The 72089-nt window shown below is 38.5% G+C and overlaps 2 protein-coding genes and 2 long non-coding RNA genes across 5 annotated transcripts; 3 read left to right on the forward strand and 1 right to left on the reverse strand.

The window, feature by feature from the left end:
- The first annotated feature begins 8312 nt into the window (after window positions 1-8312).
- On the forward strand, window positions 8313-12584 carry FABP7 (fatty acid binding protein 7). The gene is made up of 4 exons (XM_008528555.2): window positions 8313-8868; window positions 9314-9486; window positions 10140-10241; window positions 12214-12584. The coding sequence occupies exons 1-4, from the start codon at window positions 8796-8798 to the stop codon at window positions 12262-12264; spliced, it is 399 nt and encodes a 132-aa protein (XP_008526777.1). The 5' UTR covers window positions 8313-8795; the 3' UTR covers window positions 12265-12584.
- Window positions 12585-15682: 3098 nt separating this feature from the next.
- Window positions 15683-31902, forward strand: SMPDL3A (sphingomyelin phosphodiesterase acid like 3A). Of its 2 annotated transcripts, none has more exons than XM_008528536.2 (8): window positions 15683-16223; window positions 21111-21324; window positions 22234-22378; window positions 25949-26045; window positions 26836-27005; window positions 27453-27633; window positions 29469-29593; window positions 31269-31902. In XM_008528536.2, the coding sequence occupies exons 1-8, from the start codon at window positions 15872-15874 to the stop codon at window positions 31584-31586; spliced, it is 1602 nt and encodes a 533-aa protein (XP_008526758.1). In that variant the 5' UTR covers window positions 15683-15871; the 3' UTR covers window positions 31587-31902. The 2 variants fall into 2 exon arrangements, with proteins under 2 accessions (XP_008526758.1, XP_008526766.1); XM_008528544.2 differs by lacking the exon at window positions 15683-16223 and adding an exon at window positions 16355-16642.
- On the reverse strand, window positions 17432-18611 carry LOC139073397 (uncharacterized). Its single transcript, XR_011522071.1, has 2 exons — window positions 18503-18611; window positions 17432-17658 (listed from the first exon to the last, which is right to left on the reverse strand). It is a non-coding gene; the product is annotated as an uncharacterized lncRNA (long non-coding RNA).
- Window positions 31903-45598: 13696 nt separating the features above from the next.
- Window positions 45599-54339, forward strand: LOC103556420 (uncharacterized). Its single transcript, XR_546201.2, has 3 exons — window positions 45599-45796; window positions 49339-49491; window positions 54230-54339. It is a non-coding gene; the product is annotated as an uncharacterized lncRNA (long non-coding RNA).
- The last annotated feature ends 17750 nt before the right edge of the window (window positions 54340-72089 follow it).

A 72089-nucleotide genomic window follows, 5' to 3' on the forward strand; every position in this document is an offset into this window, starting at 1 on the left:
AACACATGAAAAGATGTTCACCTCAACCTTGATTAGGAAAATGCAAATCAAGACATAATTGTCATTTTATATGCATCTAATTGGCCAACATTAAAAAGCCTGTCAATACTAAGTGTTGGGGAAGATTTGAATCTACTTGTGGGAGTCTAAACTGGTGAATCCACTTTGGAAAACACTTTGGCATTTTCTTCTAAAGTTGAAGGTTAACCTATGACCCAGGAATTCCAATTCAAGCAATGTAGCCAAAAGAAACTATTGCAGATGTAAAAGTTAATTCCTAGAATATTATATTTTATAAAGATAATGGTTTATAAAGATAAAAATACTACACTAATATATATGTTTTAGGAAAATATATAGATGCACTACAACTAAATAAGGCAAAGAAATGATGAACATGAGACTCAGGAAGATGGGTATTTTGGGTGGGAGGAAGCAGGAAAATGAATTCAGGAAAACCGTATGGCTGTTGTCAAAGTCCTAGGCTTTGTTTTGGGTAGAAGGCTCACATGTGTTTGTTTATTACATTAACGAAAATAATTAATTATGAAACTAACCAAGTAAATGAAAATTGGCCCTGTATGGACAAATGATAAGGTTATGACATTAACCAAGGAGTATGATTAAACAAATTTCACGCTTCAGATAACAGCCAGATTACAACAGAATTCTTTCGTAGGGAAGGAGTAGTCTTTTGTTGGGAAAAACCTCAATAATCAATACTGTAGTCATGGATAAACAAGCGCCAAGGAAGTAAAAGATATGGTTAGAGTACTCTGGATTATAAATGAATAGGAATTTGGTTGTAGGAAAAAATGGAGAAAGAAGTGAGGATGTTAGAGCATTCAAAAAAAGGGTTTTTTTGGGGGGGGCCGGCCCCGTGGCTGAGTGATTGGGTTCGCGCCCTCCGCTGTGGTGGCCCAGGGTTTCGCAGGTTCGGATCCTGGGCATGGACATGGCAGCGCACATCAGGCCACGTTGAGGTGGCGTCCCATATGCCACAACTAGAAGGACCTGCAACTAAGATATACAACTATGTACCAGGGGGGATTTGGGGAGATAAAGTAGAAAAAAAAAAAAAAGATTGGCCACAGTTGTTAGCTCAGGTACCAATCTTTAAGAAAAAAATCCCCAAAGATTGGCCACAGTTGTTAGCTCAGGTGCCAATCTTTAAAAAAAAAAAAAAAAGATTGATATCCATATTTGAAAAAAAAAAACAAAAACAGATTTTTTGCATTTTGCAGTGCATTCTCAAGTCTTCCCAAGACTTTTGGAAAATATGCCAAATTCACAAATGTCTCCTGCCAGTTGGTTTCTCTGTGGAAATGAAGGCAAGAGACAAGAGTTCTGCAACTGTCTGACACGGTACAAAACAGGCTAAGCCCATCAATATTGCAAGGCAAATCATACTCCAAAATTTTCCATTGATGGAGTGGCAAGAATCTGGAAGTCACTCATGAAAACTCACCTCACGAAATTTAAAGATATTCTAAGGGGACATGAACTTCCATAGGGCATGGAAAGGCTTTCCAAATAATGTCATCTATGCACCTTCAATTTTGTTTTAAATATTACAGATTAGACTAGGGATAAAAGCAGCATATACCCTCTAAGATTAAATAATCTTCCAAAATTGTGGCTTATGTACAATTTATAAATTATATTTATAAAAAAACTATAATTATAATTTAGGTAATTATATTCCTTTGTAAGCCCCATTTGTGGAAACATAAACATACAAAATGCATTATTACTTATGTTTTACATTTTACTTTCTTCAAAGATTAGTACTTCTTGTATGTATCTGAATGGCAGAATAAAATACATTCAGCAAATGTATTTGAGTTCCAGAAGCACCTTAACTTACTACAATTGCTCCACAAAATCCTTCATATTTACTTATGTCTATAATTGTTATTTTCAGGATATTGAATATTTCCAAAACGATGGTAAATTAATATGAGAGCAGAAAATTGACAAAATTCTGGCATTTTCTTAACAATATCCAGTGGAGACTCACCTTCACCAAATTGATGGGCACTAATATTTGTAAAATTATTCCTATGCATTTAAAACAAAAATAATGTAATCATAATAATGGTTTCAATTGATCTTTTCAGTTTCACAAGCTACTTTGGAAATAAAAAATGCATAAATTAATGCCCCAATTTTATTTTAATTTTATATCACTAGCATTCAAAGATATGCTTATAACACTATACTTTCCAATAGGGTATTGGGTGAAAAATACCACAAATCTCAATGGCCCATTTATGATTTATAATGATGTTGCTGATCAAACTATATCAGGAGCTACTCCAATAAATTGTCTCGAAAATTATGTGTTGCAAAGACTTAAAATGTAGATGGAAAATATTTATTTAAGGATTCTGTTTCTCCCAGAAAATGAGTATGAAAATATTTTATTCATCTGAAGGCCTAGGAGACCAGATGCTCTCTTGGGGCAAGACTTCTCAATGTTCTCAGAAGTGTGCCCATATAAATTAAAAAAGAGCTGATTAGACTTCATGAATCCTAGAAATTCGTATTATGATTGATGATACTCTCCATTGCAACATAGAACTTTACGTGTTAGCATTGATTTAATATATTTCATCCTTAGGATTGTTGGGTTATGTTTCTTCCTTGCTGAGTATCACATGACACATTATTTTTAACGTGGAAGCACCCTTGGTATAAGTCACATACTATTTCTGGAACGGTAGGCTCAAAGAACTAATAGCATTGCTGTTCTCCTAGTCTTGCTTTGTATTTATCATTGAAGAAATATTAGAATCCAAATTTATTAATATGATTTAGAAAAACAGGAATATATTATTTATTTTATAAACCACACGGCGTTAAATGTATTAGCATACCTAGAATTTCAACCTAAGATTTTGGTTTTCAGTAGAAAGTTCAGCCTTGCCAAGACCACCCATATCAAAATCTCTCTGGGTAACCTTGGAATTGTGTTATTATAAATCTTGCCAGGTGATTCCAATGATAATTCTGCTTTAGGAACCACTACCCCAGAATATTTCCAGGCATACAATATCTCTATCTTTTCTTTATTCTCCTCTCTTAACGAACACATTTAAAACATATCCCATTAGCTCTGAGTTGTGGATGGGGTGTAGTAGATTGGCTCACCTGACCTCTGTTCCCGCTGCCTTCTGTGGTCACCTCTGCCCCACAAAGGGAGCAGAGGGTAAAATGACATTTCCCAAATTCCCATACGCTCACACTTGATTTAAGCCCTGCCTATCATGCGTACTTGTGTAAGATGTGAATTCAAAACTCAATTAAGAGAAAATGCACCCAAGACATCCATTTTGCTGCTGAGATATGGCCCATGTGGCATGCCTCTGGAACCAGTATTTCTGGGTGAAGCTCTCTCATTGCTGGATGACAGCTAAGGCAGGATATTCCTGGAGCCAGCAGGTGAGAAAGCAGCTCCCTGATTCTCCAACTTTCTGATTATAGTAGAGACAACTGTGCCTTAGCAGGCCAGTTTCTGTGACGGGTATTCTGAGAGTTTCCTGAAAGCTCTCCTCAGGCTAAAACCTATTCCTTCGATCCTTCTAAGAGTTTGTCAGTGTCTAATTCCCTATATTTCATCCTGTTTCTGTTACAAATAGCTAGAGTGGTTTATTTAATCTTCAACTGATCCCAGATTAATACCTTCCTTTTATAGCTACCTGTCTGGTAATCATTACTCAAAGCTTACTTTGGCATTTCGTGTGCAGAGTAAACAACAGAAATACTCAAGGATTACAAAACCAGAAAAAAAAACTCTTCTAAATTTTTTATCTAAAAACGAAAATAATCCATACTAAGCAGATCAGAGGATCCATCAAAAGGACAATTTTCATGCATTCTCAATTCTAATTGGCACCAGGTTTCCATATATGATGTGGCATGAAACACTCCTACTCTTGCACTTGATAAATACATCATGCATTTGGAAGTTCTCTCAGACTATTGTATGTGTTTTTACATCAAAGAAAGCAAGTTAAAAACAATGAGCCTTAATTTCCTCCTAAACAGTGACATGATAGAAGTGAGAAAGAGGTTTAGGTATTCTTCCTTGGGGATTATACAGGTTGCAAAAAGAAGAAAAGTTCCCGACTATAGAGATATTCCATTAATATTTTTGTGTAATTTGGTAACAAAAAGAACCTCAAGCAAGTACTTTGAATGTTATTTGTCTCTCTTGGTGCAGGTCCCTGGATATTTCACAAGAAATAGTGTCATGACCTTGATTGGCTTACTTTGTTCAAGAAGAGTGTTTAAAATGTATTAATACCCTTTGTTTTCTTAAGAAGGAAAAATTGCCATAAAGTTGGTGCCAGGAAATTCAGCCCCATGTGGAGATTTTGCCAAGATCTCCCAAAGCAACTTCTCTTTCTTTGTTCCTTTTAGTTCACTACTAAAAATAATCTTTGTAATGGATTCTCTAGAGTCCTTATTGCCATTAGTTAATACATAAAAGTAACAGCCCTGAGAGAGGGTCAATCTGTCACAATCTTTCCTTTTATAAGCCTTTTATAAGCCTGTGGATGCATTTGCGATAGCAAAACCATAAATTGCTCCCACTTTAGGAAAACTGGAAAAAATATCTATTAGTTGAATTCTCCTTAGCACAACAGTCTCTTCTTTATTCTTTCACTTTCTTTTCTATTCAAATCCTCAAGAATCAGAGTGAATAACCAGTATTTGAAAGCAACCATTGTTAGGCATAACTCTATTATATCTTGAATGATTAAAAATACTAAGGTTAACTATGTCAGTTTATAGAATTACAAAACAGTCAAGTGGTTTTCCCTAAAGTTTCTACTAGAAATATCTGTATAGCAATATTCTCTTCTGCTTATTACTAAATTAATATACAACCTAAAAAAGCTGTCTCTAAATTGCTGGACTTTTGTGCTTTACGAAAAGTATAAAAGAATCAGAATTACAAGAATATATGCTTTGGTAGAATAAATATATCATCAGCGCATATTCCTTTTCTAAAGAGTAGAAGGTTTCAATGAGAATGGACAAGTTTTTCAGTACTGTGATCCATAAGGAGTTAAGATGAAGACGTCTAACGCATGGACCCTGCTCTCTACAATCTTACACTTTTGGACTATGAAAAAGAAATGATTTATTATATTTTAGAATAATACTTAAATATTTTACCAGTTTAAACATGTTTTATTAAATGGAACATATAAGAATATTTTCATGTAACAAAATAAATTGGTCTGAGAACCTCTACCATACAGGATGGTTTGCATAAAGGGATTAATTAGTCATCTAGATTTAGCAAAGGAGAGAAGTTATGAAAAGTTCATAGATGGGGCTAGCTTCAGGGACTTGGCTCAAAGGCTCAAATGATGTCCTAGGGTGTCTGACTGTATAAACTTTGTTTCATCTGGGTTGGTTTCATTTCAGGCTTTTCATGGTGGCCTCTGGCATCTTCAGGCTCACGTCAGCGCAGCACCAAATCCAAGGTAGTTCCCATCCCAGGTTTAGGGGATTCCAGTCACTGACTGGAAACCGTGGGTTCCAGATCAGCTTCTGCCTGCCTTGCCCCCCAGATCTATACTAACACTCAGGCCTGCAGGCAGCGCAGGGTGGTTGGCCTGTGGGGAAAGGGAGGGAGGAGAGCATTTGAGTCCTGGCTGGAACGCTGGGCCATCGTTTGATCTTCAACTTTTATTGCTTGGATATGTGGCAATAAAGCCTCCGTTTGGATTTTCACTCGAAGTCCTTCAAAGATTAGGAGGAGGCCTGGTTATAGGCAATGTTAGGAATTTTGGTCTTTAACTGAGAGCAGGAGAAAGCCATTTGGAGTTTAAGCAGGAAAGTGGCAAGATAAAATTTAGTTTTTTAAAAATAGCTTTACTATGATATAATTGACAAAACTAGTTTCAAATATTTAATGTGTACACCTGATATATTTTGACACACCATTGAAATCATTATCACAAAAAAGAAAATGAAAACAAAAGTTTTGAAGAAGACATGCTCAACAAATGATTTTTATCTAGAATACATAAAGGATGCTTACAATTCAGTAAAGAGATAAACAACCCAATTAAATAAATAGACAAAAGATTTGTTTTTTTTTTTTTTTTTAAGGAATTTTTTTTTTTTTTTTTTTTTTTAAAGATTTTATTTTTTCCTTTTTCTCCCCAAAGCCCCCCGGTACATAGTTGTGTATTCTTCGTTGTGGGTCCTTCTAGTTGTGGCATGTGGGACGCTGCCTCAGCGTGGTCTGATGAGCAGTGCCATGTCCGCGCCCAGGATTCGAACCAACGAAACACTGGGCCGCCTGCAGCGGAGCGCGCGAACTTAACCACTCGGCCACGGGGCCAGCCCCTAGACAAAAGATTTGAACAGCCACTTCAAAGAAGATCCGCAAATGACAGAGAAGCACATGAAAAGGTACTCAACACCATTAGTCACTAGGAAGATGAAGATTTGTGTTTTAAAAAGGTCACGCAGGCTGCAGTGTAGTGAAAGAATTGGAGGTCAGGAGTGGCTGCAGGAAGAGCAGTTAAGAGGCTATTGCCATAGGATGAGTAAAAGACAGTGGTTGCTTGAATTAAGATGGTGCTTGTGCAGACAGGAGGTGAATGGAAAACAAGAGAAATATTCAGAAAGCAAAACAGACAGGCCTTGACACTGGCTTTGATTTTAGAGGGTAAAGTGTTAGAAATGATTCCAAGTTTTCTGGCTTGTGCAGTTGGGTGGATGATGGTGCCATTCACAAGCACAGTGAAAACTGGAGAAAGAGCAGGTGTGGGGAAAGACTGAGCTGATGTTAAACGAGTACCTTTGAGGTACCTCTGAGACACCAAAGTAGAATCGTGGAGCTGGCAGTTGGAGTAAGATGGGTTCTGAGCCTTGTCTCTGGTATTTGGTGTGGACAGAAGCTGAAAGCTGGTGGGCTGAGGTTTATATGGGAGGTGAGAAAGAAGAGCAGGGATTGACAAATCAGATTCCCTTGTTCTGTCCCCAAGAAAGGGAGGTGACCTGCTTTTCTTTGATGGTCTACACTAGTAGAGCAGGAAAAATCTCTGGGTGAATGGGGGGGTCAGAGACCTTTAAATACTCAGAATCCTTGCAATATTTTGCCAGGATTAGGGTATCCTGAGCCAGGACAACCTGAAGCAAAACATCTTCTGATTCCACCCGCTCCTTCAATTCCTGCCCCCCCATTGCTAACTCCCAACCTGTACATAGATCATATTTATGTAGCTGTGACCTCAGGAAATCAAAAGGTCTTATAGTGCTGATAAACAAAGTGCAAGCAATAGGACATAGTGGAGTATATGAGGAAGCCATTTGGTGTAAAACTAATTTGGCCTGACCTTGTTTTTCCAAAATGGCCTGATGTGGCCGTTGAGCATGAATTGTACATCTGCTCTAAGTATTTACTATGTCCTAAAGATAGGAACAAACACCCTTAAGATAAAGGTAAAACTTCCCCCACACTGGCATTTCCTTAAGGATAAGCATCTCTCCCTAGACTAGGAATTGATTGCTGTGCTCACCTGTGACCACCCAACTCCAGACAGTAGACCCGCTACCTGCTGTGTGAATAGCTGTGCTGTGCTGGCTAGGCAATCTCATGACTATTGTAAAAGGGACATTCCTATCATATGTGATGTACGCTGTTTGTTCCAAGTGGCATATAACCACTCTGTACACCCCACTTCTTTGGCACCCTTCCCGCCTTGGAGAAAGAAGGTCCCAGGCTAGTCCTCAGATCTGGCGCATAACAAACTGACCCCAATTTTGATTTATAGATTGGTTATGGATTATTTGCGTTGACAGTGCAATTATTTACAATCTTACTAAATAATCTTCTGTCCAGTTTTTCCACATGGATTCTATAATCTGTTGAAGGAAGAAAAAAACCCAGAGCATTCTTTTCTTTATTTTTGTACCTCATTAATGAATCCTAACCATACTTTTCCTTGGGTCCCTTTTGCATCTCAGTCTGGCTCTCACATTCTTAGAAAGGACAACAGGATCTTTAAATTCACTCAGTTTGTGTTGGGAAGAGGCCAAAATTAGTTAGTGTCCCATTGGTACTCAGCTGGAGTAGCTTTCCAGAACAATCTAGGCAAGGCATTTACACCTCCTCCCCCTCCTGTTTTCCCAGTTTGGCATATTCCAGCTTGTGTTTTACTCTCCCTGTAAATATGAGAGAAAATAAAAGACACTATTCAGCCTCTTTCCTCTGAAAAGTCTGGCTTTTCAGTGGTTTTCTTTAAGGGGGGTGGTCCTCATTTGTAACCAGCTTTGCCATTAACGGAAATCAATCTGAATGTCCTATTGTGCATCTTTTTTCTTTCCTCACAGTCTGAAATTGCCTTTGCCAAGTTTTCAAGCTGAATCTGAAAGACCCTCTCTCATTTTCCAGTTCCCTCTCTCCAGCCCCATTGAATCCTTGTAAAGCTTTCTCAGGCAGAAGGGCTGCAGTGTGAGGATTGGGAGGAACTCGACCTACTCTGCTAACCCAGTGGCATGAGCCAATCACAAAGAGGATTGGAACCTCTCAGCCCCGCTTCCTATCCCCTGCCCCTGCAACAGCCTCCTGGAAAGAGAGACTCTGGAGGGGTGGGGCATGTTTGCAATTCAAATCCTTGGCTTTCTTTGCGACTCTTCAAATAAGAAGGCAGGAGCTGCAGCTAGGTGCTAAGGGTCTTCTGAATTGCAGTGGCAATAAGATCCGCGAAGATCCTCACTCCTGTCTCCTGTCTGTTTTTGAAGCCAACAGGGAAAGGGCAAGGATGGTGGAGGCTTTCTGTGCTACCTGGAAGCTGACGGACAGCCAGAACTTCGATGAGTACATGAAGGCTCTAGGTGAGAAAAACTAAGATGTGTTGTTCTCTTCCTAATCTGCAGCTTCAGATACTTGTAGATTCCTTTTTTCACCCATTAGATTGGCAAGTGACAAAGACAGTCACGTTGTGGTAATCGGAAGTTAGGCTTACGAATTTCCCACGGAATGGATTTTTAATGTGGCATTCGCCTGCTTTCTTGCCCAAGGCCAAATAACTGAGCATTTGGTATTCTGCGGAGGATGTGAGGCTTCTGTGCCTTTTTCGTTTTCTCTTCATCATTCACTTATTATTTGTGCATCCACTTATTACAGCTCAGTAGTCGTATTGCATGATTAATGGGCTAAACATGCTCTAATGAAACTTACACTTTAGGACCTGGATTCCAGAATAGGAAAGCAGATTCCTGCTTTGTGATCTCTTTTGGAAGTTGTGGCTGACTGCATTGCTTCCCTTTGCTACTTTAGGTGTGGGCTTTGCCACTAGGCAGGTGGGAAATGTGACTAAACCAACAGTGATCATCAGTCAGGAGGGGGACAAAGTGGTGATCAGGACTCAGAGCACGTTCAAGAACACAGAGATTAGTTTCCACCTGGGAGAAGAGTTTGATGAAACCACTGCAGATGACCGAAACTGTAAGGTAAGAACTGCTTCTTCCCTGGGGTGGGGATGGGGAGGAGGAACTCAAAGACAGAGATTCTCGATGTTTCTTCTTTTTAGACGGTGGAAGTTGGAGAATGGTCTTGGTATTTCAATTTAGACAGAAGGGCACCAGGGTTAATTTTGCAATCTAGTGCTCACATGTTATGTTCTGAACCAGTAGGTACTTGCTATAACTCAAATCTTAAATCTGTTTGTCTCTTACCATATGTTTTTCACATTTTATATCAAATCTGTATCTCAAAAAGCATTTAGCAGTGTTCCTTTGAAAGAAAGATTGCATTTTGTTTAATCTCTCTGACTACCTCAACTTGACTAAATAGACAGCTTGCCTCTTTCAAGGCTTTGTGTAAAGGAGAAGGGTGACCAGTCAGAAAGCATTTGTTCAGGACTTTTATTTCTAGTATTTGAAGTTTTTGTATCTAAATGTATACATTTCAATCAAATTACGAATTATTAGAGTTTACATAATAATGACTCTAAAGCAACATAGGATATGGTACTAACATGATAATTAGTTGATCATGATTTATTCAGTTACATGACTTTTTCAAAAATCACTTCATTTGAGTTTCATATCCGAAAACTGATCTGTACCTGTTGTCATGTTCTGCGTTTCGTCATTGGTCTCAGTCTGTTGTTAGCCTGGATGGAGACAAACTCGTGCACGTACAGAAATGGGATGGCAAAGAAACAAATTTTGTAAGAGAAATTAAAGATGGGAAAATGGTTATGGTAAGTAGGAGCAATTCTCCCTTCTTCTGTGCTTTTCAACCCCCACTCTCCCTCCACCTCCCATATTGTTCCCACTCCCTTCCTCCCCCTGCCCCTTCCTCTCTTCCCTTTTCTCTCTTCCTTCCCTCTTTCTTCCCTTCCTCCCTCCCTTCCTTCTTTAATACCATTAAGTCATTAGCAAGGTTCCTTAACCATGTGTAAAACAAGAGAAATAAAAAGATCCTAGCTAATTGCTTCCTCAGCTCTGTTTCTTTAATTACAGAAAAGGAGAAAAATTCTACTTCATGTCGTTTTAAAAAGTTGTGATTGATTTAACTAAAATTGTGTATCAAAAAGATTTTTTGTAGGATTACTGTGAAAGTCTAATCCTCACATGAAATCTAAATGTAAAGCCAATAATCATGAAAATATATAAAGATGACTGATATTACAATAAAAATATCAAGCTTACTGGATCTCAGAAAAATTACTTTATAGCTCCTATAATAAATGAGATCTTCAAACACTTAATATTTTAATTTATAAAGGTTATACAAGTTCAGTGCAGATCATTTAGAATATAACAGAAAAGTATAACAAAAATATAAAAATCCTAATTTCCCTTGAGAGAGAACCATTTTGATGTTACTGCCTCCCAGTCTTTCTTTTTAATGCATAAAATGCCTTTTAAACATGCCTGTTAAATAGTGGGTAGTCATGTAAAAATTATAAAATAGAGAATAATTTAAAAATAACTTCTGGAATGATGGAGTGGCATTATAAACTGGGAAAATGTTATGCCTTAACCCAGCATCCCAGACACATTTTTGGGAACTGAGTGACATTGAAATAGTCAATGTATCATTTTGGGTTTTTTTGAGGTGGGGGTGCTTTACGTATTCCTTCTAAGACAATAGCAGGAAGGGTTTTTTGTTTTTGTTATTTAAGAAAACTGGTTGTTGTTTCCATCTCCTCCCTTGACTTCTGCAATCAGAGCTGTTCTAGAGTGAGATATAGGACTTACAGAGTCATAAGTCTTTCCATGAGCAGAAGGGAGGGTGGGGAGCAGAGGAGCAGTTTCCCTCTCACGTTAATGGATATTTGCCCACGTTCTTTTGCAATGATCATCAAGAGACAGGATTCATTTTTAAAAGATTCAGTCTGAAGTTCTTCTTTATGCTTTGTTTCCATTTGTTTCCTGGATACAGAAAAGTGGATAGCTCAGCTTTGGCATGTATGACTGTGATGGGGCAAGACTGAGTTCAAAGAAGGAGATTAAAGCAATGAATGACAAAGGCACACTATACTCCTGAAAAGCACATGAAAATAACAAACTTTAAAAATCCCCAAATTTTGTAAAGAGGTTTTATAGCAGTTCTCCAAGTTGGATTTGACATAAGAGCCTATGTTCCACGTTATACCCACGCAACCATCAAGGTTCACATAGAGTAAAGCGTGACAGCCAAAGCGATGTATGTTTACCTTTTCCAAATGTATGTTTACTTTTTCCAAAGCATTTGTATGTATACCTTTTCCTGCTGATTTTGGAACAAGTCATTCCAAATACCATTTGCCCAAACCATTTGGATTTTCTAAAAACTCTTCAAAATTTATTTAGGTTATGAATTGAAAACAGTTATGAAAACCTGCTATGAACTTCATTCACTTTCAGAGCAGATAGTTAATTTGCTCCCATTGCCCCAATGATAATTTAAGGCCAAAGGAATTCTTTTGACCTGAACCTAGATAGTCAGTCTCAGTTTTTGCTTCATTTTCCTTTTAGAGACATGAACTATGTATACGTTATTCACTCAATAAACGTGAGTTTCTTTTCTTTTTGTTTTAAGAAATGAAGAATTTATGCAGCATTTAAAGTTTGTAAACACCATTATTCTTTTGCATAATAGTTAAATCATATATATGAGAAACTTTAAAACTTTCAGCTACTGATGTTCTTGTCTAAAAAGACTTGACTGTCTTTTGAATCTTTCAGACTCTTACTGTTGGTGATGTGGTTGCTGTTCGACACTATGAGAAGGCATAGAAAGGTTCCTGGCCTGGGGCTGCAGAAGCTCTCTGATTTTTCTGTTTACTCAAGTCTCAGCGCTTTCCTGCAATTACAGCAGTGCTGACCACTAATTAGAAGGTTATTGTCAGCATGGAGATGGAAAATGGTGATTTAAAAACCTGTTTTAAAAACTTATTACTCCAAGCAACTAGCCCAATTTTGATCTGCCAATTTATAGTTTTACAATTCACATTAAAATTGTAAGCCACATTTTTAAAATAAATAAGTGAATACATTTTATAATTTCCATTGGCATGCAAATATATTTGGAATAAAAATCTTACACCCATGAGAAATTTTGTTGTTGTTTTTAATATCACTAATCTGGGTGGGAATTTTATATTAGAGAGTTTTATACAAAACAGCCTTTCTTATGACATAAAGTAAGGCGGGAAAAATTAGCACTTCATTTAAAACACTAATTTAAAAAATAAGCAGAAGGCCAAGGAAATGTGGAAATGCCACAGTTTTGGTTGATACTTCCATAGAGAATTCGCGATGATTAAATTCGTTTGGCCAGAATCCAAAGGAGCCTCATTATGGTGGGTTGGGCTGTGCAATGATCTCTTGCTATTAGAAACAGGTATTCTGGAGAAGCGAAATGATATCCATGAAAATGTCTTATTAAAAGGTAAATAGAATCAAAATATCATACAATCAAAATGTCATATAATTTAAGTTCCTTATTGGAAGGTAAATAAGAAAAGGGAGTGAATTTTATCTTGGACTATAAAGATGTGTCTCCAGACAGATACAGTGAGCTGAACCAAGTCAGTAAGAGGCTAAAATGGAGTGTGCAAAGAGTGTGCTTAAAGGCATGCGAACGCCTTTTTTGAGTGCCTGTATGGGAACTTTTGGACTGAGTTGACCAACCAAAAGTAAATATTTGCTTGTAACCGGCTAGGGCTTGCCTTTGTAAAGTATAAACAAATGTTATTTTGTATTTCATTGTTTCAAAATGCTTTTTATACATTTTCTCAGACTCACACTGTGAAGCAGCTAAGGCAGATAGTATCTTCTTACTTTGCTGATGAGGAAATTGAAGATCAGATTTACAAGTCCAACATCCCGACTAGTGAAAAATACCAAGAACTGCAAACCTTGCAATTTTCCCCTTTATTTCCTCCTAAAAATTAATATTTCAGCTAAATTTTCCTCTGAAACAATAAAGCAAGATTTCATTTTCCCTGATCATTCCTTAGCAAATCTTCCCTGGGTTAGCCTTTTGGGGGGATGGCAGGAGGTGGGGGAAACGTCAATACTTTTTAGGACAAGTATGCAATATTCATTTTTAATCAACCCAGTGTTTTCAGTAAGTTTCTATAAGTTAATTCAAGTTCCAATTAGCTTATAGATATAAGCATGAGAAAACTTCCTTTAACTTATACAATTCACCACAATGATACTATGACCTGACTAGTGTATTACTTTAACTACTATAATGAGAAGTAGAAAAATCTAAAGTGCGGTTATAGGATTTAACATGTGAATGTTCAATTATTACTTAATGTCAAGATAAGATTGTCTGGCTAAGGTCACCCTTTCTAAAACCACAGAGTCTACCTTTGCCTTTAGGAGCATGAAACAGGACACTGAGAGGGTGTTTGCTCCAAGTGCCTTGACAGCCTTCATTTCTGCTTCCTGTGGACTTGGTGACTTCAGCCTATGCTTTAGAGAAGCACGGATTCTGGTCTCTATTCTTAAAGATACAAGGGCAAGGATGGGGATGCTTTTTCAGCTCACTATAAATTGGCCAAATAACATCATGCTGGCATTAATTTCCATAACAACTGTCTCCTGGAATGAAGAATGGAAAGATTTTAGGGTGGCCTAATTGGGAAACAAAGTTACACTGGGCTAAAAGATCAAGGGTGGCAGTGGGAAACCAAATGCATTTTTTCTGAGATCTCTGACACATATTTTTGCTTCCTAAATGTTTACAGGATAACTGCAAATCATGTTTCTTCAAGCCAAGTTCTATCTCATCCAGTAATCTGTCAATGTACTAACTTTTCTGGTTTGCCCTTTTTGTTTTGTTTTTTAACATAGTTAACAGAAAAGGAAACATTATCAAGCCTAATCACCAAAAGCAATTTGATCAACCAAGAACATCCCTGAAATTCCAAGATCTCAAAGACACAAACTATGCTGAAGGTTGTCTTGTGAAATTCAGTTGTGGACTCCTGACAATCAGCAAGGAGCAGTTTCCACACTACCCCGGGTGCTCTCTCTCCCAGATACATACCCTCACAGCAAATTACACCTACACTCGAATATGTGGACCTACAAATACATGCCCAGGGTTGAGGTGCACACTGAGAGGTGTTGAGGCACTGTAGCTTTGTGCATCTTAGAGAGTGCGCATAAAGGAAAACAAAAGAAAGCAGAGGAAGCAGAAGGGAGAATGGTGTTTCTACCCCTTAATTTCAATCTGTTGTCTTTTTAGGATTGCAAGCATTTCTTAGGTTTCAAAATGTATATGCCATATTTCATGCTTACCGCCTGAAGAATTATTTCACAACCACTTTACTTCCTGTAAAGCTTACTAGAAATTGGAGGGGAAAAAAGAGTGAAAATGGCTATTTTTACAATTTTGTAAATCCTTTTCCTATCCTTCAGAATGTTTGGGCTAGAAACACACAAGTTATTTTGCTGTCCTTAAAGCTGCTCTCTCTTATTTGCCATTTTCTTTTCCTGCTCCATTTTTCCCCCTACTCTTGCGGCTGTGGACTGAGGAACCCCAAGGACCATTTTCCTCACTGGAAAGCACTTTGGCTCCCCAAAGGCCTCTGAATCATCCTAACCCTGAGGCAGTGCTGGAGCCGCCATGGCAGGACATGAAACAGCAAATGAAGGCGCCTCCATTCCCATTTCAAAGCCACTTTCATGAGACATTTTCCCATTAAATTACACAGGATACAACAGAAGGTTTTCTGTGATGGGAAACAAATTCACTTTACAACATCCCTTATAAGGTAATTCTGGAGGGTATTTCCTTCTCCAAAGGAATTCTACGCCCCACAAATTTAAACTATGTGCTTCTTTATCTTAAAGAGGTCAGCATCCTCATAAATGGTAGTAGAAGGAACACAGAACCCAAGGAAGTTCGGGGATCTTGACTCCTTTGTCAAACTAAGTATTTTCAAAAATTCTTCGGAAGGGCGAAATCAACCTGCTCTATGTATGCTTTCCATGCATCTCTGGAATGTATAAAGCACACTTCTGAGACATTGTTCTAATACCGTTGGAAAAAAAAAAAACAAACAAAAAACTAAAACCGAGTGTCTTTGAGCAGTGGTTCTCAAACTTCACCATCACTTTTGCATAACTTGGAGGGTTTGTAAAAACACAAATTATTCGGCTTCCCTCGCAGAGTTTGCGATTCAGCAGGCCTGAGAATCTTCTTTTCTAACTAGACTTTCCAGGTAGTGCTGAGGCTGCTGGCTCAGGGACCACACTTTGAGATCCACTCTGCCTTCCGAAACTTTGGCTGACCTCGTCGAAATCAAGATACTTCAGGGTTCTCTGCATCACTGCTGCGGAGGAGCCCCATTCGTTCAGGGCCAGGTGGTATTTAGGGAAGATGATACACTTGGGGTTGGCCCCAAGCACATTCCTTTCCAAGCTAGTCCCTGACGCTAAGAAACAAAGGGCAGACAGACAGCTGCTGAAGGTCAGACGAACCCGGAGTTTGCTGTCGCACGTGACCGCTGGGTGTTTACACCCACCTCTGTCTTCTGCCTCCTTCCTACCCAGGGGCCTGACGGTCCGAGTGCAACCGCAGGCCAGCCCCAGTCTCCCAGGCCCGTGGCTGCCGCCCGCGATGGCGCTGCTGGGCGCGCTCGTCTGCTGCCTGCTGGCCGCCTGGCACGGCTGCCCCGCCCTCGGGCTGCCCCTGGCTCCCGCGGGCGGCCCGAGACCCGCTCCGGCGGTGGGTGAGTCGCCCGCGACCCTTTCCCTCCCGGGAGCTGCCCGAGAGCGCCGGGCGGAGCCGCCCGCGCAGAGGCAGGCAAAGCGCGCGGGGCCGCGGGGCGCCCCGACTCCGGCTGCTCCGCGCGGGGGGCGGGGACGGCAGGGGGACTTGAGCGCCAAGTCCCTGGCCGGGCCGCGAGGTCGGGGCTCCCCTGCGGGCAGTCCCCGCGCCGTGGGGGCGCTCCGCGGGGCGCAGCAGCCCGATTCCCGATTCAGTGGTTCACACTGTGTGTCTCCGAGTGCTTTACTCCTGGGAGAGGAAGGACAAGCTGCGTGTTTCTAGGAGAAAAGAAGCTGGGAGTGGGACGTCCCGCACTCCCAGGGACCCGAATCTGCCCAGAGTAACTCGGGTAGCGCCAGACTTGCCGCTTCCCCTCAGGGTGTAAGTTTCCGTGGGACTCAGAATCTATCTTCTGTCCTGCTCACCGAACTTGGTGGCCTTTTCTTCCTGCTTCCTCTGCGAGCATAGTCACAATCTCGGTGCTACCCCACCCTTTAGCCTACGTTAGAACTCAAGGAGCCTTCGTTTCACTTTACCAGGATGCTACTGGGCTCCCTGCGGGCAGGACCAGTTTTTATTCTTTCTCAACACTTAATACAGTGACTGTTAAGAGTATGGTTCTCAAAGTGTGGTTTGGGGCTAGTGTCATCAGCATCACCTAAACTTGTTCGAAATATAGGTTTTCAGCCCCAGCCCAGACCTACGGAATCAAACTTGGAGAATTGGGGTCCAAGAAGCTGTTTTGACAAATCCTCCAGGTGATTCTGATAGATGCTAGAGTTTGAGAACCATTGGTCCAGAAGAGAGAAATGTTAGATGGGATTTTACTCTGCCCTCTGAGCTTTCAGTTTCAAAGACCAAGGTTCCCCCACGTCCCCGACTCTCTTTTAAAATAATCGCTCTTTATTTAGAGGGGGAAAAATTGGTGGAGGTCCATTTTGTGTTTTGTGCATTGCTGTCTCAAACTGGGGGCAGTGCTTGATGCTGAAACCTTCTCTCTGTGGCTCTTGCTCTCTCACACAACTTCGGAAATGCTCTGGGAAAAACGCCTCGTCTTTGTCTCAGAGCCAAGTCCTCGTGACTCAGCAGTCAGGCAGTTGAAAGGCAGAACTGTAAATGTGGTTTCCCAGCTGATGGTCACAACAACAAATTGTCCCCAAATACTTACACTGGTGGTTTCTGCTTTTATTAAAGCTGAAGTTGCATTTCTTTCATCATGTGGCTGTTTAGGATTTTGAGATAAAATGTCCCAGGTTGCACGATACCAGCCAATGGCAAATTCACCTTTTAGTTTTAGGAATCTGATTGCTGAAGGCCTCAGTGACAAGTTTCTGGTGTCTAGTGAAGCTTGGCTTCACACCTCCCTGTTTTGGTAGGAAGCTCCAAGGTTGTGTCACCTAGGGAAGAGGAAGGGACGGGGTAATCCGGGTTCAAAAATCTGCTGAGGCGTTGACTCAACAGTTTCACATGGATATATTATTTTATGTGTTTTCTACTTGATGTGACCTTCCTTCTCCCCGTGACTGCCACCCCAAGGGCTTGGACTTCCTTTACAACACCCATGACTGGCTTCTGATTACTTGCTTTGTGTGTGTGTGTGCGCGCGCGCGTGCAGATTCCCAGTCTCTGCTTCCTGTTCTGTCAAGTCCTAGTGGTCAGAGGACAACAATCCAGGGAGACTTCACCTGGGTGTGGCCACGACTCTTCAGATTTAGTAGGTCAGGACCTGCTAGAGCCTGTGGTGAGTGGTGATATTATAAACAAATAGACAAAAAAAATAAATAAATAAACACCACCGTATGTCCAAACATCTGAATTATGATTTACCAGGTTTGTTAAGATAAATTATAAGATTTTGGGGGGTATAATATTGAGCATTTATCTAGATATATTGACAGCACACAAACACACATTTGTGGAAATATTTTTAAAGATTATCTGCAGCACAGGAAAGTAATTGTGGGGTAGTGAAAAGAACTTTGAACTTCAAACCAGAGAATCTGGATTGAGGTGTGGGCTCTGCCCTAGACGTGGTCCATGGCCTTGGAGACACCTCTACCCCCCGCCCCCCACCGCCGAGAGGCACACAGCATTTTGTATACAATTTCATTAGAGGCGGGAGGTGAGACCTCCAGAGGTTCATTATTTATGAATTCCAGGTTAAGAACCTGTCAGAGCTCGGTCCTTGTCTTCTATGTAAAGACATCTTTTGATGCATCTGAATAATTACCCCTCACTTACCTGTCGGCAGTGCAGTGTAGTGGAGAGAGCGGTAGGCTGTAAGTCTGGAGCGAGTGGTTTCAGCTCAGCTTTCATTACTGCGTTCCCGTGTTCTCTTGGGGAAATCCTGAAACCTGCCTGTGCATAATTAAAGAATGTTTGCTTTGGGCCCACTATAGGTCAGAAGCATTCTACGTGCTTGGGTACATAAATCGAGGTAGTAGATTACATTAGAGGGAGTGTCTTTAATGTGTTTGCAGTTTGGGTTTACAAAAATTTAATATATTTACAGTCTCATTGTCCCTTAATTGTCACCGTAACTCATATAGGTGTTGTCAATATTTGTTTTACGTGAGGCAAGGGAGACGGAAGGCCATTTGAATGTGAGCACACCCAGAGAGGCCGTGTGTTCAGTGGTTAAGGACGGCATGAACTCTGGGGTCGGATTTCCTGAGTCCCTTTCTTGGCTCTGTTGAGTCTGACGTTTGTGACTTGGACTTAAGGTCCGAGTGCAGCAGCTCCTTGTCTGTCAAAGGGAAGTAATGATGAGTTAACAGCTGTAAAGCATAAAGAACAGTACTAAACATACATTGTATAGTAAACTTATAAATTCGAGAAGTTTTAACTCTTACTTGGAAATGAGGAAGTTCAATCTCAAATTCAAGCTTGGGGTTACAAAATAGTAACAGCACAATTAACATTGAGCTTACTAGATGCCGGGCACCTCCTGAGGGCTTTACTTCCACGAAGCCACTTAACCCTCATACAATGGGCACTAATATTATTCTGGTTTTGCAGATGAAACAAGCCGAACTCGCACAGCTAGATTAGCAAGTGGAGTTTGGATTGGAAGTCTGGCCATCTGACTCTGGAGTCCCTGCTCTTAAGCATAACACTCTGTGGTTCAGTGGGCAGTTTACTATGCCTTAACATTCTACAAATAATAAAATACATGTTTACATAAAAACGAGATGTAGTATATATTTCTACCTCAAGGAAGGGCAGTCTCCAGGATGATTCTGAGCCATTTGGCAACTCCACTTTATGTGCTGAATAAAGTTTGTTTAAGCTGGAAAGAAAAGTTGGAGTATTTTCTACATTATGGAATAAAATAAATTGCTCTTGGCAAATGTTTTCAAAGAAGGACTGAATACCAAGTAATTGATCATAAAGACTATTTCATGTCTACTTTCTTCTGGATCTTTTGTCTACCACTTCTTAGCTGTGAACTGAAAGGTGTTATAAAATCATAACCACCACCCAAATCTAACTTACCTTTTCTACTATAGCAAATTAACTGTTTTCAATTTTTCACTTTATTATCCCGCTTTGGGTTTCATTCAGGTTTTGCTCACAATATACTTAGTTTTTATTATCTTTCTATAGATAAAAGTTTGCATTCCACTTGTTTGATGCATGCTTCTGGTGTCGTTCATGCTGCTGTGTCACTTTCTGGTGTGTTTCTGATGTGGACTCGTCATAATCAGAGTGGACTCAAAATTCAAAATGCGAAAAAACCTCAATATTAACAGAATTTATTAACTGCATATGAGAAGGCAGCAAAATCATTTAAGATATATGTAAATTATATATAAGCAATGATGGTCTTTCAAAATAGGATTCAGATTTTGACTCTGTTGTTTATTAGCATGTATACAAGAGCAAATTTCCTAATTGATCCAGCATTAATTTCTTAACTCTAGAGAACAATGATTCCTACTTCAAGAGAGTGGTTTTGAGAATGAAATGACATAATGTATTTAAATTGCTTGTCACAATGCCCGGCACCAAGTACACGTTTAATAAAGAGAGATGCTACTATGATTATTAGTTCTAGTATTTCTTTCAATGAAAGAATCTTTCTCAAGATGATTTACAAGCAGGGATGCTACCAAATGGGTTCTGGGCTTCTTCCTGAAAACCCAGTGGAAGCATCCTCTTTAACAAATGCTTCCCTTCGTATTATTAACATTTTATACAAGCGTATGGTAGAAGATGTTCCTCTATTAAATGGCTTTTAAGAACCTCTGGCAATTCCTATCTTTAGTATTGAAGATTTGTATTCTTTTTCCATTAATGTTGAGAGATAAGGTTTTATAAGAAATCAGGAGTAAGATTTAGTTTCTGGTTCTGCAATCTACTCATTGTGCAACCCCACCAAACCACATCATATTTCTACATCACTTTTTCTACAAGAAGAATATAAATAAATTTTAAAACCTTAAATTTTGCAAGGAGGGAGACATGCTATTATTCACGTCCCGGAAGGATGTCTCCATATATTTCATTGTGCAACTTATGTTTGTTATACAGTCTTTGTTGGGTAGTCATGATATCATTGAGCTCATCAATTCCGTTTACTATATTACAGTAATTTACATCAGACACATATACACATGTATAGTATTTACATCAGACGCATGTAAATAGTAAGTTCTTCCTGCTGTCTTCGGAATCCTTGTCTTCTCACAGGGAAGGGCTGTATTTAACTTCAGGGCATATGAATATTTAACTTACTAGGGCTTTCCTCCATCACAGGGAGGAGCAGGTGCCTCCAGTCAGTGTAAATACTTGTATGGGAATTCCAAAAGAGAAGTAGATTGAACACGATTTCTTTTCTGATCAACAGGACAGTTTTGGCATGTGACTGACTTACACTTAGACCCTACTTACCACATCACAGATGACCACACGAAAGTGTGCGCTTCCTCCAAAGGCGCAAATGCCTCCAATCCTGGCCCTTTTGGAGATGTTCTGTGTGATTCCCCATATCACCTCATCTTGTCAGCATTTGATTTTATTAAAAATTCAGGACAAGAAGCATCTTTCATGATATGGACAGGGTAAGTGGTTCTGTAAATACCATTAGTTATTCAGTATTTATCTACAGTGTCCTAAGCTTCATTAGAATACTGAATTCCATTAAGAATTATTTGGGTTTAAAAAATACTAGGTCGAATTAATCAACATTATCATAGATAACAAAAAATTTTAGAAGTCCTGGTATTGATATATATTTTTTTTAGAATACAGGTTTTAGAGATATGTCGATGTTAACTAAGAAATGAATCCACAAACAGTACATCTGTGTCAGTGTCTTGAGATGTTTATTAGTGTGATACTAGGCCTTGATTAAATAATCGAAAACAAAAGGCAACAGTGGGAGTTAACCTGTGATAGCAATTTTGTAAATGTCATCTTCTGGTGGTATAATTGACTAATTCCATCCATCATGACTGAGAAAGAGGCCTGTATTTCCTGTACCTGCAATCATGACCATGGCACTACTTTAATTAATTTACACATTGTAACTCATTTAATCTTAACAACAGATATTATTATTATTAGTAGTAGTATTCTCATTTCACAGGTGAGGAAATGAAGGCATGAGAATCTAACTAGTTTGCCCAAGTGCACACAGCTAGTAAGTCAAACCTAGGATTTAAATCCAGGCACTTCAGCTCTGGAATTTATGCTTTCAATTACTAAAATTTTTCGCCTCTCATGAATCTTCTGTCAGGCAGTGAAACAGGCTGAGATGTTCAGTTTATCATCTGTATTACACGTTTTCTTTTTTACGGGATACTCTGTGGGAGAAAGGTAAATGAGATTTTATCAACTCTAATTTTTACTATCATCTGTTGTTTTATGGTGGAAGTCTGCAATGATAGTACAGCAAGGCATCACACATAAGTCTAGTGATTTTTTCCTACAAACTGACTTTGTTCCCCACGATTCTGTCTCCCTTCCAGGGATAGCCCACCTCATGTTCCTGTGCATGAACTCTCAACAGACACAGTCATAAATGTGATTGCTAATATGACAACCACCATCCAGAGTCTCTTTCCAAATCTTCAGGTTTTCCCTGCACTGGGTAATCATGACTATTGGCCACAGGTAAGTTTGACCTCTACTCCCAGAAGTGCTTAAAGGAATTTTCCCATCAGTAGAGTCAAAATTATGACAATAGCTAGCAGATGGTAGGGCGTGGGAGTGGGGCTTATTGAGATAGAGTGTGTTCTTAGTGCTAATCATCGAGAAAGACAAAACAAGTACTTTGGGGACCTTCAAGTAACTCTTAAGAATTCATAAAATTTATATCCATAGCGAGTTTTCAGAAGAAAATTACCTAGTTTGTGGATTATTAATTCTTGTTTTTCTATATAATCTTCCTCAATTTCTCCTTCCTTTTGAATAATTTTGTTATTCATTTGCATTTCCAGTATAAGGTTAGCACAAAGATTAATGCTGACAAGTATTTACATTTTTCAGAATTTCTGTTAGATATACAAAGCTCTCCACGTGATGCTCTAAGCTAGATTGTGATTAAAACCAAAAGCATAGCTAATTATTCTAAGAACCAAAGAGGGAAGTCCCTGTTCAAGTCCAGTTTATCTAATTAAGATGAGATTCAAGGCAGAGACTGTGTGCAGAATATTTCATGCCTGGTACAGCCCAGACTTCAGCCTATCAGGGCAGCCATTGTTAAGCAGCCTGTGCATAATAGCTGGAGACCAGCCCTGGTTACAGGGTCCTGTTATAGTAGTGTAGAATCTTAGATTTGTACAGATTCAAGAGATCTCAGAGATTGTTGTTTAGTCCAGGGCTTGGCAAACTATAGCCTGTGGTCCAAATTTGGCCTGCCACTTGTTTTTGTAAATAAAGCTTTATTGGAACACAGTCATGACTATTCTTTTTGTATTGCCTGTGGCTGCTTTTGCACTGTAACAGCAGAATAGAATAGTTGTGACAGAGACCATATGGCTTTTAAGCCTAAAAGATTTATTATTTGACCCTTTATAGAAAAAATGTGTTAACCCCTGGTTTAGATCAACTCTTTATTTTATAGACGAGAAAACTGAGGCCCAGAAATGTTAAGTTGCTGGTTCTAGTGCTCATAATCACTTAGTGGCAGAGCTCACGTCCTGGATCTTTTGTGTTCAAGTAGACCAACACACTTCACACCTCCTTTGCTCTTGCCAGACTAATATACTCAATATTTCCTGAACAAGATATTTACTTTCATGGCTCTCTTTGTCTACATTTTTCTTTTCGCTTTGAATTTATTTGTTAAGCTAACCTGAAGTCAAAATACATGATTTTGAAAAGTTCTACTCTAGGATGAGCTCAAGTTTCAAGTGACCTCTAGTCTGGGGATGAACAATTATGTGAGTCTTTGTAAGTTGGGCTCTCAACCAGTGGTCAACTTTTGTTTCTGTTGAGATGTTAGACCACACAGTGCAGAGGCTTGGAGACAAACAATGTCTAGGAGCTGGAGGTTACACACACTGTTTTTATGTGCTTTAGGTGACAGGCAGACTGGTTTGGTGGAAAACGTGTGGCATTTAGAGTCATATCCACTAGAATTTAAAACCCTATCCTGCCCTGATTCTAATAGCTTGACCAACTTGGATAATTCACCTGGGGTGCTTGATCCATAGGTCACTTATTGAAACCTACCTTGCAAAGTTTTTGTAAGAATTAGTGATACTACATGAAAAGGGATAGCTTCTCACCTGGCGCATAATGAGCCCTCACTGAGCGGAGTGGTGGTTATTATTGCATTAAGCAGTGACGTGGGATCCATTTTTCCTAACTCCTTTGAGTTATTTCATTTCACTTTTATCTCTGTCTTCTTTTTGTGAAGTCAAATCTTATAATAATTCAAAGACATGGATACTATCTAATCTAAAATTTCCTTTTATAAGCAGAGCTGGGGTGAATTGGGAAGGCTGTATACCTTAAACAGTCAATTTTTTCTCTTTCTAGCTTATTACTTGATATCCGAACATCTTTTTTCTATTGTTCCACTGCTATCTGTTCACTCTAGTTTCAGGAATGTCAAATGTAACGTGAAAGCCACACACCAAATTCTCCTAGAGGCTGGTATCTGAGGTTGAAATCTGGTCAACGTTAGTGACACATAAATTTGATAAGTGTTATTTCTCTATTAAAACCCATAAAAATGTACCTAAATTTAGCTACATAAACACACATGTATAGCTGCATGTCCCCATCCATTACATCAGAAGTAGATATTAATGTGGCAGACCAGGAATTCCTTCCAGTTGCCACCCAAGGAAGCTGTTTGGTCCAGGGTCCTCATGTCCTCCTCCACTGGCAAGGCTGCTGCCACCAAACTTATGGGTGGGTCACTTCCCATTATACCTCATTTCTTGGCAGTGGAAAGACCTGTAATTTATACCCAGTTCTGGTAAGACTTTAGGTTTTTTGATGATGATGATGATGATGATGATGATGATGATATTGATGATGATTACAATCTTTAACCAGAATTTAGGTTGGCCTAAGCTGTTGTGTAATTTTCAGACAGATGGCTATGATCTCTGACACAAACTGAAAATATACTTTGGATAATTAGTTCCAGTTTAAACAAGTCATTTGATTACTTGCCCTGAATGTATTTATACTTTTATCATATATTAGGCATATGTATTAGGAACTAGTGTGACTTTCATCTTGAAAAATAACCAAGCATTTTAATTAACGCTTCCAGGGAAACTCCTTTAAGATCTCTATCATCAATATACAGGAGGAAACGAGGAGAGTGAAGGAAATGGATTCAGTTCTTACATATAATTTTTTAAAACAAAAAATAGAAATAATTACTCAATTTCACAAATGATTTCTTGGATTTTTATTCAGTATATCTACTTTCTAAAGTTTTGCTCTTTTATCTTCCCTAGCATATGTCATCATAGTTTATTATAATATGATATACTAGGATGATAAAAAGATAATTTATGGTAAAAATAATGTTTTATATATCTAATATATTAAAAAATGGAAACAAGGTGATATAATTTAGGCTGACATAAAGAGACTTCTTCATATCAAAAGCATGTGGTTGTCAATCTTCATTCAAGAAATCAAGAAGCTTTATACTAGTGTTAACATTTCAGAGGACTTGGTTTAATTCCAAAATCATGAAATTTTCTCCATTCCGTGGACATGCTACACTGGGCCCTGGATGTTCAGGCTCAAACTGCCTTCAGTGTCTCTTTAATGAGCACATTCCATATCCATCCTAGACCCCGGCCACACTGAAACAAGTGCTTTTCTCTGTATATGACACTGTGCTGGTGTCTGGGCCATTGTTTTTGCATTGTTGCTCTTTCTTGTCAAGTTGATGAAATCATTATTCAATGTCTGGTTCAAGTGCTGTCTTTGCTCTCTCCGCTGACTCGTTGGGCCAGACTCAATTGTTCTTGCTTCTGCACTCCCAGAACCTCTGTGGTAGCACCTAGTACTTTGGCTTATAGGGGATTGATTACATTTTGTCCTCCGCCTCCCCAAGTTATAAATTCCTTGAAGATTGAGTCTATCTAGTATTCCTCCTTGCATCTTCAGATACTTAACGTAGTAGTAAGCACTCAAGTAATGTTTAACTTAATTAATCCATGTATCTTTAGAGTTTCAATGGTGGATTATATTGTTTGTGGCCAGGATCAACTACCTATAGTCACCAGCAAGGTGTACGATGCAGTAGCAAACCTCTGGAAGCCATGGCTGGATGAAGAAGCTATTCACACTTTAAGGAAAGGTAAGTGAAAGTTTTACTCATCCCTATTTTGTGACTGTCCTTATTCATGTTGTTTAGACTTAGATCTTTACTGTTTACTTGAGTGTGCCAATTCCAGACAGCCACTCTACCTGGTTTTTCTGGAGACCATAAGTCACATTTGAAAACTAAGGAGAGGCATGGATAGTGAGTGGGTCCAGAGCAAGGAGAGCTGGGCCAAGATCTCAGTGGCCAGCTCTGAAAGGACCGTTGCAGCAGACCCTTTGCTGAACATTCTGACACTACTGGTTCAGAGGTGTGAGTGGAGTTATGCCTTTAAGCCTTGTCTTTATTGAGATTGTGGCAGCTCTGGTTTATCTGCTGTTTCTTCCTCAGTAGTCTCTGGCAAGATCTATATGTATTCCTATTCTTTGGACTTTATGTTTCGTCGTTATCTGTCATCTTAACTCCCCAAATATACAAAAGTAGGAGTTGACATATTAGTCTTTCTTTTACAAAATTTGGTACCTCATTATGCCTAGTGCCAAAACATTTAATTATCTTTTCATCTGAATTTTGGATACAACTGAACTGTTGTTACCTCAATTTGTGGAAGTACCAGCATTGTGCCTGGCACACAGTAGGTTTTCAATAAGTGTTTGTTAAATCTGATTCTCATCTAATGACAGCTTATGTATGGGCAAACTAAACAAGGAGAAATAAGTGTCAACTTCCTGACGGGCTTGTAAACCTTAATTAAGAATTTACTTTCAAGTGCCTGCATATCTGTGTGTGTGTTTTTCTAGAATGTGTTTTAAATTTGTTTTTATAGGTGGCTTTTATTCACAGAAGGTTTCAACTAATCTGAACCTTAGGATCATCAGTCTAAACACAAACTTGTACTATGGCCCAAATATCGTGACCTTGAATAAGACCGACCCAGCAAATCAGTTCGAATGGCTAGAAAACACACTGAACATCTCTCAGCAAAATAAGGAAAAGGTAGATCCCATAGACCAAAAACATCAGGGGATAAACAGAGGGCGAAATCTGTGTATTTATTAAACATGAGGAGGGTCAGTTATTAATAAATGTATTACAATTTGAAGATGTCGCATGAAATACCTTAAGATTTATCTCTGTTTTTGTTATTTTATTTTGCTTTTAATGCTTTGAGGATTGATTGGTGTCTGTTGATAGAAAAAAATTCTGACCATGGTCACAGGTGCTTATATCCTCAACAGTGTAGTTTAAATGCGACAAGTACAAATATAGTGGTATTAATAGTTTCGTGATTTCATCGTATTTTGACGATAAATAGGACAGATGGTATATTGGCTTTCTAAATTTTAATTAATGTACTTTCAATCTTGGGTATCTAAATGTGATTTGTTTATGATAAATGTGCACAAAGATTCTCATCAGTCCTCCTTGTGTTTCCTTCTCCAGGTGTACATCATTGCGCATATTCCAGTGGGGTATCTGCCCTATACGGTGGGCACCACAGCAATGAGAGAATATTATAATGAGAAATTGATAGATATTTTTAGAAAATACAGCAATGTCATTGCAGGACAATTTTATGGACACACACACAGAGATAGCATCATGGTTCTTTCAGATAAAAAAGGTAATCTGATGTTGTGTTTGCATTTCCTCAATCCAAGACTTTGCTAGAGCAAAGCATATCCAATAATACCCAGTGATTTTTACTGATCTGGTAAATTAAAAGTTTCATTAAATCAACCTGCCAGCACCAGCTTTTTCTGAATTACCTCCTGTGATTGTATGGCAAGTGTCCAAAGCATATTCAGGCCTGCAGTTGAGTTTCTTCCTGTTAGCTCCACAGGACCACCATCATTTGATTGCTGTCAACACAAAAGCCTCTGAAATTTTCTTTTAGATCCTCAAGTTTAAGGGAACATTACTGTTTGTTGTTTACCTGCTAGACTCAAGTTTCTTTTTTTTTGAGGAAGATTAGCCCTGAGCTAACATCTGCTGACAATCCTCCTCTTTTTGCTGAGGAAGACTGGCCCTGAGCTAACATCCGTGCCCATCTTCCTCTACTTTATCTATGGGACGCCTACCACGGCATGGCTTGCCAAGCGGTGCCATGTCCTCACCTGGGATCCTAACCCTCAAACCCCGGGCCACCGAAGCGGAACGTGTGCACTTAACCACTGCGATGCCCGGCTGGCCCCTCAAGTTTCTTTTGATATGACTTGTTTCAGTCTTCAGAATTTAAAGAGCAAAGCACAATTTATCATTGGTTTAAAATAAAATGTATTAAGCTCTTACTTTTAAGTGCTTATTGATATTGTCATCTATTCAGCATTAAAAGAAAAAAATAGAAGAAGCTCTAGCATCAAATAAAACAGTGATTATCTATTTTTTTTTTTTTAAAGATTTTATGTTTTCCTTTTTCTCCCCAAAGCCCCCCGGTACATAGTTGTGTATTCTTCGTTGTGGGTTCTTCTAGTTGTGGCATGTGGGACGCTGCCTCAGCGTGGTCTGATGAGCAGTGCCATGTCCGCGCCCAGGATTCGAACCAACGAAACACTGGGCCGCCTGCAGCGGAGCGTGCGAACTTAATCACCTGGCCACGGGGCCAGCCCCGTGATTATCTATTTTTAAAGACTGTGTCTACATGAAAGCAGAAAACAGAGTTAACAAAATAAGAGTTTTGATTTCATAGTAGTCAGCCAGGAGAAAAATCAATGTGTATTTTTTTCAGCAATTGGGGCACATTTTTGCAATGCTTCACCTCTTTCATCTAGAATGAGTGGGCTTGATAAAAATGACCATTATTCAGCATTTGATAGCTTTTTTACTCAGAAAGAAATTTAGTCCTATAACAGATATGGATAAAATATGGCGACACTTTAACCAAATTCTTATTATGTAATTGTTGAAATATTGTTTTCGGTAGAGGTACAGAACAAACTCGTTTTGTACTTTGGTGTGTGTGTATTTGTAATAACTTGAATTGTTTTATTATTAAAAATTTAAAATATATATAAGAGTAGAGATAATGACAAAACAAATCCCTATGTACCATCATTTATATTCAACATCTACCGAGATTTTGCCACATTTGCTTTTTCTATTCATTTTTTATTCTTTTCTTTTCTGAAGTATTTGAAAGTGAATCTCAAGCATCAGATGTATTTCAGTCCTACATGCTTCTGTATGCAGTGCTAAAATATATGGATAATTTACATGATTACAATACCACTAGCTTACCTAACAAAATTAACCATAATTCTTTGGTATAATCTAATACCAATCCATAATAAAAATTCCCCTATTTTCAAGTTTCATGTTTTGAGTCAGAATCCATCAAGGATCACCTGTAACTTGCCTGTTATGTTTGTTAATCTCTTATTTTTGGACTTATTCACATTTTTAATATAGTTAAACTCTATTTTTAAAAAGTGGATGTTTATGTTTATATGTTTTGTCCAGGAAGTCCAATAAATTCTTTGTTTGTGGCTCCTGCTGTTACCCCAGTGAAGAATGTTTTACAAAAACAGACCAACAATCCTGGTATCAGACTATTTCAGTATGACCCTCATGATTATAAGTTATCGGTAAGTTAGCACAGATTTAGAATTGACCCTATATTAATGCATGTCTTTGTAGTTTTCATTGTTTAGTTGGACGTTTTCAGTGCAGCTCTGTGACTTGTCGTTTATGTTGAACTCTCACCATGTCTTTCTTCTTTTTATATTTGGAATGTCAGCACTTTCTAAGTGTGGGCTTATGAAGTCAGTGTTTGGGAGGCCATTCCTGTCCTTCTAAGGACTTCATATGTATTTAGACGAGGGTTCCATTGGGAAGTGCCTTATTTGTGGACTTGCATACATATTGAAACTTTTCCCTAAGCTGTGTTTGTTATTAACCGCTCTTCTCCAGAACACAGCTGTGAAGGAGGGTGTGGGCCCTGAAACCATACACTCTCATGAGCTGTATTACCTGACTTCTCTGTCCTAGGCTACTGCTCTGTAAGACAGCAATTAAAATATTGCTGACCTCGCTGCATTGCTGTGAGGATTATGTGAACAAATACACGTAAAGCACTTAGAAGAATGCTTGGCTCATAGTAAGCGCTCTATAAATGTTGGCAAAAAAAGTTTTGCAAAGAAAATAAATTAAGTTGGACATTTACCTTTGAGACCACAATGCTCTGCAGCTTGTACGTGACTCTGTGCTTTGGATCAAGTTAGCATCGAAAGGCTGGGCATTTAGCTTATGGGTACTGCCCCTTTCAACAAAAATAATTTGAAAAAGAATTTCTCAGTTAAGGTCTCTACTTATGTAACTGCAAGTTTTTCCTAGGTAAATTTAGTGGGAGTTAACTCTGTTATTCCCTAGAGCATGTTTTTACAAAGGAAGTAGGGCAGGGGAAATCTGATTTAATCCGTAAGTATTAGATTAAATGAGGAAATAAAATAATTGACTATAAACTAGTCCAACAGAATTCTGTTACAACTATTAGTTGCCTATTTTGGGATCTGAACCTCAGATACACACATGTATATATATGTATATGTATGTATGTATGTATACGTACTGACATGGAAAGATGTCCCTTTATAGCACTAAATAATTTTTAAAAATGCAAAACAGTTTGTATAGCAAGACTTCATTTTTCGAAAAAGCCAAAAAGATAGTAAGTATGTATATATGTATATATATAGTCTAAATATTTGTATTTGTTTTGTACATAAAATCTAAAACAATACACGTACACGTACACTGAAGTGCTGGTAAATGTTTAACTGATTCACTGGGGGAAAAAGTGCTTTGATTTGTAATGTTTGCTAATTTCCATGATATAAATACTCCCATCATGGCCAATTTCAAGCTGCCAAAGTGATATCAACCAACTTGCAAGATTCCTGAAAATTTGACAGTCTGTTCTTGTGAGCTGGTGCAGGCCACCTCCAGCACACCACTGATTTATACACAACTGTTAGCAGTGGTTACTTCTAAGGTGTGTTAATCGAAAGCTTTTCATTTTGTACATGTCTCTGTATAGTTTAGATTATTTCCTATTCTGTTCTTTCGGTATTTTTAAAATGAAAAAAATAATATAGATTTTCTATCGGGACTCTTTTCTCTAAAACCAATTCTCACTTTTTTTTTTAATGACTACAACTTTAAATTAAGATTGTCATATAAATCCTAATAAAGACTCTCTTGCTGTGCAGTACTTTATACGCCAAAAAATAAACCAGATTTTATTACTATTTTTAACTATAGGATATGTTGCAGTATTATTTGAACCTGACAGATGCTAATCTAAAGGGAGAATCCAACTGGAAGCTGGAATATATCCTGACCCAGACCTATGATGTTGAAGATTTGCAGCCGAAAAGTTTGTATGGATTAGCTAAACAATTTGCAGTTCTAGACAGTAAGCAGTTTATAAAATACTACAATTACTTCTTTGTGAGTTATGACAGTGGTGTAATTTGCGATGGGAAATGTAAGTCCTCTCAAATTTGTGCAATTATGAATCTTGATCATGTTTCCTATGTAGATTGCCTCAAACAATATTATATAAAGCAGAATCTGTAGTATTTCACAGTTTGTATTCAGAGAAAATGTCACATTGCTCTGTTTCTGAGATCAGTTTATGGGAATTGTTACATAAATCTTGTGAGTTACTGATTGGGCAAGCAGAATTCTTACTGTCTGCTTTCTTTTCTATGATACCCAAATGTATATATTTTTAACATTCAAAATTTTTATTGTATTCACTATATTTAAACTGCCAATTACTAGAGTGATGTTTGGATGTAAATATCCTATCTTCCAGTTTTTATAATTATGTCTAATTTATACTCTTGTTGAAATTGTCATTTATACAATAAAACAAATGATTCTTCCCTAAGCATGATGAGTTATTCTTTTATTTTTCTGCTGAGGAAGATTCACCCTGAGCTAGCATCTGTTGTCAATCTTCCTCTTTTTGCATGAGGAAGATTTGCCCTGAGCTAACATCCTTGCCAGTCTTCCTCTATTTTGTTTGTGGGACACCACCACAGCATGGCAGCTGATGTGTGGTGTAGTTCCATGCTGGGGAACCGAACCCAGGCTGCTGAAGCAGAGCATGTTGAACTTAACCACTAGGCCATGGGACTGGTCCCCTGAATTACTCTTAATACGATAATTTTGTCTTCTAATTCACTTTTGTTAAAACCTCATGAGTAAACGGAGGTTCGAACTGTTTAAATCTCATGTGTAAACTGAAATTAACACTATTTACATGCACTCTTTCTGGAAAACACCAAGATCTCATCAGAGTCACCTCTGAGCCCATGAACCATCACGGGACGTGTATTGCCTAGGTCTTCACTCTGTGAGTGAAGGGGAGTCCCCTTTAGTACTTTTAACTTTTAAGGAAGAGAATGTCACGAGTAGTACTGTTTGTAACTACAGTATACTAGCACAAGGCTGAGGTCCTATTCCAGTGCGTGGCACTTAGTAAATAATTGTTGAAATGAATTGAAAGATAAATATTTCTCAAAGAAATATGCTGGGATGCAGTGGCGGCGTTTTCTTTGTCACAATGTTCCAAGAGAGGATAAAAATGAGCTTTTATTTCATGGGATTGTCTCTAGGATTCTCCCAGGATTGCTTCCTTCTCAATAGCCTCTATCAAGCTGTTGTTTGCTTCCAGCCTTTGTGAGAGAATTAAAGTAGAAAAGAAAAGGAGGAGGCTGAGAAATTTAGGAGAAAAGAAGATTGTACACCCCAGTACTTTGGCTTGCTGGAGAGGACATACAATCAGCAACCTTAGGTCAGTCGACGAGGAGAGTGGACTCATTATCCTTGGGACTGGTTTGTCTTCATGTCAAAAAATGACTTGCGGATGTAAGATCTCATCATAATAAACCCAAATTATCCTGATTTCCAGAAGGCTGAGAATGTGAACTTACAAAATAAAAGTGTTATACCTAAGAAGCTATCAATATTAATTAGGTAAACATTTTTTTTAATTTGTAGGTTTAAAAAATAAATTAGTATATATTAGAACTGAGAATATCAGAAGAAAGCAAAAATTCATTGTTATAAAATAATCACATCATTTAGAAATCATCCTTCTGGCAATTATATTTAAAGCTGGTGTTGTCAAATGACTACATCATGTATTTATATGTTCTTATACTTGTGGACAGTTTTAAGAAAACAGGATTGCACCATATAAGGAAAAATTTTAAAATGGTGAAAATCAAAGATGGCATGAGATCACTCAGACAATGAGTCCTAACTGGAAGTGAACAAGCTGGGGTTTGCAGGATTACTGTGGAAGAAATTCCTGCATCTGAAGGGGATTTGGGCCAGTGAACATTTAGAGTCCTTCCCACGTTATTCTATAGTTTAAAAATTCTAATGTTGCATTTTTGTATTCAGTTTACCTTTCCCTTAAAATAGAAATAAATGATCTTAAAGTTCCAGTAACAGCTAGAGACGTTATCAGTAGTTAATTTTTCCATTCTAAAATCAGAGTATGTTATAATAATTTATTGCAGTTTATCAGATTATGTTCAAATGTATAATAATTTTGTTATGGCCACAGAAAAATTTGTCTTGAATTGCCTGTTTATTGATAGTGCTTTGGCAAATTCGTAAACTACAACGAGTTGAGATTTTTAAAATTGCTACTTTGAGACACATTTTATTTCAACATTTAGCCACACATTGATAGAAAAGAAGGGGAGTAAAGGTGAGGGGAATGAGAGCAAGTCCTCGTAAGAGCCACTGATTTAGGTGGGTAGAGAGATTTAGGCATGAAACAAACCTACTTATATCTACTAGGAAATATCTGAGTGAGTTTTTTTCCGTTTATCATAGTTAGTGCAAATAGTCAATAATCATTCTATTATAAAAGAAAAAAGGAGAGAGAGTTTTATTTGAACCAAACTCAGGATTATAGCCCGGGAACTGCAGGCTTTGCAAGGAAGAAGGCTCTCCAGAGAAGAGTGATTTTAAGCACAATCATATACCGTTTCCAAAGAGACATACACCGAGCATGACAGGGGTACATTTTTTCAAGGGTTCAAGGAGATATTTTGTTACACATTAGCCCGTATAGTGGGCCAACATGCCTCTGGAGTTGTGGGAAGGGAGATTTATCTACAAAGAACGCTAGTGTCCTGGGAAAGGAGGCATCAATTCTTGTCTTCAAAGAGTACATTCTTTACTTAGGATAATGATCAAAGCAGATGGGCAATGTATGTTTGACAAGCTGCAAGTCAGGCCTTTGGCTCAAATAAAATTTCAAGTTTAAACCAGAATGGTTTCTCCATGTACCTCAGTATGTAAAGTTTTCTTATATGGTAGTAACACTCGCGTATTATGCGTGGGTTGGCTACAGTGAATAAGCATCTCCCATCTAGTGTGAATGCAGCAGAAGAACACGCTTGGATTCAGCAGCCCTTCTAGTGGTGCCTGGTCCTAGGACACCATCTAAGTTTGTGTCCAGATTTTTGAGGGGATTCTAGACTCTTGGGAGGTGAGCTGAATCTTGCATCTCAGATATTGCCACGTCTGCCTTGAGTGACACTTATGAAATGAGCTTTATGCTAAAAGAGAAAAGCTGGAACTTCATTGGGCTATAAGTGTAGTTAATATGACTGTTTCTGGATTTGCTTGCTAAATAAAGTCCATGAGACTTGCTTTCATTGTCCATATAATTGTCCATATCTGTTATCATCAGGTAACAAAGTTGTAGGGTAAGAAGGCTATAGTCTTCACCTCCCTCCGACTATTGGAGCTACTTTTATCTTCCAAAAGAACTGAATCCCTACAAATAACTACATTGAGTCAGTTCCACAATATAAAGTTGAAGATGAAATTCTTCATTGCTTAACAATTTAGTCCTAAGAGTGTACTTAAGAGTAAACTCTCAAAAATATACAGTAAGAGTACAAAAATATCTAAGGCAGCATCATTTGTAATAACATTAACAAACCACTATATCAATAAGAGAATGGATAAATGATATATGTTTATTCAGAGTGTGGAATATTACACAGAAGTGAAAAATCAACATGCATAAATGTCACAAGCGTAGTAATGAGTGAAAAACAAGTTGCCAAAGGATAAATACAATATAATACCATTTACATCAAACTTTAAAAATGCAGAAATAGTGTATATTGTTTAGAGATACATGCAGTAGACCAGAAAGGTGTGTTGGCAAAATAAACATCAAATATGGGAGTATTGGAGGTTGGTGAATGGCAAAGATGATTGGGGAGAGATAAATAAGGGGGTTTAAATGTGTTGGTAAAGTTTTATTTCCTAATGCAGTCAGTGGCTATATTGATGTTTGCTCTATTTTTCTTTATACTTTTTTTTATGTATTAGATACTATATGTTCATTTTTAGTAAGGGGATATAGTAATCCCGCCTTTAAAGTTATTTTGGCTCTTGTAGGGAGAATGATTTAGAGCAAAAGCAAGGAGATATTGGGAGGGTTTGAAGTAGTCTGAGTAAAAGGGGATTATAGATGCACTGAGGTGGTGGCAGGGGAGAGAAGTAGCCCATTTTGTGATATATTTTGGAAGGAGAAAGCAGTATTTGTTGATGGCATGGATGTAAGTGATGAAGTACAGATAGGAATAAAGGCTGTCTCCCAGAGTTTTGGCTGGAGAAACTGGTCAATGGCGCTGTCCAGAGGGAGTTGAGATGACTACAAGAGGAGAGGGCTGGTGGGGCGTGTGTGTGAGGGTGCAGAGCAACAGATTAAGTGTTGTTATGCTTTACAGCTGATAGGGGCTACCCAAGAATTCCTCTCATTCATTAAATATTTTCCTATACTGAAGGACTTTAGGGTTTCTTTTAAAAAATAAATTAGTATCCTAAGAAAGAAGCCAAACCAACTCAGACTCTACTACTGTGATGGTTTCTACAATATTTAAAATTTGTTAGGAATAAATATAGACTTATAGAAATTTATCATCTGCCAGCCTCCATACTGCCACTGCCTAAACCTTTCTAGACAGATTTTGAGGACACTTAAGGAAAGGAAAAATAGCTTTAATTCAACTATTGATGAGCTAGCTATTCTTTTGGTAGAGAATGGTTTACTTAATGCTACAGAATACCCTATTTGAGTTTCTTCTCCTTGGAGCAATTATGTATGTAAGCATAATGTAGGCAACAACTCCATGGAACATTGAAAGAAATAATGAAAAATAAGGATCATATCTATTTTATAACTTTGACTTTTCAAGACATTCTTGAAGTTCCTGTTTTATGAAATTATCCTCATTAAACTTTAGCGTGATTCAGCATCCTTATTCTTCAATTAAATGAATTTCTTTCTATAATATGTATCTGTTCATTAAAAGATTAAATCAGTATAAAACTTCTTTGTCCTTTACTTTAAAAATTCAGGTCTTTGGGGACCAGCCCCACGGCTGAGTGGTTAAGTTTGCGCACTCCGCTTCCCATGACCCAGGGTTTCGCTGGTTCAGAACCCCGGACGTGGACGTGGCACCACTCGTCAGGCCACATTGAGGCGGCATCCCATATGCCACAGCTGGAAGAACCTACAACAAAAATATACAACTATGTGCTGGGGGGATGTGGGGAGAAAAAAAGCAGAAAAAAAAGGAAGGTTAGCTCAGGTGCCAATCTTAAAAAAAAATTCAGGTCTTTGCATTCTATTCTATACATAATACATTTCCTTTTGAAAGTTTTGTGTCCCCAAATTGGTGATTTAGAAAGATGGCCATGGATGTCCTCTGACCATTGCCTGGAGGGCCTGGAGGACTGCTTTTCATACAGGGCTAGGGACCTATGTCCCTGCCTCATTGCAGACTCTCACACCTCCCACCAGCACTCTGTATTCCAATTAAAATAGGCTGTCAGTTTCTTTTCCCAGTCTAAGCTCCTTCATTTCTTTCTCTCTTCAATACTAGTTTTTCTAAAGATCCAGTATAAAAAATGTCTTTGTTGTCAAAACTTGTTGACTGAATGAAGTTATATCTGCTATTGGAGACATTTTTCTCAATTTCTTGCTAACGCCTGAATTCCTTAATGAATGTGTAAAACTTATCTTTGAGCAGCAGAGATTAAATGTTTAAGATGGAAATATTTGGCTTAGGAAAAACATTGACTGACACTTATTTACCCTAAAGGGTAATGAGTTGCTAGTCAGCCATCGTGCATGACCAAGAGCATCCTCATTCCAGTTGAGACAGAGAGGAAGGGTTCTGGCATTGGCAGATTGGGAAAAGGGAACTGAGAGGGAGGTTGGGATTTTGGGACCTCCAAGAAAAGTGGTAGCCTGTCCTCTCACACTGTAGTAGTGAGGAGGGCTTAGTGAGTAAGAGGTCACTGGGAAGTGATATGATAGGGTGATGAGGTCAGGGCTTCCAGTTAGAGACGTTTGACATCTGATCCCAGCTCCTCCACTCATTTTGAGTGCAGTCAAGGCATTTTCCTCTCTGTAACTCAATTCGTCTCATCTATTAAATGGGAGTTAAAACATCACTTGGTTTATAACCGTGTTGTGGGAATTAAATGAGGATGTAAACTGCACAGTTGAGTTTCTGGACGTGGTAAACATGGTGCAAAAGTTATAAATATTAAAAGTATTTTTAACTTTCTCAGATGCCCAAAAGGAACAGAGTGGATTTGACAGGGACATGGAAAGTACAGAAAATGGGGGATGAAGTCAAGGAAAAAGAACCTCACATTTTTCAATGCTGTTCTAGGGATCATTCAATTCATACACAAGTCAAGTCATAACCATTGTGTTTTGTATGCCACTGTCAACCTACAAGAACAGAAACTGGTTTAAGAGGCAAAGTGTTCATTTGGGATTGAAGAATTGCAATTCAGGGAGCACAGATTCAGGTAGAAACACAAATAATGTTCTGATTGCAGAAGAGAGGCTTAGGTTTTTATGGGGGAAGGGGAAGATGAGGTGAGTCGTTTTAAATAAGAGTTCAGTTGTGCTAGGTGAGGTAAGGCTAGGTTTGTACTTCATAGATTGGCCTGAGATTCGATTGTCAGGTAAAAGGCTAGACTTGTACTTCCTTGATTGGTTAGCAATTTGGTCATCAGCAAAGCCCAGTTCCATCAGTCCATACAGACAGGATATTCTTCTCCTTTCTGACTTCTTGGAATGTTGGTAATTGGGTCCAGTTTGGAAGATAAAGGAAACAAGACATGCGAGGAAATTCATCTCAAGTGGCTGCTCTGGCTCTATTTTAATATGGCTCCACTCATGTCATCTTTCACAGTGTGCAATTCTCTCCACACGTATGTATGGGGTCCCTTGAAGGTTCCAGGCACTGTTTTAGGTGCTAGGGATACAGCAGTGAACCAAACGGACAAAGATCCCTGCCCTTGTGGAGCTCGTTCTAGCACACACACTAGTGTGATGTGTGTGTGTGTGTATGTGCAGCTTAGTGAGGACACTGATTGCCTTTGAAACACATTGCATATAATTAAAACTGACTTAACAATTAAAATATTTTTAACAGGATCACCTTCATTACAATGGACTTAATTCCCAGCGAACTAATTAGCAAGGGCTGTCGCTGTCAGGTCACAAAACAGAAGTGTCAGAAATACTGACAACTATATTACAAAGATGTCCACTTAAGTCTTCAATATTTGGGAAGAATGATAAAAAGCTACTAAAATGATTTCTTTGTCTAAAATCGTGTAATTGCATAAACATGGGAATGGTTATCACAATATAGAAGAAAAACTCATTTTCTGATTACTCTTTCAGGCAGATTTTATTATTTCGCTGATCAATATTGAGGTGCCTGTCAGATACTTACAAAAGCCCTCTTTCTGTATGTCTCTTAAAAGCATTTATTCTCAAATCACTCAGGGAGCAATGGAATTGTGCTTGGAACAATGACTAGAGCTACACAGAGAATTTTACTACAGTGTTCATTTGTCTTCTTTCCTGTTAAGTCTGCAAATTGCTGCCAAGTGGTGTCGAAGGACCACAGCAGCAGCCCAGGTAGTTTCTACTCACCTGAAAATTCATTAATTACCTTTTCCCTTAAAAATCTAGCTGAACTCTTTGGCTGAAACATGTACACCTTCTTATAATCCTTTATTTGGGAAGAGTTCATAGCACTGATTTTAGGGTATGCGTATATGGATATTAAAATCCTTTGAAAATTAAAAAAAGTCACTTAAAAAATTCAAAATATCATCTACTCATCATTATATTTCAATGGAAATGTTTGCTACACCAGAAAGAAACAAAATCTTTTATTGGAAATCTTTAAAAGCAAAACAGAATCTTTTCAATAAGAGTACATTTCACATGCTATACATCTTCTTCAGTTGAACGATAAGCTACAGAATATTAAATTGTGGGCTCCTTTGTTTAGAGGTCACAATGTGTTTATTTAAGTTACTCATATGTTCAACAATTATTTTACGGAAAACAGAGGAGTGGATTCATACATTTATTCATCAAACATTCTCTTAATGTCTATTATGTGTGGGGCGTGTGCTAGGTAGGTATAGGGGTCCAAAGGTAATTGAAACATGAAGCAAAAGGGAAGATACACCCATAAGTGGAAGATTAAACATTATTATACTCTCCACAAAAAAGAAATGGTAATTATGTGATGTGATGGAGGTGTAGCTAACTCTAAGGTGGGAATCATATTGCATGCATATGCTATCAAATTAATAAGCCGCACAACTTACACTTATCCAATGTTATATGTCAGTTATATCCCAATAAAGCTGAGGAAAAGAAGAGCTGTCAGGCTAAGACTTAAATACAGAAATTGCACCCATCCTCAGAATTCATATCATGAACCCTAAGAAAGGACAGAATTAAATGACAATCTTTAGAGACGTTTTTCTGAACCACAGATATGTTTGGGCCAACCAGTGCTGCAATTGAGTTTTAAGTGGACTTGAACCAAGAGGGAGCAGAAGAATTTGTAACGAAATCCTCTTAAAGAGGATTTACATTGAACTTAATAATAAAACTTTCTCCCCTCCCAAAAAATACTATAGTAGAGAAGTTGTAATGATTTGCTGTCACCTTTTGTCTGATTCTTTGTAGTCATGAGTTCCTGGGTTTTGCATTCTATTGGGGATTTTAACAATTTTTCTAAATTTATGTTATGGTTCTTGTGATGAATTATTTTAGAAATAGCTTATCCCTCTGAGTCTTAACTCTCAGTGTTTTCTTTCTCTTCAGTGTGTTAGTTTTGTATAATATCCACGGACATTTTTTCTCAGGCAATTTCAGATGAGGTAAACCTAACTCTGGATTTTACCAAGAGAAAGAAGAGAATTTTCTCCTCGGTAAAACAGAGATGCTAACAGTACTTCACATAGAAGGTTGTTGTGAGTCAATTTTTGTAAAGCATGTACAATAATGTATGGCACAGAGTAAGTGCTGCAAAAACGTAGTTAAGTAAAATTAAATATACATCACCCTTGATCCCATTCATTGTCTCCTTGAGTTTTGTGGGCTGACATAAGTCAACTTACTCCTGGCTTCTTTTTGGCAAATAATGGTAGCCATCCTGAAATTCTTGGGTGTCAGGTTAAAATAAAAGCAAGTCTGAGTTAAATTACACCACACATAGAGACATTTGCCAACTGAATATATATTAGTAAGATAACATATAAAACAATAAAAAGCAAAACCAATATTTCACACTACTCATTTTATGGTCTCTAGAACAGCCAGTTCTCCAACCACTGAAGTGCTTTGAGTACTACCTTGAGTGAAAGTTCTGTTTGAGCCAAATGCCGAAAATTCTAGAAAACAAGATGTCTCAGTCTTGTAGCATCGTCAGAGGCTCAGAATCAGAGCAGTGAGGCACTAGCCTCTGGTGAAAAATTTGAGAAGCTGCCAAAAAACCTAGTAATCAAGAGAAATAATTTTTAAGGCAATACTTTAAAAAATCAAAATGAACACAGAATAATTTATCATGAACCAAATATCAAAATTTTAAATAAAGAAAGTTTATGTCCCTGCATGACTTGTTGCTTGTTTGTTTTATGTTCCTGCATTACTATGCAGCAACAAAAGTCGTTTCCAAGTAGCTGATGGTCACTGGCCTGCCCTAACAGTTTTTGAAGATTAATGATGGCATTCAATCCCATTGGACAACACCGTGATCAAGGCAAGCCTTTATATATGACTGTGTTTTTGATTATAGAGATTTTATTAACTTTTTTTATTTGGTTCAAAATATAGAAGAACATTTTAGTAAATGTATAAAAGCACACACTTTTTTTTTCTGTGCTGAGCTCCAGCTCCAATATGGCCGGACATGGCACTGCTCAAAACTCTCGGGAGTTCACCTCTGGCGGTAGAGGGACTAGGGATTTAATCTTAGACATCACGCCTAAATGTAAGGCTGCTGGCCTTTCTGGGCTCTTCTTTCTTGCTTATGCATGTTAGGAAGAGTGAGTGTCTCTTAAAAAAATAGATGTATGTATGTCTGTGTCTGTCTATCTGTCTGCTGTCTATCTGTCTATTCATCCATGCCACTTTAGCTAATCTACGTACTTACCATATCTTTAATTTCACCTTATGAGTCCTTTTCTAACACTCATCATGCCAGTCTACAGGTGATTATTTCCACCAATAAGAAGCTGTTTTTGAGATCGTGTGCTAATTAGCAAAGAGTAACAGCTTCCTGATTAGAACTCACACTGACCACTCCTGGGCCTTGCATTCTTGACAGTAAGTTAGTTGACCACTTTGGCAGGTGAACTTTTGATTACAGCAATGGACTGCTCTTGCTGCTGAAACTTAAACTAACTTGCATATATATAATAAAGTATCTCTGATGGGATTGTAGGGGAGGAAGACATTTCCTCTACCCGCTGTGGGTTCTTCTGGCCGGAGAACAAATTAAATTCACATGAGACAGAATAAAAGGAGAAAATTAAACAAAGCTTTATAAGATGTATACATGGGAGAGGCTCAGGCAGCCTGAGCAACTAGCCAAAATGGCAAAGCCACCAACTTAAATATCATCTTCAGCTAAAGACAAAGTAGGATGTTGGGGGTGGGGGGAGTCAGTTACAGGAGGTTACCAGACAAGTACAATAAGCAAGATGCAGATTTAAGTCCTTGCCTTTGGCACTGATTAAGAGTTTCTAGAGATAAGGTCATCCCCCTCCTTCCTGGTACAGAGAGGGAGACACCTTTACAGATGGAGATTTCCTTTACAATGTAAATGTTTTTTAATAAAGGGTAAGTAAACTCTGCTTTTCAGAGTTGCTTTCCTGTCTGTAGTTTTTTTTTTAAAGTAACCAGCCCCAAATAATCCTCATGCCAAAGAGACATACCTTGGGGTGGCCAATTCCAGTCCCCCACAGGATATTTTAAAGAAAATCACAGACAGTGTAACACTGAGTTTTAGTCAGTATGTTCTTAGAACTAAAATTAGATGGCATATTGCTGCTTACCTTCTAGACTAATTTAAGAATGTGCTAGACATATAGTGAATGAGGCTTTGCCTGAATTCAGCTGACACCTTCTTTCGTCTCTACTGTTTGGTTGTCTGAGATGCTAAAACATCAGATTATGGGAAAACTCATAATTTTCCACATGGAGTAGTATTTGGGTTCATCTTGCTTCTATCCATACATATAATTTTATTTATGAGAACTACATCTCTCAGAGTTCTACAAACATTTCACCTCCCTGTTTCTTGCCTACTTATTTTCTGGGGGTTTTAGTCTCGTTTTTTATAGAGAGGGATAGACTGACTGAGAATGGAGGGAATCAATGCTCAGGTTTCTGCACTCTGGCTGGAGAGAGGTTTATTCCTTGATTTCTGGTTGGTAAGTGCTTTGTGCTTCGGGGCCGGTGGCACACAGTGGGGTAAGGACAAAGGTTTCTCTTCTTTCAAGCCAGCAGGAAACAACGTTCCTGTCTTTATGGAGCTTAAATTATTGCTGTGCTTTTTTTATCTTATTCTGTGAATTCATGGAGTGGGAGTATGACGAACTGCCAGACAGAAGTCGTTTGACACTGAAGTCCAACCTAAAACACTTTAGACATGTTTAGTGAACTTCAATTTTTAGTTATCAGTTCAATTTATTCTAATATCCATAAATTACCCATTAAGAAAGTTAAAATTGTTAAATAAAACTATATAGCATTTGCATGTATTTCCTACATGGACTTTCAAAATAATAATTCCTTTAGTTCTTTAATACTTCAAAGGACTTTTAGCTTATCTATCACATTATTTATGGGCAAAGTGGACTCAGAAAGATTAAGTAACCTGCTCAAGGGATATACATAATTAAATAAAGAAGCTGAAACTCAAACTCAAGCCTTCTGACTTCAAGTTCAGTACTGTTTCCATTACACTAGTCAAGTCTGCAGTTTCCAGCGCTTTCCACACTGATGGATAATTCATTAGGTTCATAGGACAACAGATAATAAACTCTTCTACTAAAAGAATATTAGTTATGCGTTTCACAATTGAGCTCAACAATAGATTTTTTCCAAGATTGCCTGTGTTTCAAAATGTTGTGTTTATTCAGTAAGCCTCTTTGTCCTCTTAGAATATGCTCCTTCTGAGAGCTCAGAATCAACACTTTTCTGATGCTACGTGCCTCCTCATGAGGAAACACTCACCGATTGTTACTGATGAGTTGAAAACACAGCCAACACTAAGGCTACATGATGTTGTTTTGCCCTGCTTATATTAAATTAAAACCTCTGTCTCATATTTTGGTTTCCTTTTTCTCCTGGGCAAAACATAATTTAAGAATCAAGCAAGAGTTTACCTTTTTTCTATTACTTCAGGGTAGCTAAAACGTCATTTTTCAAATATAAGAGAATTTTTTTCTGTATTGATTTTTACATATTAAATGCATCATTACTTTCAATGTTGCTAGAAAGCTTTTTTTATCTTTTATGTTTAACAAATCATTATATATTCAATGGAGCTCATTCAATTATCTATTTAACATGGCCTATTGAGCATCCATTTTACACAAGGTACAAAATTAATTTCTATATACATGATTACTCCAGTTTATGGAATGGGTTTCAAGTTTCTGCACGTGCTCTGGGCCCTTAGACCATCTGATATTAAAAGAGGATCCATCTGTTGGACATCCATCTACCAATCCTTTTGTTCAAAAGGGGAAAAATTCTACAACTGCATGAAAGAAAACAAGGATTGTGTTGGAAAAAACACACCAGTATATAGTATATATTATGCCACAAAAATTTTCTTAGGAAGCAATAAATATTAAGAACTGCTGCATATACGTGCACTTACACACACACATTAAGGTTCCCTCATGAGAGGAAAGGCTTTTCACTCAAACATAATGTGAGTGAGAAAGAAATACTTACATAAGTCTTATGAAATCAATTAAATTGATCAAATTGCACAGGTATCTTTGCATACATCTAAAGACATAAAAAATGAGAAATGATAAAATCCAAATCTCTTCTTTTGGGTATCTACTAATGTAATTTTTTTCAAAAGATATTGAAGTGATTTCTCAACCATCACGTAATTATTTCAACCAAGTATCGGCAATGGATACTAAAGCTATTGGGTGAAAGTTGACGAGGAACAGCATATTGTATTCTCTCAAAGTATCTCCCTACAGATTACAAATTAATTACAAAAATTGAAATGGTAACTCTAGAGTAGAGAAACCTGGCAGACACTGCCTTAGCCAAGTATTCATAGTTAATGTCACTAACAAACAGCTGAGCTTCTCGTGAGGCGCTAATGATAACACTGCTTCTGCCTAAAATGTGTAAAACGCACATACACTTGAGGAAACATCAGACAAATCCACACTGAGGGAAGCAACAAACTGGCCAGTCATCTTCAAAAAGCTTAATGTTATGAAAGGAAAGGAAAGGAAATGCTAAGGAATTATTTCAGATCAAAGGAGACTAAAAACCTGACAAGTAAATGCAATGCAAAGTCCTGGATTGGGACAAAAATCTCCATAAAGGACATTATTGGGATAATTGGTGAATATTGAAAATAACCTGTAGATTGTATAATATTGCATTAATGAAAAGCCTCCTGAATTTGATAATTGTGTGTGGTTATGTAAGAAAATGTCCTTGGTCTTAGAATACATGCTGAAGTATTTAGGGGTAGAGGGATGATGCTGCGACTGACTGTCAAATAGTTCAAAAGAAAAAATAGCACACACATGTATATATATACATTTACATATATGCATGTATATAAACATATATGCATAAAATAAAATAAAATGGGAAGAAGTTAATTCAAGAAAAACTTCCAAGCCAAAAATGGAAACAAAACAAAAGTGAAAGTTTTTGAAACAACAATGGTTGTATTTCTTGCAGTCTGTGGCTTGGGAATTAATGGAATATTTTAACCAAGTAATAAAGATTAGGGACAAAATTGTGAGGTTTGTTTTATTTACATTATTCTTACCCTCTAAAAGGTCCGTTTTTTGTTTTTTGTTTTTTTGCTTTAGTAACATAAACTATTTCTTAATTGTTTTAGGTAGCTTATGAAATTTTACACAGACTGGAACTTAATTATGGTTCCTTGAACTTTTTTCCCTCTCTTGCTCTACTCCCCATTTAGGCAGACTGTTTTGTTGGTATAAAACAAGGACCCCTTGGATTTCATGCAGCACCATCCCGATGCCTTTATGTAATCGTCATTCAGACTCTGCATGTTTGGCATTGCCTGTAAGGAGGCTGCCGGAACCATGGTAACCCCTTGCAACTCAGCAAACAATGAAAAGTAGACGGATCATTCTTTCCAGCGGCATGTTGTGAGGTAATCAGCTTTCATTACAGGCTTTCTTGTGGAGGCGATGGGGATTAGATGCTGTAAGCACAAGGGAGAATATATCTGTTCTCCCAAAAGGCCAAGTTCACAATCCATATGAATCATTTTTCCTTCTTTCCCACAGCCATTTTCAGTTTCTGTCTGAGCCTTTAAAATGGATAACCATTTCTTAGTATGGCTTCTCTTTTTGACATCTCTTTAAGGCATTCTCATCCCTCTATATAAATGGTCCTGAAGAAAATATTTCTTTCTTTCATATATTAATTCAGCATTGAGCAGCCAGAAGCTGAACGACTTTAAGGACATTTTCCTGGGGAAAGAGGATTGCTTCTCTCATGCTTTCCTTTGAAGCTTAGAGGAGAAGCTTAAACAAAAATGAAAAGAAAACATAAAGCTTTCTTTTGTGAATGTGGTTGTGATTACCTAACGTCTCATACAAAATCAAATACACTAATTTATATTTTCAAAAATTTTAAAGTTTTTACTGATTAAAACTGACAGGTTATAACGAAGGAATTTACTCAGCAGTACTGCAAACAGTGCTTTCATATCAGTGGCCTGGGATTTTCATAATTTCTTGGTGTGTCTTGCTGCTATGAAGTCATTTTCACTGAAAGAAATGTGCTGTTTAGCAACACGGGATTTTTGTCACTCCTGCTTTCCGATGCAGAGTTTTAAGGCTGACTTAATCAGCCCTACTGTGTTTCTCTGACTATCAAAGTTACTACAGGTGCGTTTCCCTTTGATTGTATTTCTCTTTGAAGCATCTTGAATTTATAATTAAATAGTGGTTTGCACTATTTCATTCGGAGGAGACGTTTGAAAATCTGGATTTGCTTGCAAATGAAGAAGCGCTATGGCATGGAGGAAATCACAAAAAGAATTCTTTTGCGATTTGTAATACGAAATTGGAGCATTGCCCAAGAAATAGTTTGATTTCTTTTTGCATGTCTAGCATTACTTTTGTTTGTCTGAATAAAGATGGAAGGACTTGACGAAGTTCCTGATGTTTATTCTATCTCTAGAAATATGTGATCATAACTTTAAAGCTTGAAGACAGTATAATTACATGCCCAAACAATGCTGACAAGATTTCCCAGGGGCAGTCCTTCTAAAATTTATCTGCCTAAGGAAACACCTATGATAAAAGCACCAAGCCAGTTCTTTTCCACTGCCCCATTCATAACCGCCTTTCTCCCACTTTATAAAGAAAGGCCTTCTTCTCACCCATCCAGGATCTTTCAATGGTTCATGGCTCTACCATGTAAAAACTCCCAAATATAAAATAAAGGGAGACTTAGAAATATTACAATGTTGGAAAAATGAATACCTCTAATGACTGGATAACAAATCCTTTTGCAAGTCAAATGGTTTCTAATTCTTTGCTTTCAGTATACTGATAGATTATTAAAAATAATTTTTGATGACAGAACATTGTGGGACTTTCATAATTAATTTGGAAGGAATTCAAAGAATGGATGACATTTCTATACCAAAATTACTTCCCTCCTCTTGCTATTTATGTAAATAATGTTTCTCAGTACTTACATCCACAGAAAAGGGTATAAAATAAATGTTAACATTTGTCGTATTCCAGCAATATAACATATGTACAATATACAAGTTAATTTGAAAGAAAAAAACCCAGCACCATCTATATTCTTAACAGATGCCATGGAAAACTAAATTATTGGCCCCAATTCTTTATTCTTTCCTCTTTTTGCCTTGAAACTTTGCAGTTCTTTTCGCAAAAGTAGTATATTCCCTGACCCTTGTCTCTGGTTTGATCTTGTGACTTGGTTTGGCCAATAGAATCGGTGATAGACATAGTGGTTCTGAGTATAGGACTCAACAGACCTTACATGTTTCTGCTTGTTCTCTTAGGTTCCTACTGTAGCCGTGGGAAAGCAATGGCCAGGCTAAGCAGCTTGTTCACAGTCGGGATGAGAGGCCTGTGGAGCAGAATTATCCCTGATAACCTGCCACAGCCACTATCAATGGAGAACAAAGTAAACTCCCAGCTAACCCACAGACACAGGAGCTAGAAAAAGGAATTATCGACTTAGTCTACTGAGTTTTGGGGTGCCAGCAGCAATTGCTAACAAAAATAAATATTTAGTAATTAACAATGTAGTTTTGTAATGTGGATCAATTGCTTAGTCTTAATAATGGAATAAGAATAAAATCCCTAAGATGTGTTTTAATACTTCGAGCATTATGGCCACAGGAAATTTAAAAAAATTAATTTATGTGACTATTTTAGTTGAAGAGGAGTATGATCGAATGATCAATATTTGAGTGAGATGTAAAAGTATTACATTTGAGTTAAAATGGAAAGGAAATGTGAATTCAAGAATAAAATGAATGAAGTAGCATTGTTCAAGAAGAGGCGGACCATGTATTTTTTAAATGTATAGTGATGCGTATCAAATCACTATGATGTTTTGTGTATTAGGGTTCAATCAGAACAATTGGAGGAATCTATCTACCTATATATATATATATATATATATATCTCAATTTATCTATCTTTGTAAAATAAGAGATTTGCTACAAGATTTGATCTACTGTAATTTGCGGAGCTGACAACAGGCTCCCTATAGTGGCTGCCTTTGCATCTGGCGCTGGAGCTTGAAGTCAGTGAGGCAGACAGTTGAAAACGGGAATGAATGTCAAGTTGGGAAGAGCAAGAACAAGCAGGATCCCTTGAGCAAGAGTTCAAGCAAGGATGGACTGGAATCTATGTCAGTTCTCACTGCCTCCAATTTTAATGATGAGAGTGTCCTGTAGGAGAAGCTGGCACCCTTCATCACAGGGCTAAACACACACTTGCCCCAGGACCTAGAGAGGCTGATGGGGCTGGTGGAACTGTTTCAAATAGGGCTGTTAATTCACACCAACAAGGTGTGCCTGCAGGGAAGCGATGACGCCTGTGCGCTACAAAATAGCTGCTGCTTCACTTCCATCTTCCAAATGTCCCACAAGCCTCTTTCCTGTGGGGCACCCTTACCAGAAACATACAAGAAAGAGAATTCTGGGAGAAATAGTTCAGCCTAGCCTAGTCGGTGCACTGTGGAGCCATAACACTTTGAATCCTTTTCAAATAGTTTTCAACAGATTTATTTTAAAATGTCAAATTTGGAATCCTCCAGAATTTATATTCCTTGCAATTATTTGAACTTAGGATGAGAAGTTTTTCATGTCAACTTAAAAATGCATGCGAGGGTACACAGTTTTAAAAATTCTTTTGGAAAGTATGTAAGTAAAAATATTTGAAGATTGCTAAGGTCGAGTTTGTTTCCAGAAGTTTTTAAGGAAGGAGAAACAAGTTGGAGTCTAATGGAATCCATTCCCTAAGGTGGGATGCTGGCTGTGGATGCAGGTGCAGGTGCTGGAGCTTTCTGACCAGCCAACAAAGCCAGCCCAAGGAAGCAGACCTCCTTGTCTGAGAGGTCGCTCTCCAGATACAAGCACGATGCTACTAACTCGTGACCACTTCTCCCTAATCCTTCTGCCTCTATCTTCTGCAGACCCCTAAAGCTGGACAGTTCCTGCATGTGAACTCAGACTCTGACGAAACAGAACTCCTAGCAGTTGCTTTGAATCCCTCTGGACTCCGCCTACAGAACTCCTAGCAGTTGCTTTGAATCCCTCTGGACTCCGCCTCATTCCTCAGCGCTTTGGTGAGGGTTTTCCCCAGGCAGACCAGTTTCCCAGAAAGCGCCCTCCTGTTGTGTCTGCCTCTGGAATAGGCAAATACTGCATGGATTCCTAATGACAAGCTATTGGGTCCCGAGGTACCAACAACTTTCAGATTCAGGACTGAGAAATGTCCTACCTTGCTCCTTCCTGAAGAGTATGGAAGAGGGGACGGCAGCTGAGAGATTAGAATTGGAACCAGGTTTTGCAGCACGACATTTTGAGGAGAGAAATGCAAATCTGAGTCACTGTGGGAAACTGGAGAGGGAAGTGACTAGAGAGCAGCTTGAGACACAGCCTTGGGGAGGAAGCCAGATCACAAAGCTGAGTCCAGCCCAGTCAACATGGAGCTGAGGGAGTATAACTGGCACAATCTCTTGAGGGAGTTTGGTAGTGAGTGTCCTCTAAAGCATAGCGAATCAGTGACCCAATGGTTAAAATCAATACTATAACCAATAATGTAACCATTCACTTAATATTAGAACTCTAAGGTATTTCCAATGCTTTCCCCTTACAATAATGCTGTGAGGGATATTATTATACATCAATCTGCAAGCAGATTTTTAAATTTTGTTCCTAGCATTAATTTCCAGAAAAGGAATTACTGGGTCAAATAATGTGAGAAATTTTAAGGCTGTTGATACCAATTTTCTCCCTATGAGGTCATATATTCCAATTTATACTCTTATTAGGAAAGCAGAGAGTACACATTTTACAAAACAATGATTATTTTCTTTTTTAAAGACTTTCAACCATGTGAGCAGTGTTGTCTTATTATGCATTTCTTTGAATGAATCACTTTTGATATTGAGTAGTAACTTCGAACAAACAAATTAAGAGGCAGTTCCACTGCTGGATTGAACTAGAGTGTGTTTTGCAAAGTGTCTCTTCATCTTAATTTCATACAGAAACTGGAAAACTGGCTGCACCTGGTGACTATATTAGATCATGTGAAAGAAGGGTTTTAGATTTAGAGTCCTGAGCCACCCTTTTCCCCTACCCTCCAGGCCTCAAATGAACAGAAGATGTCTTAACTCACTTGTTACATATTCAGTCCAACTGCAGTGCTGCAGGCACAAATCTCTGGAAGAGAGTTGATCATTGTCTAGATTCAAGTTCTGCTTCTCAGGAGTAACATCATTTTATGATTGCTGTGTTTTTATGAGGAGGTGGGTTTCAACAATAACCACAGGCTTTTAAAATAATTTAACTTAGTCAATTAAAATATAATCAACTTTGAAATTATTATTATACTTTCATAGCAGTTAAAATTCTAGTCCATCTTGCTTGAAGTTGTACTCTGGTATGTTCTTAATTTGTTTGCCCATGAGATCCTCTTCATTAACCCTCTAGACCTGAACATATATCCTGCCTTCGTTAGTTGTGTGATGGCCTCCAAATGAAAACGTGACACATAGAAGTTTTCTTATCTTGAAAAAGGCTAGTGTATGAAATATCCCTATCCCAAATTGGAGGATAATTTTGATTCTTCAAGGCCAACTCATAGAAAGGCTCTTGACTCAGATCAGCACCAGGCTTGGTTCCACCTTTGGTGGTGATGGATGCTTCAGGATGTTGGGAGCTGACGCTGTTCTACATTTGAATCACACAGCGTTATAGACTGAATGCTTGTGTCCCCTCAAAACTGATGTGTTGACATCCTAACCCCCTAATGTGATAGTATTAGGAGGTGGGACCTTTGGGAGGTAATTAGGTCATGAAGGTGGAGCCCTCATGAATGGGATTAGTGCCCTTATAAGAAGAGACAGGAGAGTTTGCTCCCTCTGTTCTCTACTATGTGAGGATACAACGAGAAGAAGCCCATCTGAAAACGAGGAAGAGTGCTCGCACCAGATGCTGGATCTGCCAGCACCTTGATCTTGGATCCAGCCTTCAGAACTGTGAGAAATAAATTTCTGCCGTCTAAGCCACCCAGTCCGTGGTATTTTTGTTATAACAGCCCAAACGGACTAAGACGTGGAGCGAACTCCTTTTGCTCTAATCCCCTCCTTATCAAGCAACCTTCTGATGTTTTGACTTCCCAGGTAGCTAGAATTGCATGCTCGCTAAGCTGATACAACAATTTGATCTGCCTAACGCTCATGTTTATTTTTGCACGTTAATAAACTGACGTTTATTTTTCATTTAAAAAATTACATCTCAAAACTCTTTGAAAAGAGCTGATAAAAAGATCTTAAACAAGTTTTGACATGAAGGCTGTGTAGCAGAGAGGTTAAAGCTAAGCTTCTGGATCTGGACTGCTGGGGTTCAAATCTCATCTCTACTACTGATTGGCTGTATGTCCTTCTCAAGTTTCTGGGCCTCAGTGCCCTTATCTATAAAATATGATTAATAATAAAATTTATATCACAAAATTGTATGTATTAAAGGAATTCATACTTACTAAATACTTAGAACAACGTTTGGCAAAAAGTAAGCACTACATAAGTGGAAGTTAGTATTATTAAACAAATGTGGCAAATTATGCATACATGTGAACTAATCTCTTAGTTTTCTTTTTCATTCCATGTCTAATTCTAAAATCTTATATATCTCACGTTCAATTTTGTCCACATTCAATGTTTGTTTGTAGATTAGATGTTTTGATTATTCTGCTTAGCTCAATTAGAAGGAAATTGATGTTTGCGTGTTATCAACCTAGAAGTAATCAGGTTTCCATATACAGATCTCTTTGAAAGAGTCTGTCATCAAAGGAGGTGACTAGGTGTTGCTGAAGTCTTTTCAGAAGAGGAAGGTGATGACAAAGAGGCAAATACAGCCAAGCAAGATGTGAACTGCCAGGGAGGGTTGGATGCATGAAAGTACACACAGGTGGGGACAGGCAGACAAATGTGCAGATAATATGGGTAGATAAGTAGATGCACTATCCTGTAAGCAAAAGTGGTTCAGCTCTCACGACCAGATTAAGTGAGAGCTGGTCCGTTTCTTCCAGTACAATCCATTTCTGAGATCACCGATGATGTGATTATAAATAATTTATAGAGTAACTATACAATCTCTGCCCAGGAAGAACAGACTTATTATCCTTAAACTATATTTTAGATATCATTTGATGATCTGTGGTCAGTGTTATCGTTTTAAAGTGTTTCCAACAAAAAGCATTTGCACTTTCAAGAAATGACTCTCTTCCTCATGCTTACATTAGAAAATAAATGACATGCAAAGTACATGCAATTCACAAAATTTCTGCTGGTGAATAATTAACTGAGTTCAGCGGAATCCCAAGATGTAACAGCCTCAGTTCTGTGTTACCACAGGGCACCGCATTTCCCTTCTCATTCTTTTTCTCCCCTTTCTTATTTATTTGTTTCTTCTCTATCTTGGCACTTTCCTCTCACTCCTGATGTCGAACATGCAGCTTTTTCCAAGTGTGAATTTCGGATGGTACTCCGTCAGTCATTCTCCCTCTACAGTCTGCACAATACCCAAACAGAGTGGGCATTAATGTCAGAAGCCTCTCCCTTCAGCAGCCCCAGAGTCTCCTTTTCTTTCATGTTTTAGGGATGCTTTATCGGCCTTTGAACGCTGCCTCCTTGGTTTCCTTTGTGGAGACAGCTTGTGCTCAGATGCGATGTAGTTGGAAGCTGATTGTGCTCCATGTGTGAAGAGAGCATGAGCAGTTCGCAGGCAGCCAGTCAGTGCGCCCCCAGCCTGTTACATCAGCATCGCATGATGGGCCACCAGGCAGCGGCAAACAGGCTCTCCTTGTTGCCTTTTAAAAAAATCTTTCAAGGAAAAGGGAAGAAAGCCTGGGAAAAGAGCGAGAGATGCCTGCTTGTCCTTGAAAATTGTTGAATGCTATTCAGTATTACAACAACAAAATATTTTTTAAAATTGAGGTCCTAAAACAGGAGGGAGGAAGCAAAGGGAGATAGAAGAGTAAGGAAAAATAATTTAGAGTTTAGTGAGACTTGGGTCCAATATATCACCTTTGCCTGTTTTGGTACTTTATTGACACCCACCTCCACAACTATCTCCTTGTTTTTCTAGTGGTTATATTAATTTTTATCTAGAAATGTGTATGTGCATTAACAGAGCAAAGACAAAGAAAATGACACTTTGTTTTGGTTTTGATAAAATCAAGTAAAGCATTTTTTTCTGTTTTCTTAATGTTCTGGATAGTCGCCGTGCAGACCTTTTATTACATGCTTTTTTATTACAGACAGCAAATTGTCTGCTTCAAGGAAAAGGTGAGCTAGTCCCCACTCCCTCATCTGTGTCATTCCTCGTCAGTGTCACACACTGGTCAGGGGAGGCGGATTTGAAAGTCGTGCAACACACTGTTGTGCCAAAGCTGTCAACTGAGGACTCTAACGTTGACGTTCCTCTTTCCCCAATACGTGGAGCAATAGCGTGCCCTCCGTCCTGTGGAAGCAATTGTAGTCCGTATTGGTGAGTCGTTTCCACAGATGGCTCTGTGGCAATCAACAGTGTCTCAACTCTGAGTTTAACCATTGGATCAAGAAAATTTTTTAAAACGTAGGGAGTTTTGTTCTGAGGTCCACTAACATCCCCATAACACGTGGACCAAAACACTTGGTCAAAAACACTTCCTGTCGCTTACCTGCAATAGGAGTGCAGACGGCTGTCTTTGATCACGTGGGGCAGCGATGGTATCCCTGCTGGGAGTACTTTCTTCATAAACTAAAGGAAGGAAGCATCTGTGTTCAAAATAATGAAGTATGCTTTCTTCTCTTCTAGGAAGAGAGATTACTGTTTCTGAGAAAACTTGGTCCAGCTATGAAGCAGAGTCACCAAATCCGGCCTCAAATCTTTCTATCACTTTTTAATAAAGCTCACTTATAATATGACTTCATGGCTGTCTCCTTTTCTCTGACAAAGGAAACTCCTAACTTTAACAGCTGAAATGTTAATGAGAACATCTTTATGTATTATTTAATAAATTTTTAAAATTGGATTTCATAAGTCAAGTAAGTTTTGCACATTTTCATTGCAAAAATATTAGACAGCGAAGAGAACACAAAGGAGAAAACCATTCCATCCTTCTGCTACTTAAAGGAAACCTCTCTTGACATTTGTTGCTTTGATTGGCTGACAGATTGTTTGTGAGGGGCACCTGGGAAGGCATCCAACCATCCAAGCTGATCCTGGCACTTTTCCTTTATAGTGCTTGTCACAGCTGAAATGATCTTGTCCTTGTGTAATTTTTATCTTTTGGCTATCTCTCCCTCACTAGTATACACAAGCTCCATGAGGACAGGTGTTTTTTCTGTTTTGTTCATTGTTGTCTCCCCAGGACCAAGAATGAGGCCTGACATTGGAAAGAAGTCACTAAATATTTGCTAAACAATGCTTTAATACATGAGCGTGAATATTGTCTTATTCCTTTGAATGGCCCTTGCCTAGTTGAACTTATCCTGTCTAAGCAATTTTACATCCAGATATTTAAATTAGCATTATAAACATAATCTTCCCCTAAGCTTTTATGATTAATTCTTCATATAATGCTGCCAAACCAGGTGCTAGGGTTTGAACAGCATGGTTTGAGTAGTTAGGACAGAATTCCTTTGGGTTTGTTGTTAGACAGTTGTTCTGTTACTGCGTTCCTCGTGTCACTTTTTTCAAGCTGCCTTACCTCAGTCTCCATTGCAAAGAATGGCATGGATGGAGGGCCATGCCTTCCTTCACCAGTTCCATATGGCCTCACTGACCTTTTGAACCTGCCCAACTCCTGCACGGGGCCTTTGCACAAGCTGTTTCCTTGCCTGGGAGACTCTTCTGTGCTCTTCAGAGGATAGCACCTTCAACTCTGCGCTTGGTTGACAACTACCCAAAGCAGGTTTTCTTGACATGCTACAGAAGTCTACATACACTGATCATTGTCTGATCTTTTAATTATTTAATTATTTGTGCATATATGTCTATTGCTTCTGTTCTCCCACCTCCTACTGGAATGTTTTCACGAGAGGATGAAATTTGGTTTCTTTTCACTATGGTATCCTGTAGGGAGAATAAATAAATTAGACAATGGTTTATCCAAGAAATATTAGATTTAGATGCTCTACCATACTACGTGCCAAATACTAAGAATTTGAAGATGACTGTGAAGCTATTCCCGTCCTTGGGGCTTGTAATCTAGACGCATTTAGTTATTCACTCACAAACATTTACTGAGCCCCTGCTATGTGAATAGGCACTGTGCTCATCCCCGGGGATACAACTCTGAATGAGGAGAGATTCGGCAGGAGGGTGAGGGGTGGCGGGTACAGTCTAGGTGGTAAAGATAGAGAACAAAAATACAAATCAGTTTTGCTAAGTGCTACAAAGGAAAGTACTAAGTATTATGAGAACTTAGCTGGGATTTAGTTCGGATGGTTTGATTCATTCCAGATACCCTTACCTACCATTCTGTCATAAAATTAGAGAGAAAGTCAAATGTGTTCATTTAGAGCTTTTCAGATAAGTGACATGCATGCTTTTTTTCTCTTTGTTCCTTTAGCAGCCCCAAGTATATTTACAACCAGAGACACTCATACATCAACGGAGTTAGGCCAAAGAAACCAAGCTGCTAGGCTGATTTTGCTTTAAAATAACAACCAGTACTAAGAAGTCCAGCCTGTGTATCTATTCACATCCTCTTTTTCAAGGAGAAAATAAAATTCTATGAGACATAAATGTGGATTAGACATTCTGAAATAAGTCAAATGTCAGGACTAAGAAAAAATGATCATAAAATAGAAATTAATGCATTTGATCCCATAAAAGGGATGGCTTTCATTAAATCACTTAAATATCCGATCATGAAAAGTCATTTCTCTTGCTTTTGGTCGTAGGCTTCATATTCAATGGTAACATGCAATTTGGGGAAATTTTTACCTGAGGTGCTATGCTAACTCGACCAAACTAATCTCCACAAACCCTTTAATGACACTTTAATTTCTTCAAATCAATAAAATGGTGAGTGAATTTTATTAGGAGGCAGTAAAACTTAAAAATAAATTAGCTTAGATTATAATTCTTCTCTATCATGAATACTTTATTGACTAGGAGCCATATGTAACTCTTTACTGCCCTCGCCTGATCAATTTTAAAAATGCTGCTCCTTTCAGAGAAAATGAAACTCTTCCATCATTAAGAAAATAAATTTTCTTCCGATGGATAAATTTAAATGGCCTCTTTGCCAGGAAGCAATATCTTCTGTCTCTCAAATGGCTGTACATTAGCTTCTCCTGGGAAGTAATAAGGAAAGAAACCATAGCATTTAACTGACACTATTTCAGAGCCCTGGGATCTCCAGAGGGTGCTAAGTTTCTTCCCTTTCTAGAGGTATTACTCTGTTTCATTCAGAAAGTAGAGGTGGGAATAGACAAATTGAGTCAGGCTCACTCCTTGATATAGTCTTTCTTCACACAAAAGAGTCTTTCTATTGAACTTGTGGGTCGTTAACTGAATGCCAATAGCTCGAATACAGCTTTATGGGAAATGCATTGCCCTAACTTCTAGCCTGAATATGAAATTTTAAAAAGTGGGCATCCTGTTTGACTTAGAATCATGAAATATTAGGGAAAGAAGTGAATCAGAGTTAAATCTGGTACGAGCCCTTGAATTAAAATATGGAGAAACTGAGGCCCAGAGAGTAAAGTGATGCACAAAGTCACACATAGCAAAACAGAGGTCGATCCAACTACCCCTGATCTCCTCTTTTATGCAGTCTCCACTACGTGACCTGGGTTCGAAAAACCTCTCTTGGTCTCCTGTCTGTGAACCTGGGTTGCAGCGTCTCTCCAGCTTCGATCACTAAAACCTTAGTGCTCTTGTGCTGCCCTCTGGTGACAAATAGCATGTACTACAGGTGCAGAACATGGTCAAGGACACCCTTCCTTCCTTCCTTCAGCAAGTATTTACTGAGGTCTACTAAATGCCTGCCATTGCTCTAGACACTGGAGTTTCAGCAGTAAGAACAAAAGACGATATTCCTGCCCTCATGGAGCTTGTGTCCTAGTGGGGAGAGACAAGATGATAAAAACATTATATAATATACAAGGACTCTGGGGATCACTAAGTCAGGGGAGGGGTGGGAGTGTGTGGGTAGAAAGCTGCAACATTAAATGCCTGTTCAGGGAAGGCCTCAGTGGATTTATGACATTTGAGAAAATACTTAAGGAAGTGGGGAAATAGCCACGTTAAGGTCTGAGGAAAAATAGCCTAGGCAGAGGAAATGCAAAGATGCCAAGGGGAGGAGTACCTCCTGTATCTGAGGAGGTCAGTGCACCCCGAGCTGAGTGAGGGGGAGAGCATAGGGGACAGGACAGACAGGTGCAAAGATGGAGAAAGAAAGACCCTGTGGGGCTTGCTGGCTGTAGCAAGAGTTTGCCTTTCTTTGGGTGACATGGGGAGCTACTGGGGCTTTGTGAGTAGAAGTGTGACATGAAGTGTCATATGTTTTTACAGGATTACAGTGAGGGCTGCGTTGTGAATACACTGTGGTGGTAGAAGCAGAAAGGCCAATAGAAGGCTGAGGCAAAATGATGGAGGTAAGCATCAAGGAGAAAGTCATGGAGGTGAGATCCTGGATGTGTTCTGAAGTTAGAGCTGTAAGCAGTGGCTGATGATGTGTGCAGAAAAGACAAGTCAACATTGATTACAAAATTTTCAATCTTAGGATGGAAGGATGGAGCTGCCATTACATGTGATAAGGAAAGGCTGAGCAAGAAGTAGATTTTGAGAAAAATTCAGGAGCTCGTTTGGGGCATTTTAATTTTTACATTTATCTACATATTCACCACCTACAGTGCTCTTCATTCCCTTAGGTAGAGCCAGATTAGCATCTTTCTGGTACAATTTTCCTTCTCTCAGAAGAACTTTCTTTAACATTTCTTTTAGTGCATGACTGTTGGTGATTAATCCCCTCAGCTTTTTTCGGTCTGACACAATCTCTATTTCATTTTCATTTTTGAGAGATATTTTCGCTGGAGATAGAATTCTGGGTTGACAGTCTTTGCCTTTCTTCCCAATCTATTCAGTTGCCTCATTGTCTTCTGGCTTTCACGGTTCCCGACAATTCTGTTGTCGTCCTGGTCTTTGTCCTCTGAAGTTATTATACCTATCTTTCCTAGTTGCTCTCAAATCTTTTTCTTTATCACCAGTTTTCAGCAATTTGATTTTGCTGAGTCTTGATGTGCTTTCCTTTATGTATCTTTTGTTTGTGGTTCTTCGAGTTTCTTGGATATGTACGTTTATGTTTTTCATCAAACTTAGAACATTTTTGGTCATTATTTCTTCAAGGACTTTTTCTGTCACTTCCCCTTTCTGGGTCTCCAATTACATTATGTTAGATTGTGCGATATTTTCCCCCGGGTCACTGATGCTTTGTTTTTTTTTTTTAATGTCTTTCTCTCCCTGTGCTTCATTTTGGAAACTTTCTATTGCTTTAAGTTCACTTTAACACCTTTGGGTTGACTGATCTCTTTTGCAGGGTCTAATCTGTGGTTAATCCCTTCTGTTCTACTTTTTATTTCGGATATTATAGTTCTATATTATACAAATTGCACTTCATTCTTTTTTTATCTTCCACTTCTTCCTCATAATGTTCATGCACTCTTCCGCCTCTCTGAGGATATGAAATATAATTATAATAGTGTTTGAAATTCATTGTCTGCTAATTTCACTATCTCCGTAAATTCTGGTTCTGTTGCTACTGATTGGCATTCCTCCTGGTGATGGGTCACATATTCCTCTTCTTTGATGCCTGCTTTTTTGTTTGAAGACAGATGTTATGGATTTCATGTTTTTGGGTGCTAGATTTTGTCATATTCCTTTAAATAGTGCTGGACATTGTTCTGACTTGCAGTTAAGTAACTTCAGATCAATTTTATACTTTTGAGGTCTGCCTTAAGCTTTGGGAAGGTGAGTCCAGTGCACCCTTTAGTCCGGGTCTAATTTATCCCCAGTTTTAAGATGATACTCTTCTGAGGATTTTACCCAATGCTCCATATATTACAGGTCTTTCTCCTTTGGCTGGTGGAAATGTTAAGTAATCCCAAGCTCATGTGAGCTTTTCTATTAGAATTGTTCTGTCGGTTGCTTTGGGAAGGTTCTTTCTCTACTCTCAGGTAATTTCCTTCCACTTATGCTCACATTAATTCTCAAAGACTCAAAATTCTCTCTGTGTGGCTCCCTCCTCTCTTGGATCTGCCTCGCAAATTCTAGCTGCCTTGGACTCTCTGAACTCAGATCTCTATCTTCTCAACTCAGTGAGACAACTGGGCTGTTCGGGTTCCTTCTCCTGGCTCTACAGCCTGGAATCTCTCTCCAGGCAGTAAGCTGGGGCAAGTGTAGGGCTTACCTTGTTCCTTTCCCTTTTCTCGGGGATCACTGTCCACACTACTTGTTGTCCAATGTCTAAAACCTATTGTTTCATACGTTTGGTTTGGTTTGCTAGTTCTATAATGTTGGGCTGCAATCTTTGTTATTCTATCTGAACAGGAAGCGGAAATCCCTAAGACATTTTAATTTCGAGATGTATCTGTTGAACATGCAAGTGAAGATGCCAAGTAGGCAATTATATATATGAGTTTGGAATTCTGGAAAGAGATATACATTTATAATATAAATTTATCACCTATTGCCTTGGAAATTACCCCCTACGTTTGGCTCCAGCTCCCTTATCAGAACTAAATTATTCCACATTCTAACCTATCAGGTCTCTACTAAGGAAGAGACAGACTAAATAAAATAAGATGATATAGTGTCATTGAGTTACTCCCTCCAGGTACATATTTATATGTTAGTAAGGCTTGCATAGGGTCAACATCTTTGCCAAGGAAGCAAAAGTAGATTTTACCTGAAGTGCCAATTTTTGTCTATTAACAGTAGCCTCCTGGAGTGTTTTATACAGAAGGAATCTGAGGCCATGCCCAAGCTCAGGGGGAAAGAGTGCAATGATTGATTACTAATTTCTGTTGTGAGAGCAGGAGAGAGGATACAGTCTCTGTGCCATGTGTTTGCTCCACCTGTTTTGGTGTAAAATAATAAATGAATATACCTGAGGCAAGTGATACACAAATGACACAATATAGAGTATCAACTATTCTACTTTCATTGTGAGAGATATTAGTTAATTATTTCTGAGGAATAACTCATAAGCACATACCTCCAACCCCAAATTAGTCAAGAATGCAAATGCCTGTTCCATTTTGTCTGGTACCATGTGGTTGGAAAATAGAACATTTTCTTATGCAAATCATAGGTTCTTTCATTTGACATAATGGAGGGTGTTGCCAATGGGCAAAGGAAATCTTTTATCTCTCCTTTCTATTTTATAGGGCTCATCACTGGACTTCACTATCTTTCCCGTATAAGGAACAATCTAGAAGGACAAATCTCATTCTCTAACCTAAAAGTTAAGAAAAGATTTATCTGTAACATCAGAGCTAAACCTTCTACAGATTATATTGAGTTGTATTTTCAAGCTTGTTTTGAATAGTGTTTGGAACACAGTGAGATCTCAATGAGTATTTCATGAATGCATTAATGTGACTTTTTCATTTTCCACCCTGAATGGATATCTCAGCCTATTTTTGAAGATTTTCCTTGGAGCAAAATGTTGACACACTGGGCTCACAAAGCATCTCAGGAAAGCAGGGATCCCCAGCCACATAAAAAACTACTAACTGGGGCAGATCATGCCTCTTCAAACAGATGAAGCTAGATATCAGAGACCAATTTGAGATGGAGGTTCCATCCTTCTACACTGGTCACCTATCGTAATTCCTCTTCGGTTGGCTCAAGCAGAGTTAGTTACACAGGGAATTGTGTTTGCACTTCAGGTTTAGTTCAGTTTGACAAGCATTTAATGAGAACTTACTTAGTGGTGGGGTTTCTCAACCTTAGCACCGTTGACATTTTGAGTTGTCTAATTCTTTGTTGTACAGGGCTGTCCTGTGCACTGTGGGATGTGTAGCGGCATCCGTGGCCTCTACTCACCAGATGCCAGTGGTATTTCCCAATCTCACCGCCTTTCATCTTGATCGTCTTTACAGACATTGTAAATTCCCCAGGAGTAAAATCGCTGCTGCCTGAGAATCTTTGCTCTACAACCTCGCCTTTGTGAACAAACCCTCCTTGGATTATCCTATTTTGAGTATGACATCTGTATCTTGTTGGAATTATGACTGATACACAGTGTGTGCAAAGCTAAATGATCTCAATATTCATTGTGCAAGGTACAAGAAGAGATAATAAGTATTTGGTCTCAGAGTATTTGGTTAACTTATAATTTAAAAAAATCACTTTGGCTAGTAGAAAGTGTGTTTGAGGAGCTAAGTCTGGAATTAGGTAGAATGCCTAGACAATGACAAAAATATTCAAGACATGATTATGCAGGCCTAAAATAAGGTTTCCTCACTGAATGAACGGGGAAGAGCCATGCAGAGAGATGGATCCCCTTATCCGTAGGGATGGTTGGAGGAGTCCGCAGGCCTGTTATTCCCAGTAACCTACAATTAGATCTGCTTACCTCTATAGCCTTTTTACATGTAAAGTATATAACAAGTACGGGAGGATGGTAAAGAGGGGTTGGATTTCCCAAATGCTGAAGAGGCAAACTTGCTTAGACCTGGTGGTTAATTAAAGTGGGGGTGAGAGACAGTGATGAGTCAAGGATGACCCATATATTTGCTTAGGTGCCTAGATATATACAATGGTGATTTTGCCAACTAAGTTTGGGAACAGAGAAGGAAGAGCATGTTTTGGAGCAATGGTTCCTAACATATGGTTCCTGAACTCGCATCTTCAGCATCACCCAGGAACTGGTTAGAGATACAAATTCCCAGGCCCCAAACCAGCCAATTGAATCAGGAACTCTGGGAGTGGGGCCCAGCATTCTGTTTTAAGAAGCCCTCCTGGTAATTCTGATGTTTGGTACAATTTGAGAGCCTCTGTTTTGGAGGGGAAGTAATAATTTCCTCCTGAGACATACTGAGTGTTCCAATAGGACCTCCAGGTGGAGATGTTCGAGTGGCAAGTCTACCATCAGCCTCATTGTGGTCAGTCAGACATGCGTAGTTTTTGGAGCAAATGAAGCTGTTGGGCTTCTTTCTTCGCTTCCCGAGGATGGCAGATGATAGGATCATAGGGAACATTTCCTTTAGGAAAATGACACACAAACTTGCATAAATGATGGTTATGATATTTATAGTTCAGTCCTAAGGCTACTCTTTCTTTCTTAGCCCTGGAATTCTACTGATGACCAACTGGTGGATTTACACTCATCCCTTTCTATTGCTTTCCTTTCTGTGCTTTATCAATAATTACTGAATGGCTTGAGTACTTCCTGTGCAGGGTTCTCAAGTGGAAGCAGGGACATGCACAAGGACTGGAAGGTACTTTGGTGCCATCTGGACTCATCAGTGGGTGTCAGGATCAACGAAAGGGTAAAGGTGGGAAGGGAGAAGTAGAGGGCAGGCCTGCTGCGGCCTCCTCCTCCCACCAGTTTTCTCTACAGGGATTAGCAATGACCCTTGGGCCAAATCTGACCTGTGATCAGTTTTTGTGAATAAAACGTTATCGGAACCTTGCCGTGGCCATTTGTTTATATATTGTCTGTGGCTGCTTTTTCACTACACAGCAGAGTTGAGTAGTTATGACAAGGCTAGTACCAACTGCAAAATCTAACACATTTCCTCTCTGGCCTTTTACAGAAAAAGTTTGCTGACCTCTGCTTGAGACCAGTGATTCTGCAAGTTCAGCTGGCGTCAGAACCCCAGGGGGCTTTTAAAACAGAGGATGCTGGGCTCAACCCTCAGGGTTTCTAATTAAGTAGGTTTGGGGTGCTGGCTGGGAATCTGCATTTCTAACAAGCTTCCAGGTGATGCTGATGCTGCTGGTCTGGGGACCACACTTTGAGAACTACTGCTTTCAGTACTAAATTTAAGCCCTCAGGACACCCATGCCTGGATCAATGCAAAAACTGCCTTGCTGCCTTAGCTACAAGTTCACAGGACTTTTTCTGGTTCTGCCTCTTCCTCAGCTTGGACTTTCACTCTATGAAACTCCATTTTCTCCCAAGGGGCTTTCTCTTTGTGTTCTCTCTCCGCCCAGGTCGTTAAGATAGGAAATTCATTTAAAAAATAAGCCTGACAGCCTTCTTATTGGCCTGTGGTGAAATATGTTAAAATTTTGGCATCCAGTTCTTTTTACAAATTAGCAACTATTCTAATCAATAATATCTTTTCCTTTTGCTTTACTCTTATATTTACTTACCTTGCTCCTGTTACTATATCAGATAAATAATTGGAAGCCATAACTTTTGATTTCCTTATGCGAGTGTAGGCTTCAAAGGGGAGGGAAACTGCATGTTTTTTATCTGTCAGAGAAGTGACTACATCTATCGGCTTGAAGTAGGATTGAGGGAGAAGTTGAGGTTGGATCTAATAGAAGCGGCATTTACTGTTTCCATCTTGCTGAGTTAGGCCTTTACAAGATTGTTTCATTATTTTGTTAGAAGTATTGAGACTTTATTATTAAAGTAACAGACAGGATCATATATAAATATAGGTGAAAGCACGTTCAATGATAAAAGCTTTTGTAATAATCACCTCTGAGAACTACCTATGTGGCTGCTCCCTTCCATTCTGACAGAAATGTAAATTTGACTGCCTATGAGTTTACCACAGAAGAGAAGCTTGGTATAAATTAATTTTGAGCTTTAAGTTCATAGGAATTAAGACTATATTTATTTTATTAGATCAGTAGCTATCAGTTGGGTACTGGATCCACTCAGTTGCTTAATAAATATGAGCAATAATATTCCTTTTCCTCTTTTTCTCATGCTATGCTTATTAAGGTCCATGGTTCATGGAAGAAACTACCAAGGTACAATGAGAGTTTATAAGTCAGTTTATTTCTCTCACTCTCTGCCTTGAAAAAAAGTAAAATTAGTAGCAGAGAAATCTGATTAACTCATCAGCCAACTTTTAAAAAACATACAAATTGATGGACTATTTGAGTGAAGAGTGAGGGAAACAACTATCCAATCTATAAATTACTCAGCCAGAATGAGGTATTACCAGCCACTCTTTAAATATGCAATGTACTAGTACTGGTTCTATCCATTTATTATAGATTTTATGCCTCTAATATATTCATAATGTATTACAATGCTGAAGTTCATTCCTCACATGTTTGTATATTTAATATTTCTCCCTCAGAAGATTTGAACATGGCTAAAGGCAAAGTTATATTTCTCCTTGATAATAATAAAATAATAAAGTTTTACACATACAGGAAGTTCACTCTGAATTTATGGCTGAAGCCATGCTGTACTTGATGCTGTATTTCAGTAATGATGCTCTTGCTCAACTGACAGAAAGACTTTGTTCAGCATCATTACTCTTCTGTCTTGGACCCTGTGATGAACAGTCATCTTTCCAAACCTGGCACTTTCAGATCTTGATGATTCAAGATGATATACTTTCCGAAAAACAGATATCCTGAAGAATACCTTAGGGAAACCAAATATCTCTAATTACTATGTCTTTGATTTAATACCGAAGGGGTAATAATACGACTAATATAAAATGGCAGAGTTGTTTCTATTTAAAAGTGCATTAACAAAGCTATTCTATGATGTTAGAGGGTAAAATGGTTATACCAATCACACCTGGAAGGTAGTCAGTCACTTGAAAAGGGCACAGGGTCTTTTGAGGTGCTGGAAATATTCTGTTTTTCCATCTCAGTGCTCGTTTCAGGAATGTGTTCATTTTGTGAAAATTCATCGAGCTATAGACTTATGATTTGAGTCCTTGCTGTGTGTTAAACTTTAATAAAAATGTTTATTAAATAAGAAAAAATACAATAGATTAATTAGAGTGACTCAGAAAATCAATTGTCCTTTTTTTCATGCTTGAAATTTTCACGTGTGGAAGTCCTATGCACAGCTCAGTTATCTTTTAATTTAGAAAATATTCCCCCAAATTCTTTTGTATTGCCCGACCAACATGGTCCTTTGCATCTGGACATCTCCTTCTTCTATTCATTGCCTCTTAGATTAGAATATTCCTCTTTCTGCTGAGATTCCTTTTATTGTAGCATGCCCGGCTATCAGCTGTGCATGAAAACACAGCAAGGGCTCCCCCCCCCCCATAGAATTTATTACAATTTGAGCATTCTCAGGAATGACCCTGGAAAGATGCTGATAGTGTCTATTCCTCCAGCTTACTTCTGTTATTTGAAATAACTTTAGGAACAAAATATAACATATATGTGTATATATGTTTTTACATCATAATAAGACATATATATTATATGTATATATAACATTTTCATTCCATCATAAGGCATATAGGCCTGGGAAAGATAATAAGTATTATCTATTAGCATGCCTGTGTAAGAGGTTATCAGATGCTGTCCTATGATCTGACTGCCAGCTGATGGCAGCTCACTGTAGAAGTTACACACTAGGTGGCTTGGGCTGGAGAGAGTCAAGTCCAGTTCGGGGGGGGTCATGGGGTATTTGGGTGGGGGCGGCATGCTTTACATTTTAACTAACCACCACAAAACCCGATACTGGTTGTCTGTGACCACACTTTGGCAATCCCTTCACAGGGGAGTTCCTACAGACACGGGGAAGGGAGATGGGCAGTGGTCTCAGGATGGAGGCTGCAACTGGCTCTTGCAGGTGCTTTGTCAGCTCTGATGTATGAGTGGCATCAACGGCTCCTTTCCAAAATGCGTGGTTGGCTACTTCAGATGCTTGGTCTTCTGGATAGAAAAATGATGAAACGATTCAGCCCATAAAGTTAATGAAACCATCTGATAGTAGACTGTATCTAATACTCTAGATTGGGTTTCTACAAATGAGCATATGTGTTTGCATTGCAGGCACTTATGCATGCATTCACATCATTATGCTTATAATGCTAACACAAACATGTCCACAACTTTCAATATAAAAACCAAGTAGCCAAAGTGTACATACAAAAACATTATGTTAGCATGACGTTTCATTATTTGGCAAGACTGAAATTTCTAAATGTCACAGTTAGAGTTCATATTAGGTCCTTCTTCTATCTCTTCCATAGTCTCCACTCTAAAAATTCTTGGATGAAAATAAACACCTGCGGGAAATTTTTATTAGCTTTCCTCAGAAAGTAATTTATTTCTTAATAGTGTGGCAGAGAATGGTTTCTCTGAAATAAACCCATAGATTACATTTTCTAAATTTCTAGAAGCTAAAGAAAATTACAAAAATAAAACCCAAGGGATCAATAAATCTTGCAGTCTGTTGCTGAATTGTGCAGAGATTGCACTGGATACGTCTTAGTGAAGAGAGCTTCTTGTTTATAATCCGCCAGTGTCTTTTGCAAATGAAAAGTAAAGCCCAGAGCATCCTAATTTAACCTATGGAAACAATTAATAGCGTACCTGCTGGGCAAAGGAGAGAATAATGTGCTGGTGAATTTGGACCTATTCCTTGGTACTGGTTAAATTCATGGTCGTTAACCTCATTTCAAATAAAGTGAAGCCCAGGAGTTTCTATAGATGAAACAAACAAGAGTGCCTTGGTTATAGCAGGAGAAAGAAAAAGAAAGATCAGGAATCAGAATGTTTGAGTCTAGACTCTGCCCTTTACTAGTCCTCCCACTATGCCTATAACTATTTGGAACACTTGCTCTTCCATATTGAAAATTAGCGTAAAGCTACTCTACTGGGATAAGACGTGTAAATGCAGTACAAAATTATAAAACCCTTTAGAAGCTATAATTGTGATTGATGGAGGAAGTACCAATCTGCTATGCTTTGTGCCCGTGGACAACCCCATGAAGCAGGTTAGGAGGAGGGTATTTGAGCAATTTGCCAGGTGACACAGCTTCCTTCATTTCAGAATGGATGGACTTGATACATTGTTTTTAAGGAGGCATGTACAGCAAGGCTGGGCTTATTCCGCAAGTTTCAACAAGGGGAGGGAAGGAAAGAAGGAGGCATTCTTACATCTGGTTCTGTATCTTCTTTACTAATTTGTCTCTATTAGAAAGCAGAGGATGTTTTCCACTCAGTACCCCAAATGAAAAGGGAAAAGTGTAACGAGATGTCTTCTGTCACTTGTCTGTTTTCCCCTGTGTTATGGTGAATCAAGTACTTCTCTTACTCCTCCAGTATAATATAGGGATTATTATGGTCTTAACTACTTTTAATCATAATTCTGTTTCTTTTCACACTGGGATATTAGGCAAGTTCCCTAATCTTTTTGACCTTCCGATTTCTTTTCATTTGTAAAAGCGGATTAATAATAACTATTTCATCGATTTGTCATGAGGATAATGTGCTAGGAGCTCAGTAAACATTCGTTCCTTTTCACCCTTTCCCTGCAGTTATGCATTCCTGAGAACCTATGGCGACACGCTTGTTTGAGCCTTCCGCGGGTCTCGGCTGCAGTAGGCCTTCTATAGATAGATGTTTAATTGTATTGACAGAACTTAGCCCAGAGCAAGACTCCCCATCTGTGCTTAGCAAACTTGTGTCTTACAACTCTTCATTGTTTCTGTGACAAAGTGTAATGTTAAATGATAGTGAGGATCTTTAGGAAATTAGCCCACCTGCAGCATTAACATAAGTGAGGTGTGGGGAGAAAATAAATTACACCAGGTTCTCTGAGCAGCTATTTAATAAACTAAAGGGAAGTCACCATGAATTGCATGGGGGGTATAAGGGTAGAGGAGGCAGAAGAAACAGGAAGAAGCAATCAGGAGAAAAAATTTAACTGCAACTGACAAATGGATGTGTTATAAGGACTATCAGCTTGGAAGAGATTAATTTGGGATTTCAGGTGGAAGAGGTGAGCAGGGGGCATCACAGCCCTTGGATTAAAGGAGATAAATAGTAGTATCACACCACCCCCAGCCAATATGGAGTTCCCTGGTGGAGCCACCATTCTTGTAATTGCCATCACAGTGTCACTAGGCCACCTTGCAGGCAGAATCTAGGAGTGTCTTCTATGTACTACAAGCTAAACAAGAATGACTTTAACATTAGAAACTTGCTTTCAGTCCCTTGATATCCATTCAAGTTAATTAGAGTCTTAGTTCAGGCTGCTATCACAAAACTACCTTAGACTGGGTGGCTTGAACAACAGACACTTATTTCTCACAGTTCTGGAAGCCTGAAGTCCAAGATCAAAATGCCAGCACATCTGGTGTCTGGCGAGGGTCCATTCCTGACGGGTAGACAGTCTCCTGCTTGGTGTGTGATCATGTGGCCAAGAGAGAGATCATCTTTCTCCTGTCTTTTCTCACAGGGCCACTAATCCCATTCACGAGGGTTCCGCACTCGTGACCATTAACAACTTCCTAAGGGCCCCACCTCCAAAGAGCAGCACGCTAGGGAGCAGGCTTTAACACGGGAATTTTGGGGGGACACATTCAGTCCGTTGCGCTGAGAAGGAGCAAGATTTTGCAGAAACTGTTGCTATCTAAATCTGTATTAGCCACATCAGTCTGTGAACCAAGGAAAAGGGGGAAATATTTTTGGGATCTCAGCATCAGAGGGTATGTTTCATAGCACGTAAGAAGCTTGTCTAAGAGCCGGTGGCATTCCCCAGGGAGTCCAGCAGGGAGCACTAAGAGGCCAGGGGAAGGGAACATGATGGGAAACTGCAACCTTACGCGCACTAAGTGAGAGAACACTGAGTATTAAGTTTATTGTGACATTCAATGCAGAGTTTCCCGGATTAGGGCAGGAGACTATTAGGATAGAAAAACGGTGAGAGATAACAAGCAAGTCAAACACCACAGGTTCAAGGATTTCTGGAGTATTATTACATGATACTATTTAAACATTTAATCTTTGTACCTAGATTGAAAAATACCCTGCAAAGATTCACCGGCTTTGCCCTTAAAACGAGCTATGGTAATTTTATTCTGTATAATATGAGCCTGGCACATCCCAGGCAAGATGCTTTCCAGAGCTCTTGAACATAGCCATGCTTTAATTTTATTTCATCGTGTACATGAAAGGATGTGAGGATGGTATTTCAAAAGTGACACAATCGGTCTTTCTTCTTGGAATTGGTTATGACCAAAAGGGGCTATAATAGGATTGTCTTTGGCAATGAATACAAATAGTCATTTTCTAAATGCAATGCAGCAGACTCAAGAGTTACTGACAGACATACCCATGTGTTAAATGGACCTCTTTCCTCCTTCCTCTCTTCTCCTTCCCCCTCCACATTACTACTAAGTGTCACAGCTGAGAAATATATAGGCTCCTTTTGGTTTGAGGCAGATGCTCTCAGGGGATCCCTAACCCTGCTTAGCTGAATGCCTGTGGCTCCAGTAAGGTGTGGCCAGTTTAAAATGCTCAGTTAACAGCTTAATCTGCCCCACAGATTAAGAAAGAAAAAGCATAGCTGTGTAAGGAAGTGTTTTCTGCTCCTGCTAGAATGTCTAAACATTCAACATACTACAAACATCTAGACCAGGGACATATCATATAGACCTAGCTGTCTTGATGCAATGGCATGTTAATTATGTCTAAAGCAGTTTTTTAAATTCTAAAGATAGAGTTAAAGGCAACTGTACAATACAACACAATGGAAAGAGACTTTAACAATGTGGAAATACGCAGTTTGGAGCCTTAGAGATCACAGTCCATAAGTTGAATTATACTTATAAATTATTTAGCTAGATCAATGCTCAAGAGAAGGAAAAGGTGAGGTCAATCTGAGCTCAATGTCTTCTTTTCACAGCTTTGGTTCACCAAGAGATGGGAAAAAAAATCAGAAGGGAGCTCTTGTGTCAACACCACTTATTGAATACTCCATTCTTTTCTCACTGAGGTGAAATGTGATCTTCATCGCATACTGATTACATATCCCCAAGTCTGTGTGTAGATTTCAATTTGTTTCACTGATTAATCTGCCTAGTCTTTTGCCCATACCACACTGTTTTGTTAAGTATCCTTTGTTATTTAATTCAACTAATTTTTTATTTAATAAACACTTATATAACACCATGTGCCAAACATTATTTTTAGTGACATAATTCTTAAATCATTTCATCTTCAAATGAAACAATGGAGTGGGTCCCCTTATTGAATCCACTTTATAGATGAGGAAACTGAGGCACCAAGGGGTGTGACATAAATTCTAGATCCCTCAACCCATATTGAATGGAAATGTCAGTGTCCGCCTCAAGATTTCCAGGAATTCCAAAGGACTTAATTCCTCGTGGTAACTTTTTGGTCCGATTTTATGTTTCTTGTGAACTCTTAACTTCAATAGTGTTTCCTTTCACAGAGCTGTTTTTTTCTCTCTGCCTTTTGCCTATCAAGCTAAGAAAAACAACTAGCTTTTTTTCTTGATGACCCTAAAACACTCCTGTTCCCACAAGGCCTTTTATGTAAGTCAAACTTACAAAATGGAGAGCTATTATTGCATCTCAGCATTGACATGTCCTTCAGTTCACTATCAGGGCTATGTTCTTGTCTATTTCTCCAGTTTTCAACCTGTTGCTTCTCTCTCTCTCTCCATATATATATATAAGTTATATATAAATTATTTTGTTCTTCTTTTTCCTTTTCCCTACTCTGTCCCCGCCACACCAGTACACGCTTAACTCTTCTTCCGTTTGTTCTGTATTCTCCCCTCGTCAAAGTCATACATGTAGATTAGCTTTTACATCCGGAGTATCCTATTAAAGTGGTTGCAAAAACAACAAAATGGGAGTGTCCTGTGGATTGAAATTATGCCGACTTACTTAAGGACAGAAATAGCTGTAGGAAATTGTGGCCTTAAATAGTAATTGACCCCTTTCTCCTCTCATCATTAAAATATGCTTGTTAATTTAGATTTCTGTTTATTAAACATAAACTCAAAGGCTGTTACAATTGGAAAGGGCTTTTGATATCATATAGTCTGAGTTCTCTTTTATAGACCAGTAGCTCCCAACTTGGTTGCACATCAGAATCACATGGGAATTAAAAAATTACTGATGCCTGGGCCACACCTAGATATTCTGATTAAACTAATTTGAGTGCTGTTTAGCTATCAGCTTTCTTTTTTAAAGTTCCCAGGTGATTCTAACATGCAGCCAAGTTGAGATTCACTATTGTAGATCCAGGAAAAGAAGTCTGCACAAGATCAAATAATTACTTGGGAACAGAGCTGGATTTAAATTCAGCTTGATATTTAAGACCAAGTGCTATCATTTACTGTGTTACCTTGAGTAAGTTTCTTCATAGTTCTCTGAATCACTGTGCACACCACTTGTATTCTGTCTGGGTTCAAAGTAGGGATGTGGTGGGAGCCAGCATGGTGGAGACCAAGGAGATATGTGAATGTACATGGAAATCCCACTGGTTTTTTTAGGGGTCACTTCTGGCATCTTTAAAATAAATTTACTAATAAACAAAATTATTTAGTTTCGATTAATATGATAAAAACAAGGATTCTCTGAGCCAGGTACACAAAGGGAAGAGAAGGAAGTTAAAGAAAGAATAATAAAGAACAATTGTTTTCAATATGTTGAAAAGCCCCTTCTATTTGTTTTCTATTGCTGTGTAATGAATTACCAAACTCCATGGCTTAAAACAGCACCCATTTATT

The sequence above is a fragment of the Equus przewalskii genome, chromosome 9, assembly GCF_037783145.1.
Source record: "Equus przewalskii isolate Varuska chromosome 9, EquPr2, whole genome shotgun sequence".
NCBI classification, from domain to species: Eukaryota; Metazoa; Chordata; class Mammalia; order Perissodactyla; family Equidae; genus Equus; species Equus przewalskii.

Coding starts and splice junctions, on each gene's coding strand:
- SMPDL3A (XM_008528536.2), top strand. CDS start 15,872: ATGATACACTTGGGGTTGGCCCCAAGCACATTCCTTTCCAAGCTAGTC. Junction 16,224..21,110: donor GAGACCCGCTCCGGCGGTGG/GTGAGTCGCCCG, acceptor TCTGATCAACAG/GACAGTTTTGGCATGTGACT. Junction 26,046..26,835: donor TATTCACACTTTAAGGAAAG/GTAAGTGAAAGT, acceptor TTGTTTTTATAG/GTGGCTTTTATTCACAGAAG.
- FABP7 (XM_008528555.2), top strand. CDS start 8,796: ATGGTGGAGGCTTTCTGTGCTACCTGGAAGCTGACGGACAGCCAGAAC. Junction 8,869..9,313: donor TGAGTACATGAAGGCTCTAG/GTGAGAAAAACT, acceptor TTGCTACTTTAG/GTGTGGGCTTTGCCACTAGG. Junction 9,487..10,139: donor CAGATGACCGAAACTGTAAG/GTAAGAACTGCT, acceptor CATTGGTCTCAG/TCTGTTGTTAGCCTGGATGG.